The sequence below is a fragment of the Nicotiana sylvestris genome, chromosome 4 (genome assembly GCF_000393655.2).
Source record: "Nicotiana sylvestris chromosome 4, ASM39365v2, whole genome shotgun sequence".
NCBI classification, from domain to species: Eukaryota; Viridiplantae; Streptophyta; class Magnoliopsida; order Solanales; family Solanaceae; genus Nicotiana; species Nicotiana sylvestris.
Window position 1 is genome coordinate 171,075,710 of NC_091060.1, and position 72,089 is coordinate 171,147,798.

General features: G+C 40.7%; 4 protein-coding genes across 4 annotated transcripts; 1 reads left to right on the plus strand and 3 right to left on the minus strand.

Annotated features, from left to right (window-relative positions):
• Positions 1-30,737: 30,737 nt before the first annotated feature.
• Positions 30,738-31,529, minus strand: LOC138890510 (uncharacterized). Its single transcript, XM_070173903.1, has one exon. It carries the CDS (start codon positions 31,527-31,529, stop codon positions 30,738-30,740), a length of 792 nt encoding a protein of 263 aa, XP_070030004.1.
• A 2,235-nt stretch (positions 31,530-33,764) lies between these two features.
• LOC104221853 (uncharacterized) lies at positions 33,765-34,899 on the plus strand. The gene has a single exon (XM_009772990.2). The coding sequence runs from the start codon at positions 33,901-33,903 to the stop codon at positions 34,762-34,764; it is 864 nt and encodes a 287-aa protein (XP_009771292.1). The 5' UTR covers positions 33,765-33,900; the 3' UTR covers positions 34,765-34,899.
• Positions 34,900-37,777: 2,878 nt separating this feature from the next.
• LOC104221854 (low-temperature-induced cysteine proteinase) lies at positions 37,778-41,496 on the minus strand. Its single transcript, XM_009772991.2, has 5 exons — positions 40,825-41,496; positions 39,264-39,499; positions 38,937-39,077; positions 38,416-38,847; positions 37,778-38,120 (listed from the first exon to the last, which is right to left on the minus strand). The coding sequence occupies exons 1-5, from the start codon at positions 41,249-41,251 to the stop codon at positions 38,037-38,039; spliced, it is 1,320 nt and encodes a 439-aa protein (XP_009771293.1). The 5' UTR covers positions 41,252-41,496; the 3' UTR covers positions 37,778-38,036.
• Positions 41,497-53,551: 12,055 nt separating this feature from the next.
• Positions 53,552-58,514, minus strand: LOC104221856 (2-oxoglutarate and iron-dependent oxygenase domain-containing protein CP2-like). Its single transcript, XM_009772992.2, has 9 exons — positions 58,230-58,514; positions 57,256-57,303; positions 56,206-56,382; positions 55,968-56,118; positions 55,433-55,519; positions 55,205-55,329; positions 54,853-54,971; positions 53,987-54,098; positions 53,552-53,685 (listed from the first exon to the last, which is right to left on the minus strand). The coding sequence occupies exons 1-9, from the start codon at positions 58,512-58,514 to the stop codon at positions 53,662-53,664; spliced, it is 1,128 nt and encodes a 375-aa protein (XP_009771294.1). The 3' UTR covers positions 53,552-53,661.
• Between the last annotated feature and the right edge of the window lie 13,575 nt (positions 58,515-72,089).

The following is a 72,089-nucleotide window of genomic DNA, read 5'->3' on the forward strand; positions in this document are numbered from 1 at the left end:
TAACATCATTCGATCCACAACTAAATCAGATAGTTGACAAAATAGGCTAGTGATATAGTTTTTGCCATTTCCATACTACTCTTTACTTAACTAACAATGTCACAAGACTTAATTAATGGCCAACTTTATGCCATGTTCCCTATTTTGATAATTCAATCACAACTATACTTAATGAAATTCTGAAATAGACAACACTATTACAACACTTATACGAACTTCAAACGGGAATGATTAAATAATAGTCATTATATCAAGCATACTACCATGTTAAATAACTAAAACAAAACTGAAATTTAAACTAATAGACTTAAACGAGTAAAGACATAATTATAATCCCAAACTTCATTTATTTGTCATGTTGAAGCTTTTCATGACATGAGTTAACAGATATGTACCTGGAAATGAGGGTAGAAGAGGTGAATTTCAGCAGTAACGGCAGCAACAAAACAACAGAATATACCAATAACTCAGCAAGTTTGATCAAGACCCGTGAAACCAGACGATCAGTAACAGATTTTTTAAGAAAAATTTCAGATTTGAACCAAACAATACCAATAAAAACAGACCCAGACAGATTCAAGGAAAAATATGTTTCTGATCTTTCTTTCTTTCTTCTACATCTGTTTCAAATTGTGTGTGTGTGTGAGTGTACTCTTTTTTGTTTCTTTTTCTGTTTTCTTCCTCCTCTTCAGATTTCTATTTCTTATTTTTCTGCTTAGTTTTCTTTCTTTTATCTCCCTCTATGTGTATTCTTTCTCCAGTGTGTCTATCTAATTTTCAGATTCCTCTCTCTCTCTATCTGGTTCTCTTCTTCTCTGGTTTTCTCTCTCCTTTTTTTTTCCAGTCCCAACCCCTATCTTATACAGACCTGCCCCCCTTTCTAGTAGCCCACTGTCCAGACCCCTTTCTCTTTTTTAAAATCAGAAAATCCCACTAAAATTCTGTTTTATTACTTTAAATCCCATTAAGTAAAACTTTTCCTGATTTTCAGCACTCCCATTACCCTTTGTTTCCCATTATCTCATTAAATTATATCCATTATCACTCCATTATCAGCACACTACTATTATCATATTATTCCTACTGTTTCTATCCCAGAAATAACCCTATAATCCCTTAATATTACTGTTATTACTGTCCCAGACCTTAACAAGTTATCTGAATTAAACTTGTTTAGCAGCTAACAACCAACTCCTAAATCAAACAAACATTCTGTCCTTTCACTGATAGCTAATTGATCCAACAAACCCAATGTCTAATAGCTAATGGACAAAAGCTAAATTCAGATTGAACAACTAAACTTGCATACAAACATATTAACAATATACAGAACTTAACAGAACAAAATTTGAATTGAAATTGAGATCAGCATGAATGCAGGGGCATTGTCAGTATATTGACAATGCCCTGAAACTTACTGCCCAGCAATCAACACACAAATAATTGACAAACTTTCTGACTTATTAAACAAGAAACAACTAATTGGCAAGAATTAATTAACTGACTTCAACAAAATGATAATAATCAATCCAAAACAGATAAACAGGCTATTACTATCAGCATTAACGGAAACCAGATTTTACAAAATAACTAATCGACGAACTTAATCGAGTCGATTATACACATTGTAAACAACAAAAAGAGACAATGATATAATTTTGATCAACTATTCGGGTATGAGGCAGAAAAAATAAAAATAAAAAAATGGGAAAATTATATAGACTAATGAAACAAACAACAATATACACATAGAATACAAAAAGAAAAAAATAGGAAAATACCTTGAATCTTCAAATCTATACGGACACAAGCTTAATTTTGAATTAGGACCTTTTTGAGGCTAAACAGACTTTATTCGAAGTATTCTCAATTGAGAATACCTCGATTAAAGTCTCTTAGACCTCAATCCCTCATTTAATTCGGGCAAATTCCATGTTTTGAAATTTTTAGGGTTTCAGATTCTTCGATCTCAAATCCGAACATTTCTAGGTATATTAGAATCAAAACAATGGTGTTCTAGGCACGAGGGGGGTCAGGTGGATAACTGGTGTGAGTTTGAGGTAGGTTGGGATAGGGTCAGGTTTCACTCGAATCTTCAAATGAAGATTCGAGCAGTTCCAGGAGGATTCGAACCATGCCACTAACAGATCCGTGATGAGGATGGACAGGGGAGACTGTGGTGTTAATTTGGAGGTCATCGGAGAAAGTTGGTTTTTTCAGACCAACCTTCAATCGAAGATTCGAGACTATGTGATCTGATTCGAAGGAAACTAATACCAGATCCGTAAAGAGGGGGTTGTGAGGAGTCGAGGGTGTTAAGGTGGTGACCGACGACATTGTTGCCGCCGGGTTTCAGGCGATGGAGAGTTAGGGCGGCTAGAGTTAGGGGTGTGTTTTCGGAGATGATGATGAACAGGAGAGGAGGGGGGTGTTTAGTTAGGGGGCCGAGGTAAGGATTTGAGGTTTATATAGGGGAGGGGTGAATCGATATAAGCCGCTGGATTAAGCAGAATAGATGACCAGGATCTATCCGCTTACAGGAACGGCGTCGTTTTGGTTTAGTTGGGGAATGGGTCGACCCGGGCAATGGATCGGGTAGGGGTTACGGGTAAGGGGTGTGGAATATCAGCCGTTGGATTGATTTAATCCAACGGCCCTTGATGAATGATAACCAAACGACGTCGTTTGGTGTAGTTGAATTGGACCGGACATGGGGTGTTTGGATTGGGCTGTGGGGTTATTTCTTGTTTGGGCCTGATTTTGTTTAAAATTTTGGCCCAGATCCGTTTTGCCCATGTAATCAATTCTTTTCAATTTCCAATTTTATTCCTTAATTATTAAATTCCTAATTAAAATTATAAAAACAAAATTACCCTTACAAAATATTAATTACTTTTTTAACAACTATTAACACATAAACAAAACATTAATCACACAATGACATAATTAAATGAAAAATAAGATAAATGCATATTTTTGTGATTTTTTCTTTGAATTTAATCAATTCTTAAATGCATAACTAAATCCTAAATATGCATGCAACATGTATTTTTATTTTATTTTCGTTTAATTATAACAAAACAAACATTTACGGACAAAACACAAACAATTAATAAACGTCACATAAATTCTAAAAATTGCATACTAAGAGAATTTGTTATTTTTGATTTATTTTAGAATATTTTTCGTGAGGCAAAAATCACGTGCTCACACATATATGTACATTACTAAGTCATTTCATTAGTTACATCATTGTTAAACTTCAAAATATACACACATTCTTATGATTTAGTGGAACAAAAGTCTAAACCGCAACATAATCCGTTGACCTTTATAACACCCATATACAACCCACATAGTATCTATGGAGCCTCTAAATTGATACAAAAGAGTACTACAAAAGTGTCGGCAACAAGGCTCTAGCTATACCTCAAGTACAATACATAAGGGACAAAAGATACACAACCCTGAAATGAAATGGGGCTCACTGAGACTGCTGGGAGGAGGATGTACTGCTAACGCTGATCAATACTGCCTGCTAGGGAACTACCTGTATCCATTTAAGACACAACGTCTCCGACAAAAGGGACGTTAGTACTGTTGAATGGTACTAGTATGTATAACTAAACACCATCTCATTAGAATGAATAATAATACAAGAAGGAGATAATCATAAAATTAATAAAAGTCTTAAACATCACCATAACATCAAATTAAGAGTCACATAAGTTTTCAAGCAAATTTTCATAGCTTTAGGTTGGGACATCTTTAATATTGATACGCCATCATCCACAATACTACCGCATTCTTACGCGGAGTCCGATCGCGACCCGATCGACTAGGTCGTCTCATTTGAGACATCAACCATAATCACAATTTTATTCTCAAATTCCAGTTTCAATTTCTAGCATAATTACCACCATGTGTACGGCATGGTGTCCGATCACGGCCCGATCGGCTAGGCCGTCTCGCCCGAGACATTACCATTTTTTATCAATCATTTCATTATATACTTCTTTCACGTCTTTCAGTTCATCGGTACTAGTGGCCACAATTTTTATATCATACTTTGAACTTGGTCGCATTTTATAATTCAAGTTCTTTTCCACATTCCACATTACTATCATATTAACAACAACAAGGCCTTTCATTCAATATTTTTATCACACACGTGAGCAATTTAAAATCTAAGGCACATAGAGGCTCTTGCACAATTTGGCATAACATTCTTTATTTGAATTTGATTTGAAATCTAGGCATTTGTAGCACATGAAGTCTAGGCATTTGTAGCATATATCCCATATTTTTAACACATCCTTAATTGATAATATGATATGATGAAAGCACGGGAACGCATATTGCACATATATTTTTCAACAGGCATATTCAGAATAGCAATTTATATAACGATCAATTTGGGGACTTACACCAATTGCATGAACGACAAGGGGTTCGATTCTAAGAAGAGAGGGTTTTAGCCATACATACCTCAATTGAGCTTCTTTAAACTCTACAATTATCTGGAACTCTTAGCAACCTTAATCTATTTTAGCAATATAACAAATTGAATCAAAAATTAGGAAAACGTTCATGGTTCTAGCTCATTTGAGCATTTAATCAAACACTAAGTGTGTATTAAGGTTTCACGGTCCTTTATATGTAAGGTTTCATCATCCCACAATGATTCATCACCATTTTTATCTCACATTCTCCCTACACTATTTTATCGCACATGCATGCAAGATAAACAACTCTCGTACCCATGAACCATCGTATTAATTGCTCATTTTCTATTTAAATTGTGAAATTTTGGGGCTAGGGTATAGATTCTTAGCTTTAGGATGAAGACCTAGGTTGCTTTCCTTGATAATCTTCAAAGTTTTAAGCAATAATTGAAGAGTAGTTGATAAAGATCACTTTCCCACTCTAGGGCTCTTTCTCTCACTCTATAGTATCAGAAAATGAGATCACAATAGACTATGGCATATGTTTTATCGACATGGGATTGGGTTTAAAAATTAGAAATTAGGAGCCCCGACACAGATCTGCGGTCCGCAAAATGGGCCGCACAAAGGCCCTCAAGAACTGGAATTTTCTGCTTCGGTCTACGACCAGTCTGTAGTCCACAGACCTGTTCTGCGATCGCATAATGCATCGCAGAACCATCATTTGAGAAATCTTGAGGCTAGATATCTGATTAAAGTGCGGCCCGCAAAATAGTTTTGCGGTCGCATAATGGGCTACAAAAGTGACATAAAAATGGCCCAAATGACTGCCTCACTCTACGGCCATTCAGCGCCCGTAGAGTGATTTTGAGACCGCATAGTGGGCTGCAAAAATGCCTTATTCTTCCAACATTTCTTTAACTCCTCGGTGCACTATTTAACCCAAAAAATCTGTACCGCGACTTTTAACACATAAGCCTAACTCGACACTACAAAATTCTGGGTTTTTAAGCAAAAATTTTACGGGGCCTTAAATCTTCCCCTACTTAATATCATTCGTCCTCGAATGAGGATCAAGGCCCACTATTAGCAACTTATGCAGCTCAATTTTCATACCACACACCAGCATCCCCAAATTTTGCTAACTCCCTAAATTTTCAAAAATTTCGCAGAGTTTCCTTTGTAACTAGGCCTATCCACTTGTCATAGAGCCCCAGAAATATACCTTACAAGTACATGCACAACCCAATGGCGTAACAAAACTCATAACAATACCAATCGTGGCCTCATAAGCAACATCTAATCAAAAGGAACACTTTTACATTAACTAAACAAGTGATACAAAATTTATAGGAAACAACTTCATAGAAACTATTACATGGCTATTCAAACAAATGAGGGTACTTCTTTTTCATTTCTTCCTCGGCTTCCCAAGTAGCCTCTTGAACCTGCTGGTTTCGTCATAGCACTTTCACGGAGGCAATTTCTTTGTTTCTCAACTTTCAGACTTGCCTATCAAGAATGACAACTGGAATTTCTTCATATGACAGTTCTTCATTAGCTTCAATAGTCTTGACTGGCACGATAAGCGACGGATCTCTAACTACATTCTTCAACATAGACACATGAAATACTGGGTGCACTAATGACATCTCAGGTGGTAGCTCAAGCTTGTACGCCACCTGACCAATCCTTTGAATGATTTTGTACGACCCGACATACCTCGGACTTAATTTTTCTTTCTTTCCAAACCGCATTATACCCTTCATGGGGGAAACCTTCAAGAACCCGAGTCTCTGCGATGAACATCTGTATAGGATTTTTGACGACTCTGAGCAGTTTTCAACCGCTCCTTTATGTTCTTAACCTTCTCCATGGCCTGATGCACGAGGTCTGGCCCTATCAACACAGCTTCCCCAATCTCAAACCACCCAATGGGAGATCTACATCTCCTACCATACAATGCCTCAAATGGTGCCATCTGAATACTAGCATGGAGGTGCTATTATAAGTAAATTCTAAGAGTGGAAAATGATCATCCAGCTACCTTTGAAGTCAATAACGTAGGCATGCAACATGTTCTTAAGTGTCTGAATAGTCCGCTTTGCTTGCCCGTCGGTCTGTGGATGGAAGACTGTGCTAAGATTTAACTGAGTGCCCAAACCTTGCTGAAATTTCTTCCAAAAATTGGCCGTGAATTGAGCCCCTCGATCGAATATGATGGAAACTAGAGTGCCATGAAGCCTGACTATTTTCGTGATATATAATTGAGCATATTGTTCCTCTGTGTCGGTAGATTTAACTGGAAAGAAGTGTACTGACTTTGTGAGTTGATCCACAATAACCCAAATTGAGTCAAACTTGCGCGGAGTGCGCGGTAGTCCTACCACAAAGTCCATATTAATCATTTCCCACTTCCACATTGAAATTTCTATATTTTGTGCCAACCCACCGGGCCTTTGATGCTTGTCCTTCACTTGCTGACAGTTTGGACATTTTGCCACAAAGTCCGCCATATTCCTCTTCATGTCATTCCACCAATAGACTTCCTTGAGATCATGATAAATTTTTGTAGAACCTGGGTGCACGGAATACCTAGAAGTGTGAGCCTTGGCCATGATCCTTTCCCGGAGACCATCTACATTCGGAACACATAGCCGCCCTTGGTACCTTAATGTACCATCATTCATGCCAAGAGTAAAAGTCATAGTCTTATTTTTATGAATCCCTTCCTTAAGTTGTACCAACAATGGATCGTTGTATTACTTCTCCTTGACCTCCACCACAAGCGATGATTTAGCCCTATTATGCACAATCACCCCTCCTTCACTAGAGTCTGCAAGACGAACTCGCAAACTAGCCAACCGATAAAGCTCCATGGCCAACAACCTTTGATATTCCTCAAAGTGAGCCAAACTTCCTATAGATTTCTGGCTAAGAGCATCCACCACAACATTAGCTTTCCCCAGATGATATAAAATATCGATGTCGTAATCCTTGAGCAACTCAAGCCATCTTCTCTGCTTCAAATTCAGTTCCTTCTATTTGAAAATATATTGAAGGCTCTTATGGTCAGTGAATATGTCCATATGGACTCCATACTAATAATGACGCCAAATCTTCAATGCAAATACCATCGCCGCAAGTTTTAAGTCATGTGTTGGATAGTTCTTTTCATGATTCTTAAGTTGCATAGAAGCATAAGTTATAACCTTACCATGTTGCATTAATACACACCCAAGCCCGATCCTTGAAGCATCGCAATATACCACAAACCCATTTGTGCCATTTGGCAGGGTTAACACCAGCGTCGTAGTCAATCTTGATTTCAACTCCAGGAAGCTCCTTTCACAAGTATCGGACCATTGGAACTTAACCGTTTTCTGCATCAATTTAGTCAATGGAGAGGTAAAAGTAGAAAACCCCTTCACAAACTTCTGGCAATACCCTGTTAAGCCCAAGAAACTGCTAATCTCTATTGGAGTTGTAGGTCTAGGTCAATTCATCACCGCTGCAATCTATTGAGGATCAACCTTAATTCCTTTTTAGAGACGACATGACCCAGGAATGTAACAGATTCAAGCCAAAATTCACATTTTGAAAACTTTACATATAATTGGTGCCAATGAAGAGTCTGCAAAACTGCCCTAAGATGATCGGCATGGTCCTCTCGACTTCGAGAATACACAAGAATGTCGTCAATGAACACTATCACAAAAGAGTCAAGAAAAGGCTTAAAGGCTCGATTCATAAGATCCATGAAAGCTGCCAGGGCATTTGTTAGCCCAAAAGAGATTATCAGAAATTCAAAGTGCTCATATCGGTTCCTGAAAGCTATTTACTGAATATCTTACTCCCTTATCTTCAATTGGTGATACCATAGCACCATGTAACTGATCAAACAAATCATCTATCCTTAGTAGCGGGTACTTATTTTTTATTGTGACCTTGTTGAGTTACCGATAGTCAATACATATCCGTAGCAATCCATCTTTCTTTCTCACAAAGAGAACCGGTGTGCCCCAAGGTGACACACTCGGTCGGATAAAACCTTTCTCTAGCAAATCATTTAATTGTTCCTTTAGCTCCTTCAATTCTGCTAGTGCCATTCTGTAAGGTGGAATAGATATAGGCTGCGTGCCTGGCATCACGTCAATCCCAAAATCAATCTCCCTATCTGGCGGAATCCTAAGGAGCTTATCTGGAAAGATATCTGAAAATTCATTCACAACTGGCACAGACTCAAGTGTAGGTGCCTCAGCATCGGTGTCCGTGACCCGAACCAAATGATAGATATACCCCTTGTTAATCATTTTCGTGGCCTTAAGGTAAGAAATAAACCTACCTTTTGGCACCACATTATCCCCCTTCCATTCAACAACTGGCTCATTAGGAAATTCAAGCCTCATAGTTCTAGTTCGGCAATCAAGCTTGGCAAAACATGAATAAAGCCAATCCATCCCCATTATTATATCAAAATCAACCATCCCTAACTCGATGATATCAGCCATGGTATCCTGGCCACGTACCGTGACAACACAATCTCTATAAACCTGTGTGGCCATAATAAAGTCACCAATTAGAGTAGATATAGAGAATGACTCATGAAGTTGTTCCGGTTCTATCCAAAATTCCATAGCAACATAAGGAGTAACATAGGACAAGGTGGAACCAGGATCAATAAGGGCATACATATCATAATATTGGACAGTCAGTATACTTGTGACAACATCCGGAGAAGCCTCTGCACTCTAGTAACCACTCATAGCGTAGAAATGGTTGGGTCCTCCCGAACTCTGTGCACTAACCCTAGCTTCACTACATCCTACGCGTGCTGGAGTGCCTCGAGCTAGAGAAGGTGCTGAAGATGTAGCAGCTGCAGGACTGGATAATTGTGTTGTGCCCTTGCCCGCATCCTGGCGGGGCAAACGACACTCCCTCTGAATATGACCCCTCAATCCACACCCGTAGCATATGGGTAGGTCCATGTAGAAAATCCCCAAGTGCATCTTCCCACACCTGGGGCATGGGGGCCTCCGCTGCTCCTGACCGACCCTGCTGGTGGGGTCCCCTATCGCCCTGACTGGGCCTGAAATGACTCCACTACTGCTACTGATTGGGACTTGATGGCTGTGCATTTGCTGAAGACTGAGCAATAGATTTGGATGGCCCTGATGAGCCTCCCTTAAAAGCTGTTCTTCCCCTACTAAATGACTTCCCGAAGTTGCCCGCAAACCGGGCCTTACTACTACCCTCTCGCTCCATCATGTTCTTTAACTTATGGTTCTCTGTGGCCTGAGCAAAGCCATCATCTTCCCATAGTTCATATCAGAATTCAAGGTAGTTATAGAAGCCTCATTAATAACCAAAGAACTAAGGCCACATTGGCCTCCATACTGGGCAACATATGAATAACATACTTGGACAGGCGTGCGAACTCCATGTGGTACTCCCGCACACTCATGCTACATTATTTTAGGTTCTTAAACTCAGCTGCACGGGCTACCTTTGTCTCGGCAGGCAGGAAATGATCCATGAAGGCGTCAGCAAACTCACTATACCTTGTTAGAGGGCTCCCCTCCTCACGGGAGTCCTTCCACAACTCAAACCAAGAATAGGCCACCCCTTTCAGGCGATAGGCGACCAACTCCACTCCCTCAGTCTCAGTAGAACGCAAAACTCTAAGAGTCTTGTGCATCTCATCAATAAAATCTAGGGGGTCCTCCTCGGGATTGGCACCCGTGAACACTGGAGGATCTAATTGAAGGAATTTGTTTACCCTGGAACTAGCAAAATCCCCTTGCTAGCTCGAAGAAGTAGGTGCAACATTAGATCTCTGGGCCTGGGAAGACACTATCTGAGCCAACATTTGTATGGCCCCCCTAAGATCCCCAACAGAAACACCGGGACCATAAGCTGGGGCTGGAGGTGGAACTGAAATATCAGTTGGACGGATCGTCGTACCCTCAGCAGATATAGGAAATGGTGTAGTGGAATCAGGCAGTGTAGTAGTCGGGGGAATATCCTCACTCCTTAGGTTCTTGATTGAGGCCGACCCTGCATGACTATTGAGTAGCGAGAGAGGTCGAAGCAGCTTTTACCCGATTAAGGTCGGGATCGATTTCCACAGGGAGCTAGAAGTTGGAGTCAGTGTCTATCTAAAGTGGAGTTATGTATTTGCTCTTAATTGCACTTCTAAACATTTTGGGTTTTGATTTACTTCTAATTGTATAGAACTACAATGATCAATTAAACTAAAATAAGCTAACATTAAACTATTGCGAGTTGTTCAAATGATTAAAAGGCACTAGGGTAGTGACTTTCACTTAGGTGGTTAATTGATGTATACTTGAGTCTAAGGCATGATTGTCACATTTGGGGAGTATGATATAACCATTGCACAATTCTACTCACTCTACACCTCTTGGTAGTTTGAGTGGTTTTGCCCGAATTGACTTTCTCAAGACCAATTGGATATGCAAATTTGCACAAGCAATCAAGGTTCAAGTCGGGTATTACTATCTCTAGGTTAAACCCTTTAATTGGGGCTATCAATCTCTTGAGTACGCCCCAATTCCTTGTTGGACCAATTTCAGAGATTTGGGCTCTCTTTCTCAAGAAGAGCCAAAGTCACTTAAACCCAAACTAGTGTTTGCAACCACTAATTCAACAATTAAACATGAAATTAGTTCAAATATCAAACACCCATAATCAATCAAGCCCTAAAACACAAGTCCCATCAATTACCCACACCAGGCTTGAGCCACAACCCTAGCTTATGGATTTAGCTACTCATAATTAGAGAAGTAAAAAAAGAAATAGATGAAGAAAAACACATATTAATTAATTACAAAAATAAACTTGAAGATTCAATGTTGAAATAAAGCTAAAATTACTCAAAACAACTAAAAATATCGAAGTCACGAGCACAACCTTCAGTACAAACTCTCTGATAACCTAAAAATGGGAAAAGAAGCTATTTATACTAAGCGGAAAAATCTGGACAAAAATACCCCCGCGGGGCTAGTGCGGACTGCACAAAATTACGTGTGGCCGTACTAAGGCTCTTGACTTGAATATCTAGCTCTCTGAACTTAGGCAATGTGGACCGTACAAAATTGAGTGTGGCCGCGGTGGCTTCTAGTGCGGTCCGTATGAAATGGAGCGCGGACCACATTTGCCTTCAATCCTCAACTGGTAACTCTCTGAAATCTGGCCTCTGCGGACCGCGTTAAATCGAGTGCGGCCGCAGTGACTCCAATACGGACCGCAGAAAAGTAAGTGCGGCTGCATTGGTCCTATTTGCCTGAGTTGCATACTCTCTGAACTTTACTTGTGCAGACCGCACAGAATGGTGTACGACCGCACTAGCCCTGTTTGACTGAGCTTTGCCTTGTGTTGGTACTTGTGCAAGTTTCACTCCTTTTTGAGCTGGCTTTTGACATCTTGTCACCTTGTTGATCAAACCTGCAATCAAGCATAACTTGTGAGCCTTTTGGGACTATTTTGTACACATTTCTAATCAAAACTTAAGCATGAAGGAGTGTAAAATGCATCATAATTCCTAGTTATCAACTACCCCCAACTTAAGCTTTGCTTGTCCTCAAGCAAACAAAGTAAGACCCACCCCTTAAGCGAAATTCCAAGAAACGTCAACTGTCCTAAAGTGACCTCATCTAGCATCAATTGGGACTAACAATTGCCCTCAATACAAATGAATCATTAACAACATTTACTCTTTTAAACACCATGGATTAAGTGCGACGCAAGAGAATCAAGAGTTGACTCAACACATCATAGAACTCTTTCTATTACTTTAGTCATTGTGGAACCCAAACTCACACATCCTCAGCATCTCCCTAAGTAAACCTCATCTTTAGAATAGTGGCACTCAGAACGAGGTTAATGGAAATTCACTCATCTCTCTCAAAGAAAAGTCACAAGTCCGGCTCTAAGTACCATATGCTTTCCCCTCATGTGAGTCACCACTAATGTAAGTTTCATTCAACTAGAGATCATACAGGGTTTTTGTGGAGATATTGTGAAGGCTTTTGGTTCCAGGTAGGGAATGTTTGGTCTAAGTAGGTTCCATCTTCCCTTAAGCACTTCTTTTGTTTCATTTCGGCACACATTCACTTGACTTTTTGAGTCTTTTCACTTCTTTCTAAGGAGTTAGAGAGACACACTGTCACTCTTTATTATACATTTCAAATCTTTTCTCCTTTCTCAATTTTCCACACCTTTCATTCTTTGCTTTTCTTGAATCCCTTTTATTCATTTCTACATTGAACATTCTTTTTATCTTTTTGCTTTTCTTTCTTTTCATTGCCTTTCCTTTTCTTCATTTTGTACCTTTTACCACTTTGTTGCAATCCTCGTCTCTCCCCCCAAACTTATACTCTTGCCATATGCTAAGGAAAGATTGGGTTCCAAGAGAGGGTATCTTTTAGAACGGGTAAATGCTTGTATTATGGTTTTTGAAGGAAAAAGATCTAAGGCTCAAAAGGGTTGACTAGGGATTTTATCATTGGTAGGCTATGGAAGTGTTCAAGCTATCATTTGGATCAAGGAGAGCCTATAATCATGTATCAAGTCAAAATTCACTTAGGATTTCACCTCAACAAACATTCAGGGCAAGTTCTAGACCAATGGCTCGGGACTTAGACTTGCAATGCAATTTCTTGCCACACAAGCTATGGTATCACTAAATACATGGAGTCGGAGGCCACAACGACCTTAGATAAGATTTGAGCAGACAATGGTCTCGAAAAACCACTTGATGATTATCAGTCAACACAAAAGTCTCAAGGTCATGACTTTCACCATCCTAAACACAACAATTTATTTTTGACCATGAGATCAAAGGAAAATGTGCTAGGCCTAAGTGAAACTTTGCTTGAGGCACCCTTACCGCTAGCTACTATGGGAACTGTGGAGGCGGAGGTGCCGATTGAGCTGCTACTGTAGAAGTAAGGACAGACAACTTAGAGGAAATTGTCTGCATCTAGTTGTTGATGGTGAGAAGAGTCTGGCTTAGACGGTGTGCAGTTACTGGGTGGGCAGGGGTGTGGGGTATGTCTGGTGCTGCTGAAGTGGATGGACCAGGAGGCATGTCCGCTGAGGTGGAAGCAGGCTGAGTAGGAGCCACTACCACTACTGGCTCTTTAGATTGGCCAATTGGAGCAGTGGTTGTTCCCTTGTAGTTCTTGCTTTTAGGGTTGTCATCACCCTACATGTTGTACCATGAGAACGGGGCCTTTGATTTCACTTTGAAATCAAATGGCCCCTTTTCTACCTTTAGGTCCATGATGTACATGGTTAAGAAGTTGGGGAAGGGGTAGTTTCTATCACCTTCACTGACTACCTGCGTAATCACCCAAAACATCACATTCCCGACGTTAATCGGGTACCCCGCCATAATTGATGCTACCAGTACTGCCCGGTAAAGAGGGAGTGAGTTGTCATGGGTAGTGGGGTCCAGTCTGCTGCACACGAATGTTTCCCACCCCTTAGCCTCGAAATTCAAACTTCTCCTTAAGATCTTCACTCCCACATTCAACCAATCGGGGGTGGTACTTGGGATTACCAGATACTGTTCCAACCAAGGACGGACCTCCTCACCTAATTCCATCTTTTCCAGGTACAATGTTTCATCCTCTTCATCGAAGCCCAAGTAGTCATTTATTGCTTTCCCATCAAATAGTACTTTCAAATTCCGCACCTTGGTCACTTTGGTGCCCTTTTTGATGTGGGCAACATTGGTGTAGAATTCCTTGACCAGGTGCTCGTTTGTATCCTCCCAGCTGTTTAAGAAGTACTCCCAACTCACTCTCTCCCTAAACTGCCTTCTCATATTGGGGTTGTGAGGCAAGAGGTCTCTATCCACAAAACTCCGCTATGGAATCAATTTTCTCATAGGCCACCATTCTCTAAACTTATGATAGGCCACCTCACTCACAAACCGGGGTTGCCACACCTCCGGTTTTCTAGTTCTAGCAATTCCTCCCACCTGAGGTTCACCCCCTTCTCCTACTACCTCTTCTTCTCCTACTGCACCCTCTCCGAATAATAAAGTTGTGGGAGAGGTGGAGTATTCATCCCCATTTCCTTCAACTGAGCCCTCAGACGACCCAGAAGATACATTTACAGACGTTGGGGCGGCGGGGGAAGGTGGATGAGTGTCTCTTAGTCTGTTTCTCTCCAGCCAGTCAGGGATATACTCTGGGATTGAGTCTGAAGATATATCCCGAGAGGGCTCGTATTCACTCCCAGACTGGTCAATGGCCCTATCATCAGCTTTAATGAGCTTCCTTGTGTTTTTAATGTTTTGTCGGGCATGGGGAGTCAATCTTAGCATCTTCTGTTTCCCTTCCCGGGAGGATTCTCCTCTACCAGCTTGTTTAGAACCCTTGCCTCTTTGTTTCACCATTGTCTGCAAACATCAGTCATTAAGCTTGTTAGTATCCAGAAAGACAGTGAAGTTCACAGTTGCAGGAAATAAAATATTGCAGATAGTATCAAATGTTGCAGAGTGTAGACCGCACAAAAAGTAGTGCGGCCGTAATGAGGCCAATGCGGACCGCACAAAATGCCAATGCGGTCCGAATTGAGGCACCATGGACCGCAAAAAATGCAATGCGGCCGCGGTCCTCAATGATCAGGCTTCAGGACTTTTAGCAATACGGTCCGCACAAAATTTCATTGCGGACCGCACAATTTCCACCGCGGTCTGCTCTGAGTGCCTAGTCACAGCACTAACTTAGGGTTCAAGATAATTTGACTTTAAGTCCAATTTTACACCTAATATAGGGACCCTAAGTGTTTGTTTAATCATTTAGCTACCTAAGTCTACTTTAAACAAGAAAATAACTAACCTAATCCTACCAAATTGAAAGAAATACGGGAAGAACATGATAAAAGCTAAGGAAACAAAAATTAAAAGACAATAACAAAATCAAACAATTAAAAAAGAAGTAAAAGTTACTAGATGTGAGAAGTACTGATGATTAATCGAGGATATGCAGATGAATTTGTGCAAGATTAGTGATGAAAATTGATTTTTTTTAGGTTCTAAGAATGAAAAGTTCGAAAAGTGTAAAAGGAAGGCCTCAGGCCCTATTTATAGAAAAGGTCCTGGGGCCTAGCTTACCAACCCAATGCGGACCGCACAAAATGGAATGCGGTCCGTATCACACAGCCTTACACAAAGTTTGAGAAGGCAACCTACTGCGGTCCGCACAAAATGCTTTGCGGCCGCAGTGGTCCACTGCGGACCGCACAAAATGTAATGCGGTCGCGGTGGCAAACTTCAGAGAGTTGGTATTTTCATCCATCATCAGTGCGGTCCATACTAATTTTGTGACCCCCTCACTGAGTTCTTTGCGGCCGCACACAATGTAGTGCGGTCCGCATTGAAAACTTCAGAGACTTGAATAATTTTTCCACCATGTCCTGCACTGCATCAACACAAACCTGTAACATCTCACAACCAGTCAATCCAAAAATAAATCCTATCGTACAATGAAAATCAAAGAAAAATAAGAAGAAAAACACATGGGTTGCCTCCTAAGAAGCGCCTGATGTAAGGTCGCGGCATGACGTAGGTTACCATCAAATCATTTGAGATGAAGAAGTGCCACCACGTGGCTGTCATCAATTTTTCCCAAGTAGTGCTTGACCCTATGCCCATTCACTCTGAAAACTTCCCCATTTTTATTTTTTAAATCAAGTGCACCAAACAGGGTCACACACACCACTACAAAAGATCCACTCCATTTTGACTTAAGCTTTCTCGGAAATAGACGTAATCGAGAGTTGAACAAGAGAACCAAATCACCCACTTTGAACTCCTTGCTACGAGCATATTTATCAAGAAGGTATTTCATCTTGTCCTTGTACAAGGAATAACTAGAGTAGGCATGGAATCGGAATTCATCAGGTTCATTGAGTTGCTCCACACAAAGATTGACTACAACATTCCATTCAAGATTTAGCTTCCTCAAAGACCACATGGCCTTGTGCTCTAACTCAACCGGTAGATGGAAAGCTTTCCCGAACACCAACCAATAGGGAGACATGCCAATTAAAGTCTTGTAAGCAGTCCTATAAGCCCATAGAGCATCATCCAAATTCTTTTACCAATCGGTCCTATTAGCATTGACCGTCTTTGACAATATGCTTTTGATTTCCCTGTTGGATACTTCAACTTGACCACTTGCTTGAGGATGCTAGGGAGTAGAAACTTTGTGATTGACACCATACTTTGCAAGCAAAGTGTCAAAAGCTCTATTGCAAAAATGAGACCCCACATCATTTATGATTGCACGAGGAGTACCAAACCTTGTAAAAATGCTCTTTTTAAGAAATGCAACAACCCTCTGGGCCTCATTGTTGGGCAAAGCCACGGCTTCAACCCACTTTGAAACATAGTCCACCGCCATAAGAATGTATGTGTTCCCACACGAGCTAACAAACGCGCCCATAAAATCAATGCCCCATACATCAAAAATATCAACCTCGAGGATGGTATTGAGAGGCATCTCATCTTTCTTCGAAATTCCACCCGCTCTTTGACATTCATCACACTTCTTCACTAGTTAACTTGCATCTTTGTACAAAGTTGGCCAATAAAACCCACAACTAAGAACTTTGGAAGCCGTCCTCGCCCCGCCTTGATGGCCACCGTAGGGAGAGGAATGACAAGCCTCCAAGATACTCAATTGCTCTTCCTCCGGGACACACCTTCGGATCACACCATCCATGCAATTCTTGAACAAGTATGGCTTATCCCAATAGAAATCCAAACTATCCTATTTGAGCTTCTTCCTTTGGTTAGAAGAGAGCTCACATGGGATTATACCGTCACTAGGAAGTTAGAAACATCCACAAACCATGGCATACCATTCATCGACACCGAAAGGAGTTGTTCGTCGGGAAATGAATCATTGATCTCTAGGCCATCACGAGGCCTCCCCTCCTCCTCCAAGTGGGACAAGTGGTCCGCCACTTGGTTCTTACTACCCTTCCGGTCCACAATCTCCAAATCAAACTCTTGAAGTAATAAGACCCATCACATCAGTCTAGCTTTGGAATCCTTCTTCGTCATCAAGTACCGGAGTGCGGCATGGTCGGTATGGATTATGACCTTGGCACCCATGAGATATGGCCAAAATTTCTCCATTGCGAACACAATAGCCAAAACTCCTTTCTCGATCACCGTGTAGTTCATTTGAGCATCATTCATTGTCTTGCTCGCATAGTACACCGGATGAAACATTTTGTTCACTCTTTGACCCAAAACCGCCCCAACCGCAACATCGCTCGCATCACACATGAGCTCAAAGGGTAAGCTCCAATTAGGTGCGGTAATGATAGGAGTGGTGGTCAACTTATGCTTGAGAAGTTCAAAGGGTTGCATACATTTTTCATCAAACACGAACTTGGCATCTTTTTCTAACAACTTGCACAAGGGATTCACAACCTTCGAAAAGTCTTTGGTAAATCTCCTGTAGAACCCCGCATGCCCAAGAAAACTTCGAACTCCCTTGATAGATGTAGGGGGAGGGAGCCTTGAAATCACATCAATTTTTGCTTTGTCTACCTCAATACCATACTTTGAAATTTTATGCCCAAGAACTATGCCCTCTTCCACCATAAAGTGGCATTTCTCCCAATTGAGACAAGGTTGGTTTCTTCACAACAGGCCAAAACTCTATCAAGATTCGTCAAATATTCATCAAATGAGTCTCCCACAACACTAAAGTCGTCCATGAACACCTCCAAAATGTATTCCACCATATCGGTGAAGATGACCATCATACACCGCTAAAATATAGTCGGTGCATTACATAATCCAAAAGGCATCCTAGAGAAAGCAAAGGTGCCATATGGACAAGTGAATATGGTATTCTCCTAATCTTTCGGAGCAATCAAGATTTGGTTGTACCCAGAATACCGATCCAAGAAACAGTAGAAGGCACACCTAGCAAGTCGGTCTAACATCTGATCAAGAAAAGGCAAAGGAAAGTGATCCTTGCGGGTCACTTTATTCAACTTGCAGTAGTCCATGCATACCCTCCAACTAGTGATGGTTCTGGTAGGAATCAACTCATTTTGTGAATTTGCAACCACGGTCATGCCACCCTTCTTCGGTACACACTGTACCGGTGAAGTCTAAGAGCAATCAGAGATGGGGTACACAACCCCGGCATCCAACCACTTGATCACCTCCTTTTTCATAACTTCTTGCATTGCCTCGTTCAACCTCCTTTGATGCTCAAAGGAGGGTTTTGGATCATCTTCCAGAATAATTTTGTGCATACAGAATGCGAGGCTTATCCCCCGAATATCAGCTAAAGTCCATCCAATTGCCTTTTTCCACTTTTAAAGCACCACCAATGTGGCATCAACCTGCATGTAAGTAAGACACGAGGAAAGAATAACTGGCAAAGTAGAATTTGAGCCTAAGAACTCATATCTGAGGTGTGGAGGCAGCGATTTCAACTCCAACACCGGAGGCTCCTCAATTAAAGGTTTTGTTGGTGGAGGCTTCCTATTTTCAAGGTCCAAAGATAATTTCCTAGGCTCATAATAGTAAGAGCCCATTCCATGTAAAACATTCATGCACTCCACTTGGCCCTCATCATCATTGACATCAAGATTCAATAGTACGGCCTCCAATGGGTCCTCCACATTGATCATTGCACTGGTGTCATTCACTATCATTGCTGTGACAAGGTCAACAAAAGAGCACACCTCGGTACTATTGGGCTTCTTCATTGATTTGCACACATGAAAGACCACCTTTTCATCACCCACCCAGAAGGTGGGTTCCCCTGCTTCCACATCAACTAAGGCCTTCCCCATAGCAAGAAAAGGTCTCCCAATATGATAGGAACTTCGTAATCCACCTCACAGTCCAAGATCACAAAGTCAGCTGGCAAGATAAATTTGTCCACCTGGACAAGTACATCATCAATAATACCCAATGGTCTCTTCATCGTTTTATATGCCATTTGCAATCTCATAGAAGTCAGCCTAGGTTGCCCAATACCCAAAGTTTTGAAAACCGAGTAGGGCATCAAATTGATACTAGCCCCCAAGTCACATAGAGCCTTAGCAAAATCTGCACTCCCAATGGTGCAAGGAATGGTGAAAGCATCGGGATCTTTAAGCTTTGGGGCCATTGAATGAACTATTGCACTAACTTGGTGACTCATTTTTATAGTTTCACAATCCATAGACCGCTTCTTTGTCACCAAGTCCTTCATGAATTTAGCATAACTTGGCATTTGTTCAAGAGCCTCCACCAAAGGCAAATTAATGGATAAGCTCTTCATCATGTCAATGAACTTTTAAAACTGATTCTCATTTTTCTGCTTCGTGAGCCTTTGAGGATAAGGTGGAGGTGGCCTTGGCAAAGGAGCCTTGGTTTTAGGCACAAATGGCTCCAGCATGTCTATTATGTATTCCCTAGACCGGTTCACATCATTTTGGGTTTCCACTTCGGCATATTGAATATCAATCCTCACTTCTTCATTCACATTCTCATCAATCGCATTTTCAACCACCAAAGGAACTTCATCTTCTTGCAACTCAACATCATCACTCAAAATTTGCTTTTGTTTGGAGGCATTTACATCACTACCTCATCCACTCCTTGTAGTTACTGCCATAACATAATTGTTCCCACCCTTCGTGTTCACTACAGTATCACTTGGTAGATCACCCTTAGGGCGTGTATTCAAGGACTGAGAGATTTGGCCTAACTGAACCTCCAAATTTTTGATTGAGGTATTGTGGGAAGCCAACTGCGCATCAGAATCCGCATTTTCTTCATCATTTGTTCAAACATCATTTCAGTTCTACCCATATTATTGCTAGAAGAATTAGGACCTTGAGATGGAAAAGGGGTGGATTGTTCAATTGTTGGTACATTGGGGGTCTTTGAAAGCCTTGCCCCCGATTTCCTTGGTTTCTATTATTCCATCCACCTTGATTGTTGTTACCACCCCAATTGTTGTTACCATTACAATTTCCTTGATTGTTTTGGTTGTTGTTTTGATTGCTCCAGTTGGAGTTTTGGTTGTTGTTCCCCCAATTACCATTGCCATGTTGTTGTTGATTGCCCCAATTGCCTTGGGGTCTCCATTGTTGTTGGTCGGAAGAATTGCCCCTTTGGCTTTGATAATTATTCATGTATTGCACCTCTTTACTCTATCCATCAAAACCATCATCTTGAAATCCACCACAATCATTGTCAAATTGCTCCAAATTCCCTTGGTTCAGTTGACCTCTTTATCTTTTTTTGTTGACAAGCATGTTAACACCCTCCACGGTATTCACTTGGCGAGGACTTTGAACTTGTTGCAACCGTGCCTTTGCTAGTTAGTTCATATTAGTTGTCAACTCAGCTATAGCCTGCCCATGATCATGTAACTCCTTGTGCAAATGAGTGACCGTGGGGACACCCTGGGGCACGTTGGCTCTAATTTTCCACGCAGAAGAAGTGTCAGCTATCTCATCAAGAATGTCATAAGCCTCATCATAAGACAACTTCATAAAGTTGCCCCCAACAAGTTGGTTCACTATGCATTGGTTTGTTGTGTTAATGCCCCGGTAAAAGGTTTGTTGGATCATTGCTTCGGTCATACCATTGTTGGGGCATTCCTTCACCATTTTTCTATAACGCTCCTAAATCTCATGTAAAGGTTCTGTGGGCTCTTGCTTGAAGGTCAATATCTCATCTCTCAATGCAGCCATATACCCCGGTGAGAAAATGCTTTCCAAGTAGTGATGGAATGGTTGGGAAGTCGCTCAAGCCAAATCAAGTGCTTTCCCTCTAAGGGAAAATGGGAAGAGTCTCAACCACAATGCATCCTCGGACACATTAGTTTGCTTGCTCCCCCAACATGTATCCACGAACCCCTTGAGATGTTTGTAAGCATTTTGATTTGCAACACCCGTGAAATACCCACACTGCTCCAGCAATGTCAACATCACATTGGTTATTTGAAAATTGCCCGCCCGGATTCGGGGTGGGACAATAGCACTTGCATAACCTTGGTTTGGAAGCACTCTAGGAGCCACTCTTAGAGGTGGTGGGGGAGGGTCTGGAATATTATCATTGGCCTGGTGGCCTCTCCTTTGTCCGTGAGGCACAACAGGGACCTCATCTTCAACATTATCATCTACTTCCTCCCCCGGCGGAAGATCTCCAAGAGGTGCATTGTTTACGTTCGCTGCCATTTTGTACCTGAAGTTGTGACACAAACAGATTAGTAACAAAGAAGGAAAGAAGAACAATACACAAAACTAGTTAGATAGATAGCCAAAACCGTTAGCTCCCCGACAACGGTGCCAAAAAGTGATCGAGGCCAACCCTGCACTACTATTGAGTAGTGAGAGAGGTCGAAGCAACTTTTACCCGATTAAGGTCGAGATCAATTTCCACAGGGAGCTAGAAGTTGAAGTCGGGTGTCTATCTAAAGTGGAGTTATGTATTTGCTCTTAATTGCACTTCTAAACATTTTGGGTTTTGATTTACTTATAATTGTATAGAACTACAATGATCAATTAAACTAAAATAATCTAAGATTAGACTATTGCGAGTTGTTCAAATGATTAAAAGGCACTAGGGTAGTGACTTTCGCCTAGGTGGTCAATTGATGGATGCTTGAGTCTAAGGCATGATTGTCACATTTGGGGAGTATGATATAACCATTGCACGATTCTACTCACTCTACACTTCTCGGTAGTTCGAGTAATTTTGCGCGAATTGACTTTCTCAAGACCAATTGGGTATGCAAATTTGCACAAGCAATCAAGGTTCAAGTCGGGTATTACTATCTCTAGGTTTAACCCTTTAATTGGGGCTATCAATCTCTTGAGTACGACCCAATTCCTTGTTGGACCAATTTCAGAGACTTGGGCTCTCTTTCTCAAGAAGAGCCAAAGTCACTTAAACCCAAACTAATGTTTGCAACCACTAATTCAGCAATTAAACATGAAATTAGTCCAAATATCAAACACCCATAATCAATCAAGCCCTAAAACACAAGACCCATCAATTAGCCACACTAGGGTTGAGCCACAACCCTAGTTTATGGGTCTAGCTACTCAAAATTAGAGAAGAAAATAAAGAAATAGATGAAGAAAAACTCATATTAATTAATTGCAAAATTAAACTTGAAGATTCAATGTTGAAATAAAGCTAAAATTACTCAAAACAGCTAAAAATATCGAAGTCACGAGCGCAACCTTCAGTACAAACTCTCTGATAACCTAAAAATGGGAAAAAATCTATTTATACTAAGCTAAAAAATCTGGACAAAAATACCCTTGTGGGGCTAGTACGGACCGCACAAAATCACATGCGGCCGCACTAAAGCTCTTGACTTGAATATCCAGCTCTCTGAACTTAGGCATTGCAGACCGCACAAAATCGAGTGCAGCCGTGGTGGCTTCTAGTGCAGTCCGCATGAAATGGACCGCGAACCGCATCGGGCTTCAATCCTCAACTGGAAACTCTCTGAACTCTGGCCTCTGCGGACCGCGCTAAATCGAGTGCGACCGCAGTGACTCCAATGCGGACCGCAGAAAAGTAAGTGCGGCTGCATTGGCCCTGTTTGCCTGAGTTTCATACTCTTTGAACTTCACTTGTGCGGACCGCACAGAATGGTGTACGGTCGCACTGGCCCTGTTTGACTGAGCTTTGCCTTGTTTTGGTACTTGTGCAAGTTTCACTCCTTTTTGAGATGGCTTTTGACATCTTGTCACCTTGTTGATCAAACCTGTAATCAAGCACAACTTGTGAGCCTTTTGGGACTATTTTGTACACATTTCTAATCAAAACTTAAACATGAAGGAGTTTAAAATGCATCATAATTCCTAGTTATCAGTTCTCACCCGCATCATCATGTAAAGAATCAACAACCACTCCTAGGGAAGTGTTGACTCCTTGGCCAGTTCTTACTCTCTTCTTAGGTGCCATTTACTGAAAGTTAGAGCAATACACGAGTTAGATGAGGAACAGTTTCACAACCATCTTTATCGTACGATATAGAACATCAAAGAAGGGTATTATTCCTAAATGTCCAAGTAGCCTCCAACTTATAGTTGTGGTCGACAACACACTGATAAGAAGGAATCTACTAGACACGGCTCCGAGACATCCTAGGACACTTTAAAATCTTAGGCTCTGATACAAAGTTTGTCACGCCTCAAACTCGGAGAGCGCGACCGGCGCTCAACTGAGTGAACCCGGCCGAGCAAGCCTATAAGACACTTTCTACCCAACTCACTTACAATCAAAGAAGGCATGTTTTCATTAATTAGACAATAGGAAGATCATATATATATATATATAAATTACTAAGTCATTTCATTTGTTACATCATTGTTAAGTTTCAAAATATACACACATTCTTATGACTGAGTGGAACAAAAGTCTAAACCATAACATAATCTGTTGACCTTTCTAACACCCATATATAACCCACATAATGTCTATGGAGCCTCTAAATTGATACAAAAGAGTACTACAAAAGTGTCAGCGACAAGGCCTCGGCTATACCTCAAGTACAATACATAAGGGACAAAAGATGCACAACCCCGAAATGAAATCGGGCTCACCGAGACTGCTGGGAGGAGGATGTACTGCTAATGCTGATCAATATTGCCTGCTATGGAACCACCTGCATCCATTTAAGATGAAGCGCCCCCGACAAAAGGGATGTTAGTACCATTGAATGGTACTAGTATGTATAACTAAACACCATCTCATTAGAATGAACAATAATACAAGAAGGAGATAATCATAAAATCAATAAAAGCCTTAAACAACACCATAACATCAAATTAAGAGTCACATAAGTTTTCAAGTAAATTTTCATAGCTTTAGGTTGGGACATCTTTAATCCTGATATGTCATCATCCACAATACCACAACATTCTTACGCGGAGTCCGATCACGGCCCGATCGGCTAGGCCATCTCGCCAGAGGCATTACCATTTTCTATCAATCATTTTATAACATACTTCTTTCATGTCTTTCAGTTCATCGGCACTAGTGGCCACAATTGGTATAACATACTTGGCACTTGGCCGTATTTCATAATTCAAGTTCTTTTTCACATTCCTCATTACTATCATATTAACAGCAACGAGGCCTTTAATTCAAGATTTTTATCACACACGTGAGCAATTTAGAATCTAAGGCACATAAAGGCTTCTCACACAATTTGGCATAACAATATTTATTCGAATTTGATTTGAAGTCGAGGCATTGGTAGCACATGAAGTCTAGGCATTCGTAGCACATATCACATATTTTTAACACATCGTCAATTGATAAGATGACATGATGAAAGCACGGGAACGCATATTGCACATATATTTTTCAACGCAAGCACATTCAGAATAGTAATTTCTATAATGATCAATTTGGGGACTTACACCGATTGCATGAATACCAAGAGGTTCGATTCTAAGATGAGGGGGTTTTAGTCATACATACCTCAATTGAGCTTCTTTAAACTCTACAATTATCCGGAACTCATAGCAACCTCAATATATTTTAACAAATATAATAAATTGAACAAAAAATTAGGAAAATGTTCATGGTTCTAGCTCACTTGAACATTTAAATAAATACTAAGTGTGTATTAAGGTTTCAATGTCCTTTTTATGGAAGGTTTCATCATCCCACAATCCATTCATCACCATTTTTAGCTCATATTCTCCCTACACTCTTCTATCACACATGCATGCAAGATAAACAACTCTCATACTCATGAACCATCTTAATAATTACTCATTTTCAGTTTAAATTTTAAAATTTCAGGCTAGGGTATAGATTCTTACCTTTAGGATGAAGACCTAGGTTGCTTTCCTTGATAATCTTCAAAGTTTTAAGCAAGAATTGAAGAGTAGTTGATGAAGATCACTATCTCACTCTAGGGATCTTTCTCTCATTCTATAGTATCAGAAAATGAACTCACAATAGACTATGGCATATGTTTTATCGGCATGGGATCGGTTTAAAAATTAGAAATTAGGAGCCTCGACACAGATCTGCGGTCACATATAATGCATCTGCGGTCTGCAAAATGGGCCTCATAATAGCCCTCCGGAACTGGAGTTTTCTGCTTCGGTCTGCGAGGCTGGATATGCGATCAAAGCGTGGCTCGCTAAATAGTTCTACGATCACATAATGGGCCGCAAAAATAACATAAAAAATGGCCTAAATGACTGCCTCACTCTACGGCCATTCTGCGGCCTGCAGAGTGATTTTGCGACTACATAGTGGGCCGCAGAAATGCCTTATTCTGCCAACATTTTTCTTTAACTCCTCGGTGCACTATTTAACCCAAAAAGTCCGTGCCACGACCTTTAACACGTAAGCCTAACTCGGCACCACAAAATTCCGGGTTTTTAAGTAAAAATTTTACGGGGCTTTATAGCCTAATAGGCTTTGTGCCCCCAGGCTTCGATATCCTGGGCCGTCCGAGCCTACCTTAGACGTCAATCCCCGAGCGAGGTGGTCCTTGGGGTCGATGTATTAAGGGGACCAAATGTAAGAAGAAGAAAAAAAAGTAAGGGACAAAATATTTATCCGCAAGGTAGAAACTTCCTTTCATTTGTGTGCATAATATACAAGGTTACACATGTGTTCAAGCTTTTTGTCAGGGATCGGGTGGTATATGTGGGCCCAGTTCATTACCATTTAGCCCTTACAGTAAATCCTTCGACCGAGCCTAGATTTTTCAAGCACAAAGTTTCTTTCCTTGCTAAAATCATTATTTGAGGGTGATGCCCCCCAGTATTTGAGGTCGATCATAGAGAAGCCTCGGATACTGTTTATGTGATCCTTGACACTAGTTCATAGCCGATCTTCAATTCTAAGTTAGCATGATCCGTTGTTTACGCGTTAAAAACCTTGTCGGAAAACCCATTCTGGGTGCTCAGTGTCACCTTCCTTAGTACCAAGTTCTTGACACTGAAGTGTCGAAGGTTGGCTCTCCGATTATAATACCTTTTGATTCGTTGATTCTTCATTCACATATCGGAACTGAGACTCAGTTCCCCTACTTTGATCGGTATTAGAGCTTTGGTGCCATAAACCAACGAGAACGGGGTGGCCTCGATGCTAGACTTCGAGGTCATACGTATGCCCATAAGACTTCGGGCAAGATTTCCTTCCATTTTTTTGGCGTCGTTCAACCTCTTTTTGAGGTTTTGGAGTATGGTTTTATTCGTGGACTCCGCTTGCCCATTTCCACTAGGGTGATAGGGTGTCGATAAGATCTTTTTGATCTTATGGTCTTCAAAATACTTGCTCACTTTGTTGCCGACGAACTACTTCCCATTGTCGCATACGATCTCGGTCGGCATTCCAAACCGGCATATTATATGGTCTCAAATGAAATCAATAACTTCCTTCTCCCTGACTTTCTCAAATGCTTGGGCTTCCACCCATTTTTAAAAATAGTCAGTCGTAAATAATATAAATTGAGCCTTATCGGGTGCCCATGGTAGGGGACCAACAATGTTCATTCCCCATTTCATGAATGGACAAGGTGACAAGACCGAGTGTAGCAGCTCCCCCGGCTAATGAATCATCGGAACATGCCTCTTACACTCGTCGCATTTTCGCATGAACTCCTTTGTGTCCTTTTCCATGTCGATTAGTCGTAACATGCTCTGATTACCTTTCGGGCCAGCGATTCGATGCCCAAATGATTTTCACAGGTGCCTTTGTGGACTTTCCTCAAAACGTACTCGGTATCTCCCGGTCCTAGACATATCGTGAGTGAGCCATCAAACATTCTTTTGAACAAGGTACCGTCTTTGGAAAAGCTGAACTAGGCCGCCTTTGTATGCAGAGCCCTCGATTCTTTAGGATCTGAGGGCACTTTTTCGGTCTTCAGATTTTCTATATATTTGTTTCTCCCGTCCCAGGTTTGGATTGTTGAGTTTATTTCGGCTTGACCTTCTTCCACTACCGATATCATGAGTTGTACGACTGTCCTCGAGTTGGACTCATCATCATCGATCGACGATCCCAAGTTAGCAAGAGCATTGGCCTCACTGTTTTAATCCCGAGGTACATGTTTCAGAGTCCACTCCTTGAACCGGTGTAGTGTTACCTGCAGTTTATCCAGGTATCTTTGCATTCGTTCCTCTTTGACTTCGAACGTCCCATTAACTTGGTTCACCACAAGGAGGGAGCCGCACTTAGCTTATCACCTCTGCCCCAAGCTTTTAGCCAATTCGAGACCTGTAATCATGGCCTCATACTTGGCCTCGTTGTTAGACAATTTTACAGTTCTAATAGATTGTCTAACTACATTACCTACCGGTGGCTTCATACTATGCAAAGTCCGGACCCCTTTGCGTTCAAGGAACCATCCGTAAAGAGGGTCCATATTCCCGATGATGTCCCCAAGTTCAACAATAATTCTCTTTCGACTTCTGGTACTAGGACCGACGTAAAGTTGGCCATGAAGTCTGCCAAGATTTGAGATTTGATAGCAGTCCGAGGTCAATTTTTAATATTGTACCTGCTGATTTCTAGGGCCTATTTGGCCAATCATCCCCAAAGTTTAGGTTTATGCATTATGTTCCTCAATTGGTAAGTAGTTACAACACATATGGGGTGGCATTGAAAGTATGGTTTTAGTTTCCTAGAGGCGCTTAGCAAAGCGAGCACCAATTTTTCTAGGCGAGGACACCTAGTTTCGGCCTCGCCTAGAGTTCTGCTAACATAATAGATATGAAATTGCGTATTTTCTTCTTCCTGGACCAGGACTCCACTTATCGCCACCTTGGATACCGCTAAGTACAGGTACAACTGTTCGTCTTCCTTCGGAATGTGATGCAAAAGTGGGCTTGAAAGGTACTGTTTAAGTTCCTCCAAGGCTTGTTGGTACTCCGGAGTCCATGAGAAGTTCTTCTTCTTCTTCAACAGTGAGAAGAAACGATGACTCTTGTCGGAGGACCTCAAGATGAATCGACCCAAAGCGGTTATGCGCCCGGTTAACCTTTGTACGACCATGACATTATCCACTACAATAATTTTTTCTATGGTCTTGATTTTATTGGGATTGATCTCGATCCCCTGATTGGACACCATGAATCCGAGAAATATTTCGGAAAAGATTCCGAATGCACATTTTTCCGTGTTCAGCTTCATATTGTATTTCTTCAATATGTCGAAAGTTTCCTGCAAATGTTTCAAATGGTCCTCTGCTCGCAGGGACTTAACCAACATATTGTCAATATAAACCTCCATTGATTTTCCTATTTGTTCTTCGAACATCCGATTTACTAGGTGTTGGTAAGTTGCAGCGGCATTTTTTTAGTCTAAATGTCATTACGTTATAACGGTAGGTGTCGTACTTAGTGATGAATGACGTTTTATCATGATCTCTCGGGTCCATCCGAATTTGGTTGTACCCGAACTAAGCGTCGAGAATATTGAGGATATCGTGGCTGACCGTTGCATCGATATGCGATCGATGTTGGGCAAAGGGAAAGAGTTTTTGGGACATGCTTTATTTAAGTCTTTATAATCTACACACATTCTTAATTTGTTTCCCTTTTTAGGGACGACCACTACGTTCGCTAACTAATCCGGATATTTGACCTCCTAGATGGACCCTATTTAAAGGAGTTTAGATACCTCGTCCTTGATAAATACATGCTTGACTTCGGACTGGGGCCTCCTTTTCTGCTTGATCGGGTGGAACTTCGGGTCCAGGCTCAGCTTGTGAGTGGTTATTTTCAGCCGGATCCCTGTCACATCAAGGTGGGACCAAGCGAAGCAATCTATGTTAGCTATAAAGAATTGAATGAGTTTTTTCCTAAGCTCGGTACTTAACCCCGTGCCGAGGTATACCTTACGATCGGGAAAGTGCTCGATCAGTACGACTTGCTCCAGGTCCTCGACCGTTGATTTGGTGGCATCAGAATCATCGGGTATTATGAAGGACCTGGGGAAGCTGTAGTCATCGTCCTCACCTGTCCCCTACTTCTCCGGTTCGGTCAGGACCGGTGTCGGTGATTGTTATTTGGTTCCTTCTTTGGCGATCGAGCTCGTATCTTTTGTCATTCTAAGTGTGAATATCTGGACCACCTCTTCAACTGTGAACATTTCCTTTACGTCTGGTTGTTCCCCATAGATTGTTCTAATCCCTCCCGGTGTTGGGAATTTCAACACTTGGTGCAGAGTCGAGGGCACTGGCCTCATGTTGTGGATCCATGGCCTCCTGAACAGAGCATTGCACCTCATATATCCTTCGATTACATAGAACTTGGCTTCCTGGATGGTCCCAGCGACATTCACCGGTAATGTTATCTCCCCTTTGGTGGTTTCACATGCCATGTTGAATCCGTTTAGAACTCGGACTGCAGGCACGATTTGATCTTGTAGAATGAGCTATTCCATGACCATCGATCTGATGATGTTGACCGAGCTAACTGGATCAATTAACACACGCTTAACTCGAGATTTATTTACGAGTACAGATATTACCAGTGTATCATTGTGGGGCTGCACGATCCCTTCCACATCCTCGTCATTGAAAGACAAGGTTCCTTCTGGCACGTAATCTCGAGTTTGTTTTTCTCTTGTGATGGATACTTTAGTGCGCTTTAACATCGGTCCCTAGGGAACGTCAACCCCGCCGATGATCATGTTAATGACGTACTGAAGTTCTTAAATGATTCTTGGCTCGATCGCTCAAGAACTCTTGGATATGTCCGTTGTTGAATAACCAGGCTACTCCCTCTCTTAATTGTCAGCAATCCTCTGTTCTGTGGCCGTGAGTGCCATAATATTTGCACATTTGGTTAGGATCCCTTTGGGCTGGATCAGGCTGTAGATGTTGAGGCCTTTTGGTGTCTTTAATGCATCCGATAGTAGATACGATGGTGGCTGCGTCGACGTTAAAATTGTACTACGATAACCTTGGCTCTTCCTTAGGCCCGATGGGCCTGTCAAAACTATTTTTGCTCATGAGTCCCCGGTTATTTTTGACCTCGATCACTCCTCCTTTCATTTCTCATAGGGTTTCGCCTAGACCCACTACCTCTCCGGTCTCCATTGTATGGCTGATACCGATCCCTGTTTGATCTTGGTTCACGATCGACGTCTCTCTTGACTCTGTCGATGGCTTTGATGGGGTAAACAGACCCGGACGGGTCCCCAAGATGATCATCCTCGACCCTGATTTTTGATTGACATCGGTTATGTACGTCGGCCCAAGTAACAGTCGAATATTCTACCGAATTTTATTTCAACTGCTGTGAAGCCAACGAGCTTCGAACATTGAGTCCTTGGGTGAAAGCCTGAACGAGCCAATCATTCGCGATCGGAGGCAAGTCCATCCATTCCATTTGAAACCAGGACATGAATTCTCTGAGCATCTCATTATCTCTTTGTTTCACTTTGAAAAGACCTAACTTCCTGGCCTCGACCTTGATAGCCCCGGCGTGTACTTTTACGAAGGAATCTGCAAACATAGCAAACGAGTCAATAGAATTAGGAGGTAGGTTGTGATACCATATCATAGATCCCTTTGATAAAGTTTCCCCAAACTTTTTCAGTAGGACAGACTCAATCTCATTATCCTCCAAGTCGTTCCCTTTGATGGCGTACGTGTAGGAGGTCACATGCTCATTTGGGTCGGTTGTTCCATTGTACTTTGGAATCTCGGGCGTGCGGAACATCTTAGGGATCGACTTTGGAGCCGTGCTTGGAGGAAAAGATTTTTGAACAAACTTCTTTGAATCTAGGCCTTTTAATATCGGCGGTGCTCCTGGTATTGGATCAACCCTGAAATTGTAGGTTTCCACCTTTTTCTCATTGGCTTCGATTTTCTTCTCTCCCGATTCTACCCGTTTTGTCAGCTCCTCAAGCATCTTTATGATCTGAGGGTTGGTCCCCGATTCATTTTCATTCGCCCTCTCTGTGACGGGTTCATTTCTGCAGGTGACTTCCTGGGACGGCTTAGGCTCAAGTCTTCTTGGGGCGCGATTTTGGTTTTGGAGTTGGGATATTGCTACCTGTTGAGCCTGCAACATTTTGAAGATCACCCGCAAGTTGATCCAATCATCTTCTCCGTCGTGCGTATTTTGAGAAACCGATCAGACTTCCCTACAGATGCAGTTCTCAGGATCGGTAGGCAAATTTGCATTGATAGCCACATGCGAGCGTCGATCGGGTACGCGACTGAAACTCCGTTGAGGCCAATGAGGGCCATCTTCTTACCGGGTGCTACATTGTTGTTCTCGCCATGATGAACGGATTAAGCATTCACATTTAGAGGGACAGACTGGGAGTTTGACATTTCAAACTTTAACCTAAAATCAAAGATACTCCAAAGAACAAGTGTAAAATAGGGTGTGCTATAGAAGTTTGTATCAAATAGTCACTATTATTCTTAGCCCCACGGTGTGCACCAAACTATTTACCCTCAAAATCGGATAACAATTAAATTTATAAGTGGTTTTAAGGATATGCGGATTAATTTAATACCAAGCGGTAAATTGAGTTAAATTAAACAAACAAAGATGAAATGAATTCAAACCACACGAGGAGGATAATTCCAGCCTTAATGAAATATTCACTCTCGATTCGGGCTTGCAATGGCTAGCAGTGATGAACAAGAAAAAGAGCTAATAACAGAGAAAAATAATAATATATTGCATTCGAATGCGTGTTACAAAATGTGTGCTATGAATTATTAGACCCCCTTTATATAGTAGGGGAGTCCCACTCTAAGTACAACTCTGTAAAAGGTAAAAAAATCTTCTGATTAACTGATTACTGGTTCCCCATCGATACGTGCCGAGATCCCCGCCGAGATATCCAGTCGGTCACGGATATCACGGCTTTCTATTGGCCGCGCTTGATTGCCCGATAATGTTCTTCGAAGTTGTTCAAGACTAGGACCGATCCCGAACCACGACCCCGATATTCTCGAGGGTGGGCGTCATGCCCTCAGACTCCGACTCGATAAAACCTTTGCCTCGATTTCGGCCCCTTGTTATCACGTCTCGAGCTCAGCTTATCATGTCGGGGATCGGGGTGTACCATGAGCCCGGTTTTACCCGTATACAGCTCTACTACTCCTATTGTTGGGAGTGGTACTGTGAAAGAAAACCATTATTAAACTTGGAGCTCTACCTTATGAAACACGCCAGGTCAAAAAATCAATAGTGGCACTGAAGTGTTCTATCTCTGCCATTCAACCTTTTGATTTTGGTTTCATTATTGAGAAAGAGTATAAGTACCAAGTACTCCCTCCGTTTCAATTTATGTGAACCTATTTGACTGGGTACAGAGTTTAAGAAAAGAGAGAAGACTTTTGATCTTGTGGTGTAAAATGAGGCATATATATTTTGTATGGTTATAAATTATTGTGTAAAGATAAATTGTTTCTAAATAAGGAAAGTGATCATTCTTTTTGGCACGGACTAAAAAAGAAATAAATTCACGTAAATTGAAAGAGAGAGAGTATAAAAGATTCTTATAAGTGGTTTGTAAAAAATACGTGTATATTTAATTTAGATCCTTCGAAGAAATATGTGGCAGATTGGCTGTGGAGCTATTAGCTTATATTTTTTACACGTGCAAGTTGCAACCTTGGATTTTCACCGGGCTTGTTCTTTACCCTCTGCTCTATCCCAAAAAAATGTGTTAATCGTGGTGCCCTGCATTAGATTCTCGTCCACAAATCAAACAATTGTAAACTACGGATATAAACATTCATAAACGTGAACTAGTTAAAGCAGTGAAAAACTTAATGTGCATCATTCCATTAGGACCTGTATTCGGATTACTGCTGTACTTGTTTTGAAAATCGATTAATTCGAATTTACGATAGTAAATCTTATTTATGTGTAAAATACTAGAATCGACGAAGAAATTAAAGTATCAATGTGTTATATGTATACGCAAAAAATATAATTTTTTGATGAATTAATGTCAGTTAAATACATATGGTTCCACCACCGACTATAACTCAAGACTTATGACTAATAATGAAAAAGTAATACCTTGGATAATTTGATTATTATAAAACTAAAGAAATAAGAGACGGAACGTAACTCCCTTTTAGAGAGACAGTTGTTTTTAGGATGAGGAAATGAAAATCCAAAAATTGATGTTGCAAACGGTAGGAACCATTCACCATAAGTAAGACATTTTGCCACATAAGCTTAAGATAACATATTTCCACGTGTAAATCTGCACACCACATTCAAATACTCAACCCCTATGGATATTTAGGTTTACAAAGTTGTTCCAAATCCACAGATTTTGATAGATAGACTTTATGCTACTACATTTTCCTTAATTCCATAACCAATCTCAGAAACTTTTTTTTCTTTCTTTTTCCTCTGTTTTTATCAATGTCTACTCTCTGATTTTCAAGAACCCATTTTTATTTCCATGGCTTTGCCTCAAATCTTACCTTCTTCTTCTTCTTTCACTCACAAACCCCACTTAATAAACCCTACTAATAATTTCTTTTTAACCCCTCAATCTAATCCCCAATATCACTTTACCCCACTACCATTCCTCCACCGCCGTCGCCGTCGTAATAATTACACTCTCCGATGCTCCGCCTCTTCCTTCCCGGAGAAACACCACACCGGCAGCTCACCCAACTCGGATGACGTCGTTGAGCTCCCACTTTTCCCTCTCCCTCTCGTCCTCTTCCCTGGTGCAATCCTCCCGCTTCAAATCTTCGAGTTTCGTTACCGTATAATGATGCATACACTCCTCCAAACCGACCTCCGTTTCGGAGTTATTTACTCCGATAGCGCCACCGGAACCGCCGACGTCGGCTGCGTAGGCGAAGTCGTTAAACACGAACGCCTCGTCGACGACCGGTTTTTTCTAATCTGTAAAGGACAAGAACGGTTCCGGGTCAGTAAAGTCGTCCGGTCCAAACCGTATTTAGTTGCTGAGGTGACGTGGCTGGAAGACCGTCCGTCAGCTAACGGAGAAGATGACGTGGAAGGTTTAGCTAACGAAGTGGAAAATTACATGAAAGACGTGATCCGTTTGTCTAACAGATTGAACGGGAAAGCTGAAAAAGAGGCAACAGATTTACGACGGAATTTATTTCCGACGCCGTTTTCGTTTTTCGTTGGGAGTACGTTTGAAGGAGCCCCACGGGAACAACAAGCGTTGCTTGAGTTAGAAGATACAGCTGTGAGATTGAAACGGGAAAAGGAAACTTTGAGGAATACTTTGAATTATTTAACTGCTGCTTCTGCTGTTAAGGATGTCTTCCCATCTTCGGGATGAAAAACGACTTATTAGGTTGGTTACTTATTATTAATGGAAATCATGGTTTCTGTAATTTATATACAGGGTGATGATGAATTGTGTTATGAATTTGTAAATTTTGATGCCTAATACTAGTTTCGAAAGGTTTTATAATGTTGATCTTGATTTGTGTTTTGGTTCAGCTGTTGGATGGATTAACTTCTGCGGAAACTGTGTGTATTCCTTGCAGCTCGAAGTAGATTGAGTATGAATTGATCGAAAAGCAATAATCTTTTTAGGCTTGTAAATGAGAGATAGATTTTGTGATCCGTGTTTGATTTCAAGCAGTTAATGTAGCTTATTATACAAGCCAAAGCAGTGATATACATAATACATTCATCGTCTTTAGCAATATTGAGAATGTAAGCTAAACCAGCAAGGGAAGAACATTCTCTTGCACATGGGAGTTTAGCATCTTCTCTTGCTAGTTACTCTGTTATTTTACAGAAATACAGTCAAACATCTCTATAACAATCTTGTTTGTTTCAATATTTTTTGGCTGCTATAGCGAAGTGTTGTTATATAGGACAAATATTGTAACATAACATGAAAATCGGTTCCGAGAATACTTGGCTTTTATAGTGACCGGCTAACATAAAAGATGTTATAGAGAGTTCTGACCGTATATGTTGCAGTCTAGCAATCTTGCTCTCTCTTCAGGAGTATTTTACTATGCTTGCAACAGTCTAATTACAATGTCCATCATTGGAAAGAAACTGTGCGATGTTGCTGTCAATCTATGACATAAACTATACTGCTAGAGTAGTTTTTTAGTCATAGGTACTTTGATCTATCTCCTTAGTTTGAATATGAATTGATCAAAAAGCAATGATCTTTTTAGGCTTGTGAGTAGTTGTATACGATCTTTGATTTCAAGCAGTTAATGTGATTGTGATCTCGCATCCAGCATCTTTGGCAGTAGGGATTAGGGAGCTTGCCTTAGTTTGAATATGAATTGATCAAAAATGAATGATCTTTTTAGGCTTGTGAGTATGTGTATACCAACTTTGATTTTGAGCAGTTGATGTGATTTTGCACTCAGCATCTTTGACTGTAGGGACCAGTGAGATTGCTAGCTAAACCAGCAAAGGAAAAATAGTCTTTTGCATATGGGGAATTTAATCTTCTCTAGCTAGTTGGCTGTGTTATTTAAACACAAATAGATGCTGCAATCTTGAATCATGGTCTCTTCTTCTTTAAAGAGAGTTATGAATGAAAATTTTCACGAGTATTTTACTATGGTCGCAGCAGTCTAATTACAATGTCCACCACCGGAAAGACTGTGCAGCATTTCGTGTAACTACGACAGCAACTGTGCTGCAAGAGTAATTTTTAGTAACATGCACTTTGATTACCTTCTTAGTCCTTGATCTATCAGTATTCTTGCTCTCTTTAACACTGCAAAGTTGAGTAGGTTTAGTTGTACCATTTTGCTGCAAATTTTGAACCTCAATAACAGATGGCCAACACACACTATGCATTGCCAGGCGCCAGTATCCACCCTTCCTCGTAAGCCAGACATTGCATCTCGTCTGTTTATCTTTACAATAATCTTCAAATTTCAGCTTACTGATTCAATACATCTTTTCTTGCTAATGTTGGGACTAGAACTTGCAAACAAGAGGCGGAGCCAGGATTTAAAACTTATGGATTCAGTATTTTAATTATTTTAAGTCATTGGGTTCTAAATTAAATAATTTGGGCATAATTTAATAATTTTTTAAGATAAATATATGATTTGAACAAAAGTTACTGGCTTCAGCTGAACCCGTGTCTGAAGGGCTAGCTCCGCTCCTGCTTGCAAATGTTACCAACTAAGCTACCAGCTGCACTCTTGGGGGACAAAATGTGAAGATGTATCTTCTTTAAAAGAACAGTTCAACACTTGAAGCTGTTGGACTGTTGCACCAGATAAATGTCACCAGCTATAACAGTGATTAATTGTTATTAGTAGTGAAGCATTCAACATAAACTCATCCAAAATTGCAACAACGGAAACGCATTCAAAGAACAAAGAAGTGGCAAAACCCAAAGACAAAACAAAGCAATTAAAACCCTCCAAAATCACCATTCGGAAGAGAGTCCAGCAATGGCACATACTAAAAGTTTGTTAGATTTCTGGAAATGTTTCTTCCAGCTGATATTTTGTCCCTAATCTGATGAAATAGCCATTACCTTGTCAATTTCTCAAAACCAAAAACTAATATCAGAATTGCGGTCAGTTACCATATTTACCAGAAAATCTTCATTATAGAAATTTACTAGTACTTCCTTATAATTGACCTAATTATATACATATCTTTTACATTGTTAGTGTATATAACTTAAACTCAATTTTAAATAAAACGTCTAACAGTTTCTCTACAAACAAACAAATGCTGCGATCTTAACTCATGCTCTCTCTTCCTCAAAGAGATTAATGAATAGCAATGTTTATAAGTATTTTGCTATGCTCACAGCAGTCTATCTGCAGAATCCACCATTGCATAAGCCTGCAATTAGAATCATTGAAGGTTCTTAATCTGAGGCAACAGCTTTCCCCTGTATAAGCTGAGGTAAAAGATGGTGTAATTTGCATTCATGCAATAGCAAAGGCATGAATTTCATCAAGAGTGTTCAAACTCGAAACAAAGGGTGTTAAATATATATTATATACCTCTAAAACCTAATATTTCACCTATATGCGCAGTGTAATTTTTCAAAAATGGTGGTCAATTGACCACCCTTAGGACTATGTAGCTTCGCCCCTGATATTATCAGAATCAATGGGGGAGAAAGGACTTCAGGAAAAGAAGATGAATGCCCAACTTAACATGCAATCTCAATGGAAATGATGGTTTACTCTTATGTAACATATAGTTTCAGGAATCTAGTATTGCTATATGAGATGAAAGGAATAGCAGATGAACTCTCTGCAATTTCCCAACTTTAGGTAGACTACTAATTTACTAACAGAATACTATAGTAACATGGTGATAACAAGGTCGTCATCTGAAAACTGAAATGTCTGAAATACTACTAAAATGCAAGCTGATAATGTGATACAAGAGTTACAGTAGGAATTATCGTCTGATCACCAGCGACAATATAAGCTTTTACACAGACAACATAATATCTAGCAACAACAATATATGTAAATTAATAAGGGGCCACATAGTATAATTCCCTAGCTGAACGCTAATTTCGTGCAGCAAATCCACAACATCATAAATATAGCTAAAAGATTATGATGCTGCAGTAAACTCCTACACCTAGAAAGGGTAAATTAGACCTCCGAACTTCCCAGAAAATGCTTCCTTCTGAGGCTGTTGCACTATAGTTGCATTGCTCATTCGCTGCATTTAAAACAAATTAACTGTGAAAACTACAGTAGCAAAAGGTTAAAGGAAGCGAACATGAACAGCACATCAAGAGAAATTGGCTTTGGTTCAACCGGTTATTTCATCTCTGCCAACAATAAAATGGCAATGAGTGAACCTTTTTACAATAACTTGGCTTATCTCATTAATGAGAGACAGATAACAAGAGATGTCTCCTCTAATCTCTAAATTGATATTTCATGTTGTATGGGTCCTAATAGGATAAAAAATGCATCAAATACAGAAAGGAAGTTCAGAAGTGGAGATATACCTTGAGGCAGAGGTTCCGGCTTGTGTCACAAATAGGATAATCATGCGGGCAACAGTGGCGTCCATCTTTGCAACACACTGCAGAATCCAACCCACAACATTTCCAAGAAAGGCATACTCCAAGAAGACTCCAACCACAGCAGCAGGTTTCACCTTGACCACATGAGGTAAACATACTGCATTTGCTTGGACCAGGAGATGGAGGAGATGGTGGATTTGGGCTACTCTTAGTTGGATATGAAGCTAGCTTATTGATCCCACAGATCCCTTCTTGATTCCCACTATTACGCTGCATGTGCATATAACCATTTATTCCCCAGCTTGTTCCCCATGAATTTTTTATAATCCAGTAATCAACTCCATTTTCGGAACCATAGCCCACAATCAGTACTGCATGATCTAATGCAGTAGAACACGGCCCAGTGAATATCCCCTGCAACACAAAGACATCAACTTTTACATTTCTCTGCCACAAACCATCTAACTTGATTAGGAGATTGGTAATTGGGAGATGGAAGAGACCTTCGAATATGATTGAAATGCTCTCTCACTGCCGCATATCCCAACACTCACGGGTTGCTTTGCCACAGCTTTTAGAAGCTTGTCCTCATCATTTTGGGGAACATCAGTATATCCATCAATGGTTACAACACGTCTTTGTAGCTGCAAAGTTGACAAGTTAAGCAAAGCAATCATATGTTAATGTTGTCCATAATTGTTTTATCTGGAATAAATTTGTCTTAGGTTCTCTATATTAATTATGGGATCCAGAAGCAAGAGAACATATATAGGACCAAAAACAGATTTAGTACAAGAATGGAAGCAAGAAGATAGAGAACAATTAGGTACCTTGTTTTTGTTGCATGTTCCTTCTCTTTCAATAAAAGGGTAATCCTCTTCAGTATCAATACCACCATTCTTTTTGACAAATTCAAAAGCATAGTCCATCAATCCACCTCCACAGCCGTCATTGTAACTTTTGTCGCAATCAATTAACTCCTGCTCAGAGAGACTCACAAGAGATCCAGACACAATCTTGTTGATACCTTCAATTGCTCCAGTGGCTGAGAATGACCAGCAAGCACCTGAGAAAATGAAACAGAAGTAACTGGTTTTAGTTACAGAAGCTAGTAGCTGAGATTAAGTAAATGGAAAGACAATAGAATGACAGTGTTGTGGACAAGGGCAAACTTGACTCATATTATCTCAGAACATATTTTACAAAAAGGTTAGATCTTCAGTTCCATCATGTTCAGGCTGAAACTACTAGACATATCAACAGAAAGAAATTACCTGAGAAACATATTGGCAGAGATAACTTTTAAGAATAAACTTTGGTGAGCATTGTGTGCATTCAAGAAAGCTGATTTAACCAAAGTAACAAGTCTTGGTAAAACAACAACAACAATAATCCCAGTGTAATCCCACAAAACAAGTCCTGGTAAAAGTTTTATTTTTTTGAAACTTAGGGATATATGATGTTAAAACTGAAGCTCATAGTACAATTTTGATTGTAATGCAAATGAATGGATCAAGAAATACACTTTTCTGGAATGCAGAAGAACCACTTCAGTTGCTCAAACCAAGATAGTGAGGAGATCCCCCCTAATCTATTTAACAAGGTTCTTTCAAAAGCAATAAACAATGAAAGGGCGGAGCTAAGGAGTAGTCTGGGGAAGTTTAAGTTCCAGTTGTTAAAACAAATGACATTTCAACCATATTTTAGTCCTAGGATGTGCTCTGTTCATGATCTTTGTAATACTACTTCTCGCTAATCCACTAACCGATAAAGAATGAGATACTGTATCAGTATGTCCTATTACTGTTATCTTCCAGTCACTTTGAAGAAATGGTTTTCACATACATAGAGACGAAAATTGAAAGTAAGAGACAAACAGTATGTTCATTCCTAATCAACTCATGATAGGACGAGCTCATGAGTCTAAGTTTCAACAAAACAACTATATGAATGTTCATTCCAATTCATCTTGATTCCAATACCTAATAATTTGTCTTTTAGGGCAACTCAAGGGTTCCTAAAGCTAAGAATTCTCTAAATCTCACACTTCTCCCTATACAAACATCTAATTCCTAACCAAACTGAAAGTGCTCCTATCAAAATACTGGACCTAAAGTAAGTGCTAAGGCTGGGTTTCAATGAAGTAAATTAGTGGTGAACTTCAACCTGTCAAATAATACAAGGAAAAGTAAAAAAGGGTAGCTCCCAGACAAGAGAAAAAGGCAAAACTAACATCACAAGTTTCTATTGTCATATGAGTAAAAAAAATCATCAAAATACTTTATAAAAAATTCTAATGTTGGCTCTACTATGCACAAGTTATATATCCTCCACATGAATGAAATCACTATAAAAATACAACTAAAAGATAACTCAATAAACTGAGCATACCACAACTGCCTTGATTTTTGACTTTAGTAACAGCTCCTTTCTCTCTCCAATCCAAAGAAGAAGGAACATCAACATCACCAACATCACTGAAAACTCCAGCAGAAGATGACCCAGTTTTCAATCTAATAAAATCATTAGCAGAAGAGGACAAACCCAAAAAAGAGTTCTTGAATTCATGGTGAGTGAGATCAGAATAGGCATTAAGACCAAGGGTATAAGTGGAATTCCCCTTACTATTATGCTCTATAATATAAGCATAATTTTCTTCAAACACCTTGAGCCTATACACCCTTTCTTGTTCAGAAGAATATGATTTTCCATTTTGCTGACACCAAGTTTCAAAAAGATCAGAAATTGATGAACAAGTGCAAATTGGTCCTTGAAAAATTAACAGTACAATAACCAAAGATGGCCATAACCAACTCATGTTAGTTAAAGGGTGCCTTATAAATTGGAGAGGTAAGAGAAAAATGGAAAGAGGGGGTTGGTTGATTCTTGCAGTTAAGAATAAATATCGGAGCTACTAACCAAGAATTAAGAGAAACATGGGTTTTTTCTATTGGTACAGAATGGCTCCAAGTTCTCTTTTCTAAGCCTCCAGATTCTTACAGTCGAAACAAACAAAAGGAGTTTCAAGTTTCTAGTCTTTGCTTAGTGACAACAATGACCAATAGAACACGTTTAACAAACAAGGGAAATGATAGTGTCGGATAACTTTGACAGCTTAGAAATAATCGGATACGAATATTTCTTCTTCTCTTTTTAACCATATTTTTTTTTTACCATAATTTAATTTTCTCTAACATATGGCTCAAATTCTGATATACCAAATGTACGCCCTTGACCCTTGTTTGCCAATAACAATGAATCACATGAAACACCTTATAAGTTTTTCTTTTCCTACTCATTTCGAATATTACATAGCTCTCTCGTGTTTTACCTTTTTATGTAATTATCATTATGATAGACGTTGGACAATATTTAGTTAAAGTTGAAATAAAAATGAAATTGAAATTGAAATATAGTATTGAAAGGTAAAGTTGTGTTTAGGCATATACATCATTTGGAAAATAGTTGAAATTTGTAAGTGAAAACTTTATTTCACTTAAAATATTCCTTAAATAAAACTTTCTGTATTTTAAAAACTAAAGTTCCATTGCAAAATGGTGGTCATGCTATTATTTGCAAATACTTAACTTTAGTATTTGCAAGTATACATTTTACTATCATAGTTCGAATTTTAAAATATTTTTTTCACAAACAATAATCTTAGTTTATCTTCTTCTTTCACTTTTGTTTGACCAAAAAATATAATTCTTGATTCAAATAATTAGATTTATAAGATTATGGGTTAAACCTAATTAATAATAATATTTCTAGATGTGACTTTCAAAAGTATGATAAGTGTTGAATAGATATGGTAGAAAAGTGATAATAATGTGCAATAACTATTCCCAAAGGTATGTGCAATAATGCAGCATTTTATAGTAATAAATAATTTAAGTAAATAGGAGGAGTGATTCACCTAATAAAGGATGAACTAGATGATTCGTCCTCCCGACAATGATGATTGACATGTGAGAAAATATTCTCTTTAATATCCTATTTCGAAAACTAGCCATTGCAGCTTTATCTACGATGCTCGACCTCGATCATTATTGACATCTCGACCTCAGTTCTTGTCGACTCTTCGATTGTGATCTCGTTGCTTCCTGGTCCACCTCGACCAACGAGAATTCTTTCTTTAGTGTTATCTTATCTTACTTATTCTAGGGTAGATTTTGACCCAATAGTTAGTCCCTCCGCTTATTGAGGCCGGCCTCTAGCGGGCTTGATGAGTGGATTCCATTTATTTTGGTCGAAACGATTGGATGAGGTGACCGGGTCGTGATGATTGGGGCGAGATGGCGATGTGGCCCTTCGTAAGCCGCGAATTTCAAAGTGACGTCATGACGTCATGCGTCGTTATGACGCATTTTTCCAATGCGTCACTTCGTTTCGAGTGTATCTTTTGATTGGATTTGTCGCTTCGGTTACGGTGCCATGTAATGATGAGCCAATTTGTTGGTTATGACGCTTGGATTCCTATAAATGAGGGTGTGAGGATATAATTTCAAACTTTACAAAATCCATGCACCGAAACCTTGCATCTTCTTCTTCCTCTTCCATTATTGTTCATCTTTTCCTTCTGTTCTAGCGATTCTTATCATTTTTTATTCTCCATTGATTGATACTTTCCTCTTTTTTGTTGAAAATATGTCTAACATACCTTCTGGACCTAGCGAGGGAGTGACCCGGTCCCTTTAGCGATTCTTCTTCCTCCTCATACGGATAACATTCACGCTGCTGTTAAGGACGGAAGCTTCCCGACTGTGGAAAAGATATTTCCTCGTAACCCCAATGTCAGGTCTAATTTCTCGAAGTTGCCTAAGGTTGAGTCCGAAAACCTTAAGTCGGCGATGATAAAGGCAGATTTGATAAAGCTTAAGGCAAAATACGGCCTTCTCGATCACAACGAGTTGATCCCTGCCGCGTGGGACGCGGTGTAGTATCACCATCCTAGGTATTGTGGATTCTATGCCTATCCCTTTCACATCGGCTATGCCTTACCTCTCCTCCCACTAGCAGAGGAATTTTGTCACTTCTACGGTATTTTTCCGGCTCAGCTCACGACGTACGTCTACAAGCTCATAAGGATGCTTACCAAGTTTGCGAAGTCAGTCGGGGTCGAGATCACACTTCGACACCTGATGCACCTATTCGCCCCCAGCTTTTATAAGGGGACGATGCTGAACCTTCGCCACCGAGGAGGCAAATGCTTGGTGGTGAATATGGACTACAAGTCAAACCGCTAGTTCTGGCTCAATTTCTTCTTTGTTAAAACTGAGGACGTGTTGGCCAACCTCGACGACTTCCCTGAAACTTGGAATTGCACTCGTAAGCGCCTTACTCCCTTACATGTAGGTACTTTGTTTATTTTCCTTAGTTATTAATTCTGACCTCTCGACCTCGCCTCCTCCTTTGGCCGAGGACATCTCTGGTTGGATCGGTCAGCTTCTCCCTCACATCATAGGGATTCGTGAGTGGCTGGGTTTCCTTAAGAGGTTTATGCTGGCTCCCCTCTCGACTAGTAAGTTACTTGTGTTGTTGGTGTCTTGACTCCCTTCTTTTTCGTGTACCTTGTTGATTTCCCCCTTTTTATTATGCTTTTCCTAGGATCGACCAGGGGGCCTTCGAAGAGGGCAAGGGCTCCTGCCCTTCGTTTCGAAAAAGAAAAGCGACTAAGCCTTCGGCTTCTGCCCCACCTACGACGGCAGCTGGTTCTATTCGCACCTCGACCCCTCTTACTGTCACGCCTGGTTCCATTCCTTATGCGACCATGGAGACCGCGGAGACCTCATCCTCTCCCCTACGTTATCTTATAGATGAAGACGATGAGCCTATTCCAAATGAGGGGGACTTGATGCCCCTTAAGAGGAGGTCTGTAGATGTATGTGGCAGGGTCACCTGGGCCGTTGACTCAATGTCAGGCGATTTCTCCTTGCGCAAGACGACGACCATAGTTATCGGGTATGACGTTGAGCTAGAATTTGAGTCCTCTTGGTTAGATGTAGACGAAGTCAGTATGCCTTCGGTGGTTGCCGAAATGGAGAGATCGATCGATGATGCCTTCGAGACTTCGAGGCGAGAGGAGGCCTCGACGTCTCAGCCGACCGCTGGTGCTTCTTTGCCGGCCTACGATAGAGGTAAAAATGTTGCTAATGACGGTGATGATTCAGGGTCTGACGTTGCTGCGGCTGACCTGAAAATGATGGAGGAAGGTTTTACCCAACTCGAGATGAGATTGGAGGGGTCTACAAGGATCATTTCGGTCCCTATGGACCATGACTTGCTGAAGAACACGGAAAATGTAGTCCCCGCCTTTGGCCCTCTATGTTACCTTATTGAGGAGCAGAGCTGATCTCACCCTCCGGGTGTGTGCATAGTGCTTTGTCCTTTTCATTTTTGCCTTTATTGGCAGGGGCATTTTCGTGTTTACCTTACTCTTTTTTTCTTTTTTTTTTTGTTTGCAGACTGTGATTTTGGAGATTGAAAGCGCCCGAAGGGAGGATAAGCATAGGAAAATATTTATAATGCTAAAAAATAAATATTTCGAATATCGAGGCAAGTACCGGGAGTTCCCACAGGCGGTTTGGTGAGGGCGACAATCTGCAGGCCCTTCGTGAAAAGTTGAAGGAGAAGTATAACGAGCTGGTGAGAGTCATCGAGAAGTGCAGCATCCTCAAGGGGACGCTGAGGAGTAGGGAGGAAGAGCTCTAGGTCAGCAGGGTCGAAGAGGCCCAGTGCAATGACCTTCAGGACCAGGTTGTTGAGCTGTGTAGGCAACTAGAAGAATGTCGGCTGCAGATGGAGGTTCTTTATGGCAAGGTCACCGAGAATCAGAGCGAGCTAGAGAAGGCGGAGTCTTCTCATTTGGAGGCTCGGAGAAAATTGGAGATGTTAGAGTTGGCGAATATGACTCTTTGGGACGAGCGAGAGGTTGATCAATCTACGACGAAGGCAAAAGATGATAGACTGGAGGAGAGGATTGGAGAGGTAGAGAAAGACAACTCCCTCCTCCATGACCGGGTGGACGTTCTAGAGGTTGAAAAGGCTCAACTGCTTGCGCACCATCTTCCTCACGTACTTTAGATTTCCCAAATATTCCTCGGGACCTGTACAAGGGATGGATTCATGCTGAAGCTCAGTTAGACTTGTTTTGAGATTTGTATAAGGCGGAGCCCATTTCTATTGACACCCTTGATGATGCTTGCAATAAGGCCCACGAGGCACAGGTCGCTTGTGGATATGATCATGCCACGCCTGAGGTTGGTGATGCTGAGGGGGACGGAGTCTTGGACCAGCTTGAAGAGAACGCCTGGTATGATATTGCATACCCTAAGGGTGAAAGTGATGATGAAAAAAGGGATTGAGATGATCTAGACATCGGCGATGAGGGTGGTGGACTTGTCAACGATCTTGATGGATCCAGGCATCGGCGGTCAGGGTGGTGGAGGTGTTGAAGATCCTGATGGTGGCGACCAATAGTTTTTCTCTTCTTTTTTGTGAGTTTGTGTATTTTTGTTGACTTCTCCACGAGTCCTTGTAAAAATTGTTTAAGTATGAAATGGAATGTCCGATTTGTTTTTTGCATCTGCTTCCTTTTCTGTGGCTTACTTTCTATACTTGTGTATTTTTGCTTCTAGTTTTTGTTCGAGCGAGGTCGAACATATCTGAGTTTAGTTATGGGAGAGGGTTGGTAGGTGTTAGTTCGAGCGAGGTCGAATGTAACCTGAATTTAATTATGGCTAAGGGCCAATAGGTGTTAGTTCGAGCGAGGTCGAACGTAACCTGAGTTTAATTATGGCCAAGGGACAATAGGTGTTAATTCGAGTGAGGTCGAACATAACTTGAGTTTGAGAGAAATGCACTAGTAAGTGTAAAGTTTATTGCTTTGACATTGTTGCATTTGTTACATACTTGGAGAAATATATAGAATTTGGGTGTTGGCTGGCGTTCCAGTCCCAATCCCGGTCTATCTAGTCCTTGCATTGATCGATCTGGAGAGTAGTGAGAGGTCGAGCAATGAAATAGTAACCAAGGTCTTGCCTTCACGTACTTCAACTTGGAGTGTTCCCTTCGTCGCCTCGTTAAAAACCATCTTAAGGAAACCTAACTGGGACAAAACTCAAGTGAGGGAAAAAAGAGTACGATTTGGGGGGTACTCTTTATTTTAGAAGTTGAAGTATTTGAGGTGGTTGATATTCTAGTTGTTTGGTAGTAGCTTTCCTTCCATTGTTTCTAGTTGGAATGATCCTTTGTTTGCTTTTGTTGTGACTTTGTATGGAAAGTCCCAATTTGTTCCTAGCTTGCCTTCCCTAGGGTATTTGCTCGCTTGGGTTTTAGCTTTCACCACGTAGTCCCCAACTTTGAGCGGCCTGACCTTTGCTTTCTTGTTATCATAGCGTTCTGCTTGCTGTTTTTGGGCGATCATTCTTATATATGCCATATCTCTTCGTTCGTCGAGTTCCTGCCTTCTGCCCTCATCGTTGCTTGTGCCACTCTCGTAGGAGTAATTTAGGCTGGGCTCTCCTTCCTCGGCTGGCATTACCACTTCGGTCCCGTAGACCAAAGAGTAGAGAGTCTCTCCTGTGCTCAATTTCGGAGTTGTTCGGTAAGCCCACATACTTCTGGTAGTACTTCCGGCCATAGTATCTTCATGATATTTAGTATCGATTTATTGGAGGACTCTGCTTGTCCGTTTCCCGCGGAGTGGTACGTGGTTTGAGAGTATTCTTTTGATATGCCATTTATCGAAAAATTTGGGGGTTTTCTTTCCCGTGAATTAGGGTCCGTTATCACAGCTGATTTCTTTGGGGAGGCCGAACCGACATATGATATTCCTCCATATAAAAGTGATGACTTCATGTTCTCATATTCGAGTGAATGCTCTTGCTTCCACCCACTTAGAAAAATAGTCAGTTAAAACTAAATGGAATCGTACATTACCTCATCCTACCGGGAGGGGGGGCTACAATGTTCATTCCTTATTTGATGAACGGCCAATGTGAGGTGACCGAGTGGAGGTGTTTTCCCGCTTGGTGAATCATTGGGGTGCACTTCTGGCGTTGCTCGCATCTTTTCACAAAATCTACAACTGCATTATTCATGGTGGGCAAATAATATCCTATCCGTATGAGGCATCTGACCAGTGCTCGGTTGCCGGAATGAGCCCCACAATAGCCTTCATGGATTTCTTCAAGAACGCTTCGAGTCTGGTTTAGGCCAAGGCACTTCGCTAAAGGGCCGCTAATTCTCTTGTACAAGTCATTGTGGAGGATACTGTATCTGGCCGCTTGCATTCTTAGTTTCTTGGCTTCTTTTTTTTGCCTAAGAGTGTACCATCCTGCAAGTATGTGATAATACGATTGCGCCAGTCCCAAGTCAAGTTAATGGTTCTTACCTCGACTTGATCTAGTGATGAGTTGAGAAGATGGACCATATTTTTGTCTCCTGTTGTGATGCTTTTGGTGGCTGCAGCTAGTTTCGCGAGGCCGTATGCCTCGGCATTTTGTGCTTGTGGAATTTGTTCGAGTTGATATTCGTCGAACTCGGGAAGCATCTTGCATATTTTGGTCTGGTATTTTTACAATCTTTGTTCTTTGAATTGGAAATTCCTTATGACTTGGTTGATTACGAGCTAGGAGTCGCAGTGTAGTTTTAATCGTTTTGCCCGATACTTGAGCGCTAGTCTCAAACCTGCAATGACAGCCTCATACTCGGCCTCGTAGTTAGTCATATCCGGGAACCTTATGGACTGGCAAATTACTTCGCCTGTTGGGATTTCGAGTACGAGTCCCAGTTCGGACCCTGACACGTTGGACGCACCGTCGGTGTATAGGACCCAGAGGTCTTGTGTTTGGGGGGGGGGGGTTTGGAGGGCTTCCCTTTTGACTTCAAGCATTATTTTTGCACTGAAGTCGGCGATGAAATCAGAGAGCACTTGTGACTTTATCGTTGTTCATGGCTGGTACATGATATCGTGCCCGCTAAGCTCGACGACCTATTTGGCCAAGCTTCCTGATAGCTCAAGCTTATGCAAAATTCTTCTTAGAGGGGAAGTTGTGACGACCGAAATGGGATGACATTGGAAATATGGTTTAAGCTTCCATATAGCTACGACTAAGGCCAAAGCCAATTTCCTAAGGTGCGGGTACCTCATCTCGGCATCGACTAGTGTCTTGATAATGTAATAGATGGGAGATTGCGTACCTTTGTTTTCTCAAATTAGGACTGCACTCACAGCTACCTCGGATACAACTAGATAAATGAGGAGATGTTCCCCTGGCTTTGGTTTCAAAAGCAAGAGCAGCGACGACAAATATGCCTTTAGTTCCCTTAGAGCCTGGACGCACTCCGAATTCCATTGGAGGTCGTTATCTTTCTTGAGTATGCCAAAGAATTAATGAAACTTATTCGATGACCGCGAGATGAACCTTGATAGCGTGACAATACGGTCAATCAACCTTTGAACCTAGTTTTCGGTGGTCAAGAGTTCAGGTATCCCTTCAATGGATTTAATTTGGTCAGGGTTGATCGCGATCCCTCGTTGTGATACGAGGAAACCTAGAAATTTTCCTGAGGCTACATCGAATGCATACTTCTCTGGGTTCAGTTTCATTCTGTATCGTCTAAGTATGTCGAAAGTTTCTTTCAAATGATCGATGTGATTTTTTCCCCTTCTCCACTTGACCAGTATGTCGTCTATATATACTTCCATTGTCTTACCGAGTTGATCCTTGAACATCCTCGTTACAAACCTTTGATAGGTTGCACCCTCGTTCTTTAGTCCAAAGGGCATGACCCTGTAGCAGTACATTCCTTGGTGGGTGATGAACGTGGTATTTTCCTGATCTTCCTCTTCCATGAGGATCTGATTATAGCCTGAGTAAGCGTCCAACAAACTTAGCAGCTCATGTCCAGCTGTTGCATAGTGAGTTGGTTGATGTGAGGCAGCGGGAACAAATCGTTTGAGCATGCTTTGTTCAAGTCTGTGAAATCTACACACATCCGCCATTTCCATTCTTCTTTTTAACCATTACCACGTTGGCGACCCACTTGTGGTATTTTGATTCCCTGATGGAACCATTTTCTAACGGTTTTTCTACTTTTTCGCACACTGCATCATTGATTGTGGAGTTGAATTTACGCCTGGCCTGTCTCACCGAGGGGTGGAATGGGTTGACGTTTAATTTGTGTGTGGTGATCTCCTTTGGGATGCCCGACATATCTACATGGCTGAAAGAAAACAAATCCGTGTTAGCTTTTAAGAATTAACTGAATTTACCTAGGTCCTGAAGTTTACAACCGATATAGGCCTTCTTGTTGTGGTCGTTGGGATCTAATTGAATAGGGTCAAGGTCTTCTATGGTCGACCCTGCGGTTTCAACTATGTCCGGATCTTTGATGCTTTCCCCGACCTCGTCATGCCCAGACCTCGACCCTATTGATTGCTATGCTTTGTTTTCTTTGTCCTTCCTTTATTAGGATGTTGTGTTTTCTAAATCAATGCGGTAGCACTCTCGGGATGCACGCTGCTCTCCTCGTATGCTGAATATTCCCCATGGAGTTGGGAATTTGATGACTTGGTATAATCTGGAGAGGACGGCCTTAGTGGGGTGTATCCACGGTCGTCCCACTAAGGCATTGTATGCGGTGTCTTGGTCCATGATGTAGAATGTTGTTTTCAGAGTTACGCCACCAACCAAAATGGGGAGAGTAATTTACCTGGATGTCCATTCAACTGCATTGTTAAAACCAACGTGATGCAATGCGACACTACCTTATCCTTGAGTTTAATTTGGGCAAGTACCCGTGGATTAATAATGCACGCGCTGCTTCCGTCATCTATCATAATGCATTTAACATAAGTATCCAAAATTCACAAAGTAATAACGAGGGCGTCATGATGAGGAAAGACCAAACTGTCGGCATCCTACTTATCGAAGATGATGCTTTTTTCAAGTTCGTCATACCGTTAGTGGGTGATGGATCACTTGAGCTTGTGGGTAGCGGTGAACTTCACGCTATTAATAGAGGCGTCGTCTTCGATTATCATATTAATGGTACAGGCTGGTGAGGGCAGTTTGGGGGGCCCTTGATGTTCGCGTACTCTGGTGAAATTGGTTCTTCCATTATAGCTTAGCAGCTCTTTAAGATGTCCTTGTCGTAGCATATTCATGACTTCCTACATCAGGGCGATGCAGTCCTCCGTCTTGCACCCTCATTCCTAGTAGAACTCATAGAGGGCGTCAGACTTTATGGTATTAGGGTATGATCTCATCTTTGGCGGCCACTTCACTTTTGGTCCGAGCTTCTCCAGGGCGTAGACTATTTTTGTAGGTGTCACACAAAAATTGTGAGCAGTTAATAGAGGGTGCACCTTTGTTGTTCCGATGAGTTCCCTTCCTTGGTTTGGATGGACTTTTTTCGTAGCGGGAGAAGGGGGCGACAACCTTTCTGATATATGGTTGGTGTCATTCCTTGTTAGGTCGTGGAATTGGGTTGATCTCTTCTAGCATTGTCCCTTTGATCCTTTCTTGATTCAGCTTGCACTGAGGTTAGCCGGTAGATTGGCCCGTTGAGGTCGTCCTCATTTGCGCGGACTTTGGCACAATAAGCATTGTGAATTTCTTCCTAAGTAGTTGGGGGGTACTTCATCGACCAACTTAACAGTTTCCTCGTTGCTCTTGAACCATCCCTGCTCAGCCCGTTCTGAAAGTCTGCGAACACCATTCCCTCGGACTCATTTGGCAAAGCCATCCTTACTCGGTTAAACCAGGCGAGAAGTCCCTCAGTCCCTCTCCTAGAGATTATTTAACAGCAAATATGTCGTTCACTCTTGCCTCGGCCTTCTTGGCTCCGGTGTGAGCCGTTACGAACTTGTTGGCCATTCCTTTGAAGGTTTCTATGGAGCGTGCTAGTAGCTGCGAATATCAAGTTAATGCCCCTACTGTGAGGGTTTTGCCGAACTTCTTCAGCAAGATGGAAGACACATGTTCTTTAACGAGGTCGTTACCTTTTACGGCAGTGCCGTAATGAGTCACATGATCGGGGTCGGTTGTGTCGTCATATATCTTGAGGTAGGGCGGCATTTTAAAGGTTTTTAGTATAGCATGCGGGGCTGCATCACACTGTATAGCTGTTCGATGAATCGGCCAACATCTCTCTTTGGCAATACCTTAGGAGCGCCTGGTATTTTATCGACCCTTTCCTAGTGTTCTTTCATTTGATCTCAGAGTGCCTTGTTCTTGTTCTCCATTTCCTCCATCCTTTTCAGAATGGCTGCGAGGGCGTTGTCACCTGCACTATCAATGACATTGTGAGTAATACCTGTCGTTGGAGGAGTGAGTTGGTTGCACTGCTCTTTTGCATGTTGTATAGGGCAAGTCTTTGCATTTTCTGTAGCCGTGTTCCGGGCGGGCTTGTTGAGGATGCCTGTTAGCGTGTTAGTTAGCCATGCTTCAAGGTGATTTTTTTTTACATATGGGGGCGTCTCTTCCCCTATATATGTGGAGGCTCTCTTACCAAGAGATTTTATGATGCTGCAGTGAGGGGCGGGGTTCGATCTCGCCTAGGAGAGGCATTGGACGTCGCGCCTTCGTCTGCCATTTCACAGCTCTCGTTGATGACGTTCATGAGGTTGGTTGAGAGATCACTTATTATTCTCATCCTTTCTTCTCGGTTACCTGCTCTGTTGGTATTTGTGCGTACATAGAAATGAGATCTTGTTTTCGCTTTTTTTTTTCTAACGTTAGTGACCCGCGCTAGTTGTAGATCTAGAAGAAATTAAAAGCTTAACTAAGAAATCCCCACAGACGGTGCCAAATTGTTTGATCAAAAGATATAACTCTTGATTCAAATAATTAGATTTATAAGATTATGGGTTAAACCTAGTTAATAATAATATTTCTAGATGTGACTTCCAAAAGTATGAAAACCGTTGAATAGATCTGATAGAAAAGTGATAACAATGTGCAATAATTATTCCCAAAGGTATGTGCAATAATCCAACATTTAATAGTAATGAATAACAATAAATGACATTTAAGTAAATAGGAGGAGTGATTCACCCAATAAAGGATGAACTAGATGATTATTCTTCCTGACAATGATGAGTGACAGATGAACCCTTAAATCTTTGAATTATTCTAGGATCTAATGGAAAAGTATGGAATAATGTTGACACAAATCTTGGTGAAAAGGTAGTTTTTGTATCTTAGCAAGAGAGAGAATCTTTTTATCAAAGTATGTTTTTTTACAAAATGAATATCACATGCCCCGATCTTTGGATCTTTTTCTATTTATATGAGATATATTCCTAGTAAACCCTAATAGTACAAGTATAGAGAATATCCATTAGAATATTCTCTTTAATATTCTATTTGGGAAACTAGTTGTTGCAGCTTCATCAACGATGCTCGACCTCGACCATTATTGACATCTCGACCTCAGTTCTCGTTGACTCTTCGACTATAAATCTCGTTGCTTCTTGGTCCACCTCGACCAACGAGAATTCTTTCTTTAGTATTATCTTATCTTAAATATTCTAGGGTAGATTTTGATCCATACAACTTTGAAACTCCAAATGAGTATAATTGTCATAACGGGAAATGTGTTCATACAAAGCACTAAAAGTTTTATGATTAATTATCACAAAAGGTCAAGGAAAAAAATATCACAAAGGCAATATTCTTTAACGGGGAGCACATTTATAAATCTTATACTTCTTGAATTTAACATGAAAGATAAAATCAGAGTATCATAAACGTTTTGTGGTGGACGTAGCTAGAAAGGGTATTGGAAAATTAAGAGATGAAAAGGGATAAATCTAAAATTTCATATTTAATTATGTTATAACAAACCCTCAGTATATAAAGAGGGTAAATATATTAACACTCTCATTCTTGTTTTGATTTTTTTTCCTTATTAATGAAAGTTTTATTTTAATGTTAAAGCACATTATTCTGCAAATGGCAAAAACTATCATCCATTCGTATATCACTTACAGAAAAGTCGCAAATGATGGTTAATCCTACACATAAGGTGAAAGTTAAACTAAAATAAAATAACTAAACAGCTATGCATGCAGCTGCTTCCCCTACTCTTCTTTTCTACCTTTTCGCGATTTTCTTGCGATACCCATATTAAAACTCATATCAAATTCGGATTTACGCCGTAAAATTTCACATTCTCCAACTCTTCTCAGCAACTCTTGAAAATGGATAAGAAAAATAGCTATACAGTTCTCAGGCGCAACTCCTGAAAAGGGATAAGAGAAATAATTTTGAGTGTATATTAACCACTTTATGATAAGTTCTTAGGTGTGCCCTAGTACATTGATAGATTATGTACTCCCCTAGTTTATCAAATAAAGGTTTGTTCAATTTTATATGACATTGTTTTCTAGCCGATTCAAATATTATATACTATAAAATTCAGTTTATGTGTCAAAATTGTCTTTTTATTTTATTTTATTTTTCTAACTTTATATCCGGTCAAGCAATATAATATAAAATAAAACGGTATAGAAAAAACAAATTAAAAAAAAAAAAGAACCTACCGATTTGAGAATAGAAGCTTTTTGCCGTATCCTTTCTTCCTTCTCACGCTTGCACTCTGCACACCAGCTTGGAAAATCTGTTTGGTACTTCCTCGTCTCTCTGAAAACAGAGCTGCAAGATGAAAGTAACTATAATTAGGTAATCGACATTAGTATATTCTGAAAATAGCAAATAATTAGGTATTCAATATTCATAATCGGAGAGTTATTCTTTTATGTCATGCTACTACTCTCTTCCACATGATTAGTTTGCATATGTTCGTCGTAACTGGAAATTCTACTGACATAAACGCTCTCTAATGTTGCCAAGAACTGTAAAATATTACTCTCTTACCGTTTCCGTTCCCGTTTACGTGAACTTATTTCTTTTTGTTTTGTTCCTAAAAGAATGACCCCTTTCTAAATTTGGAACAATTTAGCTTAAACTTCCAATTCTACCCTTAATGAAAATTTTTTATAATCACACAAATAATCTGGACCCCTTTCTAACCTGTTTAAGACCACAAATTCTAAAAGTCTTCATTTTTTCTTAGACTTCATGCCCAATCAAACAAGTTCACATAAATTGGAACGGAGGGAGTACCGTAAAAATGTCATACATTTATGTGAATATGCAGGGGCGGAGCTAGCCCATCAGCTATGGGTTCAGCTGAATCTAGTAGCTTCAGTTCAAATCCTATATTTGTCTTATGAAATTCATTGAATATGTATTAATTACTAATTTAGAACACAACAACTTAAAAGAATCAGAACCTTGAACCCATAGCCTTCAAATTCTAGCTTCGGCTCTATGAATATGTATTTGAAGCAAGATGGCAAGTAAAGAACAACAAGAACATGAACAAAGCCAGGGAATTGATCAGTACCTTCTGCACCATATCAACAAGTTGATCCTCTGCCCATATGTTGTCGCTCTAGCACCATGCCTATGGCGACCACAATGTAGAATCGCACGCCCCGCAACATGCACATAATCAAAGATCTCCTGTTGAAAAAACAATTACTTCATATATCAATTACATGGAACCAAATTAATAGTAGAATATCACTTTCTACCAAAATATAGAGGAATTATTATTCATCAACTTGACGAATAATAGCAGTACTCCCTTACAAATATTATGGCTTGTTTAAGATCAAATATATAATTATATACAGTCTTCCTTCTTTTTTAAAGTTTGTTTCAAGTCAAACTTAAGACAATCTATTAATAAATACATCTGGCTGTGTATCAGAGTTCACATGCTTCTCGCACCGTACGCCCCGGAAGAACAACTCTCCACCTGTGAATTGCTTTCCTAAGCACACATTCAAAGTGACCTCCGCATCATCAACATGGAAACCTGAAAAGTAAAGCTATTAAGATATACTGCAAAAATCTATGCTCAATGTCACATAACACAGTCCATTCATGCAACTACTGAATAGATATCGTTACATACTCACCCAAGTCAATGTCTCTGTCTGTTCCATACTCAACGACAAAACCATGATGACCATCGAGTGTGGATCCACCAACTTCAGTAAAAAAAACTGCACAATTATATCAAAGAATGATTAAGTTCAACAGTAGATCCATCCTAACCTATCTGTTTTCATAATTTTTCATTGGATCCTTCGTATAATCAGTGTGGTCAAAGGCGCGCTTAAGTCCTGAACCGAGACTCAAAACATGTTGAGCGCTTCAGTGTCGTCTCAAGGCTTTAAGGCATATTTTTCCCAATGGGTGTAATCCGGAAAATGCAATACTAAACAATTGATACTTTACTTTATCCTAATTTTTTATTAAATTTTATATTCATATGTTTTTTATTCATGCTTATAATTATTAGTCTTGGACTACTTATACATATTTTTACATTTTCTACACTTGCGCAAAAAAGCGCTTTATTTGTGCTTTCCGCTTAAAGCCCCAACTGACGTTAGAGTCTTTTTGCGTTTTTCGCCTTTGATAACACTGCATATAATTATTAGTCGTTACCTGTTGAAATAGGGCGTATAAAATCTTCCATAAACTTCTTAAGCATGTTTTGAAGGCCAAAGTCATCAAGAACAACTCCAAATTTGTTCATAGTATTGGGACGCATGATTCTGAATTTTGTTTCACGAACCCACTTCTCAAAGTTTTGTACCTAATTAGAGTAGATATTATCAAAATTTGATTAGAAAGCAGAAAAGAAATAAATTACACAGAGGAAAAACAGATCCTAAGTTAGTACCTCAGCCAACATCATCTCACAAAAACGCGGTTGAAGCATTTCAAATGTAAAAACACCTGGAGAAGGTTCAGACATTATTTTTCTGAAGCTTTCCTCCTTATTCTCACTGATCGCCTTAATAAACGACGGTACAAAGAAATCTGCGGCGTGCATGGTATATAACACCCTGTGTAAAGGCTGAAAGATAAAGTGAAGATAATTAAAAAGTAAGAAGATTGAGATTTGCTTATATACTGTATATAGGATCTTTTTGTTTTTCTGGTCACAGGCTTTATAAAACTGAACCACAAAAAGATTATTTAATTCTTTACATGTCCTATAGAGAGGTGGTCAGATCGACTATGCTGTATGAGGATGAGTGTTGGCCAGCAGAATTCCCATATCCAAAAGATGAAAGTAGAAAAAATGAGAATATTGAGATGGGCATACCAGGTTGGATAAAATTAAGAGTTAAAATATTCGGAAATAGGTGGGTGTAACCGTTGTGCAGGACAAGATGGGGGAAACAAGACTTAGATAGTTCGGGCAGGTAAAAAAGAGAGGCATTGATGCCCCAGTGAGACGATGTGAGACGTTGACTTTGGAAGGCATAAGAAAAGGCAGAGGTAGATTCAAAAAGGACTCCAGCTTACCGAGGTCATGACCCTTGATAGGAAGGTATAGAAGTCGAGAATCCCTGTAGAAGGTTAGGTGGCCGAATATTTTCTGTTTTCCTTGTTCATGCCAGTAGTATTAGTGTGCTACATAGTGTTAGTCTTGTATTTTCTTATCCTTAGATTTCTATTATTACTTGTTATTTTGTTTACCTCGGTTTTCTGATTGGTTTGCTAGTGTTGTTACTTGTTATTACTCCTTTCTTCTTATCTTTCCTGAGCCGATGGTCTATCGAAAATAGATCCTCTACCTTTTCAAGTTAGGGATAAGGCCCGTGTATGCACTATGCATTATGCTTTCCAGGCTCCACTTGTAAAATTTTACTGAATTTGTTGTTGTTTATTTAATTTATTAAACACTAGCTTATTTACAAACAACATATAATCTGTGATGTACCTGATAGTTTGATATGATTTTCTGCCTGTATTCTCCATGTTTCTGCAACTGATATGTAATACCAAACACAGTTAAAAGCTAACTAGAGTTGATTGGCCAAAAGACCTAAGTATAATGAAGAAGTTTCATTACACTAAAAGAAGCTGAATTAAGCAAAAATAGAGAAAGTCAAGGTTCACAAGGCATAAAATATGGATGGCAATTTTGAAAGGAATTAAGAAGACCTTAACATTTAAAAGGATAAATTGAAGACAGTTTTCACGTTGGGGCACTGACATGTTCACCAACCAAATATAAATACCAACATGCTCCAATAGTCAAAGAAAATCTAAGCTATTATTACAAATTCAAATGAAAAGCTTCAACTTTTTTGTTCCATAAGCTCCTTAATTACTTAGCTCATAAACGATTGGCAATCCTTAAGAAATACTAGTCAAATCATTAAAAATTCTCTTTGTACTGAAGTCAAATGGTAAAAACTTATCAAAGATGAATGCTAATGTAGAGTTGAGTATAACACGCCTTAGCTTCTCAGCTCAATTCAAAACTCTAAATCCAACCATACCACGACTATACTAGCGATCAAAGAGTTGGAGTAATAACTTTCGGATCAGCAGAGGTAAAAGTGAATTTTTATACATAAATAACAAGACTTGTATAGAAACTGTGGCGTAGGAAAGAACTTGAAACATTAATACTGTATGCAAATAGGCCAAAAGTGAACATTTTTATTACATATAAGCAGTTGAATCTCCTTGACATAAGCAAAAAGTTGAAAAATTGCTCTAGCCCATTATATAGGTAATTACATCAGATTGTAAGTGTGATATTCTATTGAATGTGGAATCTTTTTTTTGGTTGGTTTTCCGTCCGTTGTTCAGTAAAGACCCACTAAAACGTTTCCTAACAAGTGAGATTATGTAACAACGATTCCATGCATGCAAACTGTATATAAAATACAGTACTATACTTACGCGACTGCGGTCGGCGCGGGGAGAGTAACGGAGGAGAATATCAGTCATGTATTGGACCTTGTTGTCTCGAGATGAACTGAGTACGCTGCTCGGAAGATGCCGCTCAAGAGCACTATATAGGTGTGGGCTGAACTCCAATTCTTCTTCTAAATCCTCATAGTTCTCCGCCTTCTGCTCTACACATGGGTACAGCCGCAGCGCTGGCCCCTTCGATGAAACGCCGTCGTTTTCATTGCTCTGACTCCCATTAATCTCGTTAGCTTGTGCCTCCCTTCTCTGATCCATGTGGGTAATTTTTTAGAGAATAAACCTTTACAGAATACAACAAAGTTTTCAAAGTCTATTGGCAACAATATATATATGTACAAAGATTGATTCTTTGTATGGAAATAGGGTATGAATATGATTCTACTGCCTTGTAATTTAACTTCAAGTTTACAAGGAAAATTTTCGTATTTTAGGGCATACTTAAACGGCTCTTTTTATTATTCCTTTCCTTCTTTTGAATATGTTTTGGTTTATATCTATTATATTATAAATGTTATTTTAATTAATTATATAATTTTTTTATAGGAGATCAAAAAAAAAATTAATATATAAAATCGCGAAATATAACACATGAATCTTTATATTGTTATTTTCATCTATTTAAATTTTAAGGGAACATTGTTTACCCGTAAAACGATACAGTTGAATTTGTACATGGTTTCTAGACAAGTGAATTAATTTGAACATGAAATAATAAAATAATTGAAGAAATACACAATACTTAGCCTTGAAATGAGGAGAAAATAGCAGAAACAGTAATTCCGGGAGCATGATTTCGGGGTACAAAAGTAATGAAATCAAGGAGTTGTAAGATAAAATTGGATAAAGCTTTGAATCGGTTATATCATAAGTTTGCTAGAAAATTTGACCGCTTACAATGATAACATAGCTCACTATTTATAGCTGCATCTAAGGAACAAGGTCCTAGGATCATGCATTTCTTTAATGTCAATTATGAGGGCCATTGATAAAGGTGTAACGGTGAGCATAAATGACAAGTTCTCTGTAACGGGCAGTGTACTAAATATTGTGGAATATTCTCCATTAAATGCCATTAGACGGAGGGTATTTATTGCATGTTTACGAGTGTCATTCTTTCCGGTGACAAACGGGATAATTGCCTTCGGTTCTAAATATCCCTTGCCTTAGGTTCCACGTGTCACTCTTTAAGCGGCCACTTAGCATAGCATATTTTATCCTATACAGATAGTCCCCCTACTTTCCGATGATATAATTTTGTGTCACCGAGAAGTTGGTAGAAACACTCTTTTTTGGTGGGAATTACTATGATTCCTTCTAAAAAGCTTCTCGCGATTGATTAGACGCACGTCTCTCCGCATTTAATGCCCCGAATACGCGTCATCCCCCGATTCAGCATAACTTCTGCCGATTATCGAGGTAATCATGGACACGAATTTAGCCGCTTAAACCTTTACTTATATGCATCAACTTTCTTCACTCATACTACGTAACTCTCCAAACTTCCTAAAACCTTCTTTATTGTTCTTCAACATTTTTTTAACTTCCTTCAAACGGAAAAGCTTTTCATTCATCGATAACATATAATGACTTCTTCTTCAAAGAACACCAGCTTTTCAAAAAGCAAAAGCAAAGTCGAGGACATTGCTCCTCTAACAATGGGTTCCATCATCCCTAGAGGTCTTGTTACACCAAAAGACTTCAAAGAGAAATTTCCTTCGGCTAACCCTCGTACGTGGGCCGTTGGCAGATACTCTTCTTCCATCTGTCCTTCCAGTATTTCTGCTATGAAGGAAGATTGCCACTGCCATGATTTGGACATTGTTTCTCCTAATCTAACAGAGCGAATAAACCTACCCAGGGAGGGCTTTACATATTTTACACGTATCCCTTTACTTTGGGTGCGTTTTCTTTGAGCGGAGAGCTTAACTCTGTTATTGCGGAGTTCTGCCTCCGCTACCAGGTGTGTTTGGTACAAGTAAGTCCTTCTGTGTGGAGAACAATTGCTTGTCTTCGGTGCTTGTGCCAAGAGATAGGAAATGAGCTATCCTTAGCTCAGGTGATGAACCTCTATTCCCCTAAAGTCTTCCGTAGGGGAATGATAAACTTCAGCAAATGCGGCTACCATGCTCTATTATCTAGCATGGATGATGACAACGATCATGGGTAGATGGAACGATTTGTTACAGTTTCCACTAATGATATCATTCTAACAACGGCTTCATTCTTTCCGGAATCATGGAACCGCACTTGTAAGCTCTTTGTTTAATATTTCTTTCATCAGAAATTTTTTCATATCAGTATTGATCCTCCGTCCTTCGCCTATTTCATCAACTCGATGGGTTTCACCTAGGGTGAAGGCTTAGACCAGTGGATCCAAAAAATCTTAGACGTCACTATACCCGAAACCCGCACACATTGAAAGAACTGGCCCTCAAATAAGGGTGGAAGGCCAAAAATCATGATAAGTTAGACTTATCCCGTTTCTACTTTTTATGTGAGGAAATTGATATATCTTTTCTCCCTTTTTTTCGAAATCAGGTCTACCTGGGGGCTCGGTTGTCATCCCCGAGAAGGACGTTTTGCGTGATCCTGCTGATGCGGCGAGGCTACTTCAGGAGGCACTTACTCGAACAAGTGTCTCCAGGCCTGCTTCAGGTACAAGTACTTTTTCACGGAGTCCCAGACCGGAGAACAAGCAACCAAAAAGAAGGCATTCTTCCACAGCAGGGGGGAAAAATAAAAGGGCAAAGAATCCGCCCCCGAGTCATCTCTAGAAGTCGTGGTAACGAGCACTCCGCTTGGCCCGGTCATAGACACCATGATGATCGACGATGATGGAGAAACTACTGATGAGGGAGCTTCTCTACATAGAAGACGACGATCCTTATCATCTCAACAGAATGCTCAACCATTTGAGTTAGTTACACCAACCAAGGACGATGTCTCGGCGCTTTGGAAGAAGTTCAAAATATTGGAAAATGCCAACTCTCGTTGTCCGATCCCAGTCGTTGCGCCCGATATCATGAGGCTAAGTACCAGACCACAATTGCTTCTCATCCTTCAACGCCATCGACTTCATCACCTCTTCACCAACTCTTCCACCAGCAACTTCTACACCATCTCCACCGGTCATATCTGCCCCGGGAAGAATTCCTCTTTTCCAGTCCCCAGTTCATAGGAATTTTGGGCAAAATTATGTCTCCCCCTAAGAAGATCCGCAAAGGAAGAGGAATGTTACTCTCTCGCTCTACACCGGATGCAATTTGCTATCTTGGATGGTGAAACTTGCTAACTATCTGAAGCCTATGCCTTCAGAGAAAGATTGGGAAAATATACAGGCTCTCTTGGGAGAGTACTTATTGAACAATGCCATGCACAATGGCGCAACGGTACATTATTTACTTCCTTTGCTATTTCTTCTGTTTTTACCTGAAAATATCCTCGCCCCTTTTATTTTGTAGGCTAACTTTCTTGCTTTCGAGGGCATTCAGAGGTTGATTCGGGAAAATGAGGAACTTACCTCCAAGCGGGATCTCGATGTTAGCCGCTGATTTGTGAGGACCACATGGGAGAATCTTTCTGCCGAGGTCGACTAACTTAAAGAAGAACTTCAATGCCGAGCGGCCTCCCTCATTAGAGAAAACGCGTTCTATGTATAGCATTAGTAGAAAAATCTTGTAAGAGGCCAAAGCGGGTATCATTGACTTTGATGCCGAAATCGCTAAGACCCTTGAACTAGAGTTAGCTGCAAAAAGAGGTCTTCTGACTAGGTCTAATGCTACTGATTTTTCTAGTTCTGATTCTGAGTTCTCGGAAACTGAAGAGGCAGCAGTTTAGCTTTTCCTTTATTTTTCCAACTTTTGGACCTATGACGTTTTGGCATGTTTATTGTAAATAAAAACATCTTTTGCTCAAGTATTGCATGAGTTTCTCTGCATTCTTTTGTTTGAACATTAAATTCAAGTAAAGATAAAATTAAATTCAAATCACATAAATAGGACAGTTTCAGCCTTGGTGAAATGTTCACTCTCGATCCGGGCTCACTATAGCCAGCACTGATGAACAAGAGGAAAAAGCTAAATAACAGAAAGAATGGTAATATATTGCTTTGGAATGCATGATACAATGTGTTTCATGAATTATCAAACCCCTTTATATAGTAAGGGTGTCCCACCTTGGGTACAACTCTATAAAAAGAAAAATATCTTCTGATTAACTGATTGTCGGCTCCTTATCGATACGTGCCGAGATCCCGTCGTGATATCCGACCGGTCACGGATATTTCGGCCTTCCGTTGGCTGTGATCGATTGTCCGATAATGTTCCTCGAAATCATTTGAGGTCAAGACCAATCCGTAATTATGACCCTGCTATTCTCGGGGTAGGCGTCATGCCCCCGGATTCCAACTCGACGAGACTTTCGCCTCGATATCGGCCCCTTGTCATCATGTCTCGAACCTGGCTTATCTTGTCGGAGGCCAGGGTGCACCATGAACTCGATTTTATCCGTATACAATTATCTTTTTAGTGGGCTAGTAAAATCAAGAAAAATGGATTGAGCTTGCTCGTATGAGATCTATGCTGCAGGACAAAATGTGTTACCACCGCACAAAAAAAACGTGAGGCCTAAGATTAAAAGATTGTCTATCATTCAAGAAATTTTTGCTCTATATTTCTTGACTTGTACATCCTCTGTCTATTGGTGCTGTAGTAATGTGTTGCAGTGTGACTACAAATAAGAATCTTGCGAAAACCTCTATGGTTAAAAATTCTTGATTAAGAATGTATTGCCGTGCATGTTTGTATTTTCCATCTGGTATAATGGCTCAAAAAATTGGTGTTTGTTGTGTTAGTGTATATATCTCTTCACCGTATTAGCCTAGGATTTATTGTATACTACCCTCTTAAGTAAGGGTAATCTTGTCCTCTGTATATACTTACTTATATACTTTGCTATAAATATAATGGTATAACCTTAGGCATGACCATGCGGCATTATTGTATCATGTTGGAAGCATGTCTCTCCTTCTAGAGAAAGATTAAGCAACTTTACTTGGGTATTGTAATAATGTTACTTTTCTTTTTTAAGTAAAATGAAGAATTTATTGACATGACTACTTCACATAGGAGGGGGGCTTAAAGCTTACCTCTCCAAGCTACATATGAAAATTAAAAAGAGTACTGTGAGTGCCTATAGAGATTAACTCTTATCTCAAATAGAAAAACATCAAACTAAAAAATAAAAATATTAAAGGTGACAGAGAATATAACTTTGTTTATTCAAAGGTAAATTATTTAGTGCTTCATAAAGGAGAATATACCTGAGTAGTTGAGTATTGCACTGTATATACAAACTAAAGAGTTAGTTGAAGAATTTACTTCATAGAAAAAAAGGTAGTCTTAAGTGAGTACGCCTTTTACTGGTTTGAAACACTATAAATTTCGATCATTTTAAACCTGAGATTACCATGTTCCACTTGTCTAGCTGCTTTAATCTCCCTTATAACTCTTGAAAATGATAATAGTGCATGGGATTCAGTTGCTAACTTTTCTAAGAGATCTGCCACCAGATTAGATTATCTAACATAGTACTTTACCTTTAGTTAACTCCAGCTTCCTCCTAATTTCCTGTTAGGTAGTATTATACAAATTCCAAGGTACTTTCCAGATATAACTTCAAAACTTATGGGATTCCAAAGTTTCATATTCGATTATGAATTATAGCATTACCACTGCATATGACATGAAACTATACATTAGACTACTAGTACATTTTAAAAGGGTAAAACAAGAGGCTTGCAACAAATAAAAAGCACATCATATATTGGATCTCTTGTTCACTTGAATCAGGTAATTCTCTCTTAAAGACCATGAACCATTACATCAGTTTCTTGCATATTGAAAATCAGTCTCTGAAGGTGAAAGATGAAAAAATCAATGTGCTTGTGCAGAATGCTCATTCATTGTACCAGAGGCAATTGGGTTATCATCAGACTAACTTTTTGTATTAAAAACACAAGAGATGCAACAAAATGAACCAGAGTTTGAACTTGTTCTATGATGATGCCTGACAGGCATATTACACTGAACGCACATCCATCTCATTTTGGGTAAGAAATGAACAAAATTAAGCGAGCCATATAGCCAGAATTGGTTTGTACGAAAGACTCCTGTACAATATTGATTGTACCACCCTGGTATTAGAACAAAAGTTGAACCCTAAGTAATGTTTTTCCATATCTAGTATACTGCTAACATGACAAATTGCTTGTGATTATTGTTTGACTCAAAAGATATTAAAATCTTTTTAAACAAATCAATCAAAGATGAAGGGGTAAATCTTAGTGAGACATAATTAATTTCAGATAAAAAAGTTAACAACAATGATTGCACATGAGATGAAAGAAATATGATTGATCTTATTAGGATTCAATGTTGTGTCTCTCCTCAATCAATGAAAAAGTAGGCTTACATATTTTCTTCGAGTTCATTTCTTCTTTTTCTAGAATACAAGAAGAAAGCTTTTTGTTTTTTCTTAGAGAGATCGCTGAAGCCCCCCTATGGAGAGAGCTTTCCCTGGCTATATATAGTCAGGGCATCCTTGCCCTTTGCTTGGCTCGACATCTTCTTCCCGCTAATGTGTCTTGGTCATAATTTTAGACGTCACTCTTATCGATTCGTCGGATGTCATAGAGGAGAAATGGAGTGGGCTCTGTTGACTTTCACTGCCCAGTTACTGAGGCGGGGTGTCGCTCAACTTGGTCGTGATGGTCAGATTTTGACCAATACAGTTAGTCCCTCCGTCTGTCGGGGTCGTCCTATGTCGGACTCGGCAGACGGATCATGTTTGTTACGAATTCAAGAGAAGTCTGACCTACGACTTTTCGTTCCTTAGTCACATTTTGTGGGTTTTTAGCGGAGTGGCGGCGTTCTTTCGATCCCCATGGACCGTTGCGGCTGTTTCGGAATCAAAACGTCGTTTGGTATTGAAGAGTTATTTCGTGGTTATCACCATGACACATATTTTTGGGAGATTGAAATATTTCGTGCCCTATCAGAATCGATTGGCGACTCTTGGTTTTCGTGCTCAGGGGATTTATGTCTCTTATAAGTAGAGAAAACTTGTCATTCGATTAACACACCTCATCTTTCACTTGGGAGAATCCTGCTGATATACTTCCTTTCTGATACCTCGAATTTCTTCGTGCCCCCTTGTTTACCGAAAACTTTCATCTCTTCTTTCCGTTATTTCTTTGGTGTACTTTGTGACAAGAATGGCTTGTGATTCTTTTCGTGACAATCTCCATGTTATTGATCTGGTACCGGAAAGTGCTGCTCAGATCATCGGAGGGGCAGATGTGGTGGAGGATGAGGGGGTCCCATCAATGATTGAGATCTTACCCCGCCCTGGGAGAGAGCCAAATGACTTCACTACTCCCGCCGGGGTCGAACCGAAACCTGTTCACTCTGTTCTGAGGGAGAGGGATATTGCAGAATTGGAAGAAAGATGGGGGATCCCCGGTTATGTCGATATGCGGCCGGCAGTCGGAAAAGACATAGTTCACTTCGACCGCCCCGAGTACTGTGTGTTCTACGCCTACCCCTTTATTGTAGGGTACACATTTCCTTTTCCCCTGTTGGTGGTGGATTCTTGCCATTTCTACGAAGTGTTCCCCACCCAACTTTCGTCATATTTATACAAGGTATTCCTTATGCTGCTCAGGTATGCTGAACTTGCCGGTCGTGAGGTCACTTTGGACCATATGCTCAGCATCTTTGCTCCTCAACTTATTCACGGTTCGATGATTCATATGCGTCCTCGGGGTCGAGGGGGCTGGTGGTGAAGATGGACGACAGGACTAACCGTCGTTTCTACGAGAATTACTTTTATGTGTGAACTGAGCATATCGTGGCGGACCCAATGGGATTCCCTGAGAAATGGAACTTTGCATGTAAGTTTGTATTTTTAGTCGTCGAAGTGCTCGACCATTTTCTATGGGTACTAAATTTTATCACGTCTTTGCAGCTGAGAGATTGCCTCTTCCACTTGTCGAAGGTATCCGTGAATAGGTGGAGACCATACTTTCCCATACGGTGGAGATTCGCACCTGGTCGACCTTTCTTGAGAGGTTCGGACGCATGCCCCTTACAGGTGAGATGACGTCTTTGTCTACTGTTCTTTCCCATTTTATTTAGCTTTTCATGCGTCGTTTGTCGTTGTCAGGGAGAGTGCGGAGAGCAAGGGCCCCTCAATTAGCTTTTCGTCAGCCGGCCACGATTGCTCACCCTATTATGGTACCCATTACCCAACCTTCGTCGGGGGCTGCTTCAGTTGAGTCTGTGGCCTTGGTTACTCCTACGAGGGTCATTTCTCAAGATGAGGTTCCGACCGATGTTGCTCGCCCAATGGGTGAGTCACCATCTACTGGAGAAGAGGAGGGGCCGTCAAAGAGACGGAGGGTGGAATTTGAGACGGTGCCCCCAACAGTAATTTATCTGGATGACTCTCCCCTGACGGGCTCTGGAGAGGGTGTTATTGCGGCTCCCCACGTAGGGACGAAGCAGGCCGTAGGAGTTGTCGATGTCCGTGATCGACAATCGAAGACTCCTGCCACTGCCTTGGCTCAATCAGAGATCATTGTCGTTGTTGGTGTCTGACAACTTGTTGTGATGGAGAATTAGACTTTTGGGGTTGCCGTCGTGATTTCAGACGTGCCATCATCTTCTGCAGTGGGTCGGGTTCCACCTTCAGCAGCAGAAAGTGGAAAAGGCATGGTGGTGATGACTATGAATCTGAGTCAGGCCTAGACTGCGATGATGTTAGGATGTTTTAGGAGGGCCTTACTCATTTAGTGGTTAATGCGAGGGGCTCAGCTCATATTCTTCAGATCCCTTCCGGCGTCAATCTCTTGGGGGAAGGGGAGGATCTGGTGCCGCAATTCAGCCTGTTATGCTCTGAGGCCGAGAATGAGTCCCTCCGGTCTGTTCCTGATGCTTATTTGATGGACGAAGTGGCCTCCATGGGCTTAAGGGTACGTTGCATTTTACTTTCGCTTTCTTTTTTCGCCCTCCTTGGAAGTACTAGCCTAACCTCGTCTTTGCGTTTTCCTGACATGTAGAAGTGGAAAGCATTCGTAGGGCCAAGGTTGAGGCGATGAGTGTGGAGTGGATGAGAAAATTGACTGCATTGGAAAGCAAAGTCGCTGGGTTGGAGAGCATTGAGAGTGCCTGGTTTGAGGCTTTGGCGAGGGCGATGGCCCTGAAGATCACCATCCGCGTCCTCCAATCCGAACAGGAATTGGAGAGAGCGACGACTATGATCACGGCCTACTCCGCACTACTATTGAGTAGCGAGAGAGTGTCGGAGTAGCTTTTACCCAATTTAGGGTCGGGATCGATTACCACAGAGAGCTAGAATTTGGAATCGAGTATCTATCTAGTTTAGGATTGCGTATGTGTTCCAAATTACACTTCTAATTATTTTTGGGGTTTTCGTTTTACTTCTACTATTATCAACTACAAATGGTAAATGCAACTAGATTAAGCTAAGAGTTAATGCTACGGGTTGTTCAAATGGTTTAAAGGCACTAGGGTAATGACTTTCACCTAGGTGGTTAATTGATGGGTACTTGAGTCTAAGACACGATTGATATAATTGGGGAGTATGATATAACTGTTGCATGACTTTACCCACTCTACACCTCTCGGTGGTTCAAGTGATTTTGCCCGAATTGACTTTCTCAAGATCAATTGGGTATGCAAATTTGCACAAGCAACTAGGGTCAAGTCGGGTTTTACTCTCTCGAGGTTTAACCCTTTAATTGGGGCTATCAATCTCTTGAGTACGCCCAAATTCCTTGTTGGACTAATTTCGGAGACTTAGTCTCTCTTTCTCAAGAAGAACCCTAATCAACTAAACACAAACTAGTGTTTGCAACCACTAATTCAGCAATCAACCATGAAATTGGCCCAAATATCAAATACCCATAATCAATCTAGTCCTAAAATACAAGACCATCAATTACCCAGGGTTGAGCCACAACCCTAGCTTATGGGTTTAGCTACTCATAATTAAAGAAGAAAAGCAAGAAATAGATGAAGAACAACTCATATTAATTAATCACTAAAGTAAATAACAAGATTCAATGATGAAAAGTAGATTAAATTGCCCAAAATGGCTAAGAAAGTCGAACCCACGAGCGCAACTGCGTTACAAAACTATCTGATACCCTAAAAATGGGAAAAGAAGCTATTTATACTAAGCTAAAAATTCTGGACTAAAATACCCCTACGGGGTTAGTACGGATCGCACAAAATGGTGTGCGGCCACACTAGGGCTCTGAACTTGAAAATATAGCTCTCTGAACTTGGGCAACGCGAACCGCACATAATGGACTGCGGACGCATAGGCTTCTAGTGCGGTCCGTATAAAATAGACCGCGGACCGCATAGGCTTCAATCATCAAATCTGGCACCTCTTTGATCTTGGGTTCTGCGGACCACACTAAATCTAGTGCGGTCGCATTGCCTTCAGTGTGGACCGCACAAAACCTAGTGCGTCTGCATTGCATCTTTTCCTGGAAATCAACCTCTCTGAATCTCCTAGTGCGGACCGCACAGAATGGTGTGCGGCCGCACTAGGCCTGCTTTGCCTAAGCTTGCCTTGTCTTTGGCACTTGTGCAAGTTTCACTCCTTTTGAGCTTATCTTTGACATCTTGTCACTTTGATCAAACCTGCAATCAAGCACAACTTGTGAGCCTTTTGGACTATTTTGTACAAATTTCTAATCAAAGCTTAAGCAAGAAGGAGTATAAAATGTATTAAAATCCCTAGTTATCAACTCCCCCAAAATTAAGCTTTTGCTTGTCCTCAAGCAAACAAAATAAGACTCACCCCTTAAGGGAAAATCCAAGAAATTTTCAGTTGTTCTAAAGTAACCTCATCTAGCATCAATTGGGACTAACAATTGCCCTCAATACAAATGAATCATTAACAACTTTTACTCCTTTAAACACCATGGATTAAGTGCGACACAAGAGCATCAAGAATTGACTCAACACATCAAAGAACTCTTTTCTATTACTTCGGTCATTGTGGAACCCAAACTCACACATACTCAACTCTCTCTAAGCAATCCTCACCTTTAAAATAGTGGCACTCAAAACGAGGATAATAGAAATTTACTCATCTCTCTCAAGAAAAAGCCACAAGTCCGGATCTAGGTACCATATGCTTGCCCCTTATGTGAGTATCCACTAATGTAAGCTTCATTCAACTCAAGATCATATAGGGCTTTTGTGGATACATTGTGAAGGCTTTTGGTTCAGGGTAGGAAATGTTTTGGTCTAAGTAGGTTCCATCTTCCTTTAAGCATTTCTTTTAATTCATTTGGCACACATTCACTTGACTCTTTGAGTCACTTCACTTCTTTCTGAGGGGTTAGAAAGACATAGTGTCACTCTTTCTTATACATTTCAAACTTTTTCTCCTTTTTTAACTTTCCACACCTTTCTTTCTTTGCTTTTATTGAATCCCTTTTTGTTCTTTTTCATATTAAACATTCTATTTGCCATTTTGCTTTTCTTTCTTTTTCATTCCCTTTCCTTTTCTTCATTTTTGTGCCTTTTTACCACTTTGTTGCAATCCTCGTCTCTCCCCCCAAACTTATACTTTTGCCATGTGCTAAAAGAAAGATCAGGTGCCCAGAGAGGGTATCTTTCAGAAAAGGTACAGGCTTGCATCATGGTTCTTGAAGGAAACAGGTCTAAGGCTCAAAAGGGCTGACTAGGGATCTTATCATTGGTAGGTTATGGGAGTGTTCAACTATTATTTGGAACAAGGAGAGCCTATAATCATGTCTCAAGTCAAAATTCACTTAGGATTTCGCCTCAACAAACATTCAGGGCAAGTTCTAGACCAATGGCTCAGGACTTGGACTTGCAATGCGATTACTCACCACACAAGCTATGAGATTGCTAAAGACGCAGAGTTGGGGGCCCACAACGACCTTAGATAAGATTTGAGCACACCATGGTCCCGAAAAACCACTTGATGATTATCGGTTAACACAAGAGTCTCAAGGCCACGACTTTCACCATCCTAAACACAACAATTTATTTTTGACCATAAGATCAAAGGCAAATGTGCTAGGCCCAAGTGAAGCTTTGCTTGAGGTACCCTTAACTACTAACTACTAAAAACAAAAAGAAAAACGGACTCAAACCCTTAAGAAGGTTGTCACGCCATCCATCATTAGGAAGAACCACTCGGTTCACACAACACTCCAACTTTGGAAAGAACTGTGGCATTAAGAAAATCAAAGGCTTATTGCAAACTTTCAAAACAAGAAGCTACGAATCACAAATAAGAAGCTATGGAAAGAAAAATTGCGGAAAGTAAAATGAATATATACAAGAAGAGATTTTTCGAATATACAATAGATGGGATGAATATGTACAATGTAACATAACTATATATATAGACCCAAAGTAAAATAAAAGTGCTAGAAATGTAACGAAATATTAAAATTATATACAAACCAAAGATGAAAAATAAAGAAAGCATAAAATATCAAATATATACAATTATCCGAATGAATCCATCAAAAGTAGGGCCTACACCCTCAAATGAAAGCTGACATTATCCCCAAAGCCAACTAAACTAAATAAAGCACCAAACAGAGAAAGGGAAAAAGGATATAGAAACTCCCTATTGCCTGTCTGCTTGCATGGGCTCCTGAGTAGCCCTGGGTCCTCACTGTGCTTGGGAACCTTAGACTGGTTCCCTGTGGCCTACTGCTGTGCTGCTGGGACCTGGGCCTGGACATGCTCCTGAGGTGCATCCTGTGGCTGACTGGAGGAGGCCTCCGGTGGGTCTGCCAACTGGATGATTGCATCGTCTGCTCTGGGAATCATCCTCTTTCTCTCTAGAGGCCTCTGTGACTGCTCTGGCTAGTGATGAGCTGCGGGTACTGAGTCCTGGAGCAGTAAGTCTAAAGGTAGCTGATCTGCCTTCAGTCTGTCAATATCAGCTCTCAACTACTTTACGGACCCCTTGGATGCCCGTGTCTTCCTCAGCTTCTTGTGCTCCCGAGCAAGCTCCTTAAGAGCATTGCTATGTGAATCAACTGCCTCAGTCAGTACCTTCTGAGTGTCGAGGATTTTCTTTTGGTTGTCTCGTATCTCCTTGAGAGCATCCTTTATCAACTGGGGAACCTGTAGGGGTGGAGGTTCCGACTGAGCCTCTACCATGGTAGTGAGTATAAACAACTGGGAGGACACACTCTGCATCCAGTTGTTGATACTAAGAAGTGTCTGGCTCAGTCGGTGGGCAGTAATAGGATATGCACGGGAGGATGGAATCTCTGGGTCCGCTGAGGTGGATGGACCAAGAGGGATAGCAGTGAAAGTAGAGGCAGGCTCAGTAGGAGTCGCTACCACAATTGGCTCTTCAGACTGGCCAGTTGGAACAGTAACTGTACCCTTGAAATTCTTGCTCTTGGGGTTATTATCCCCCTGCATGCTGTACCAGGAAAAAGGGGCCTTCGCTTTGACTTTGATGTCGAAGGGCCTCTTTTCCACTTTCAGATCCCGGAAGTACATAGTGAGAAAATTGGGGAACGAGTAGTTTCCATCATGCTCAGCACCCACAATTGTAATAATTCTTAACATCACATTCCCCATATTTATTGGGTACCCCGCCATGATCGACGCCATCAAAATTGCCTGGTGAAGAGGTAGGGAGTTATCATGTGTCATGGGGTCCAACCTGCTACATACAAATGTCTCCCACCCCCGTGCCTCAAAATTCAGACTACGTCTCAGAATCTTG

Coding starts and splice junctions, on each gene's coding strand:
- LOC138890510 (XM_070173903.1), bottom strand. CDS start 31,529: ATGTTGCAGGCTCAACAGGTAGCAATATCCCAACTCCAAAACCAAAAT.
- LOC104221853 (XM_009772990.2), top strand. CDS start 33,901: ATGGCTTTGCCTCAAATCTTACCTTCTTCTTCTTCTTTCACTCACAAA.
- LOC104221854 (XM_009772991.2), bottom strand. CDS start 41,251: ATGAGTTGGTTATGGCCATCTTTGGTTATTGTACTGTTAATTTTTCAA. Junction 39,500..40,824: donor CAAAAATCAAGGCAGTTGTG/GTATGCTCAGTT, acceptor TCATTTTCTCAG/GTGCTTGCTGGTCATTCTCA. Junction 39,078..39,263: donor GAACATGCAACAAAAACAAG/GTACCTAATTGT, acceptor TCAACTTTGCAG/CTACAAAGACGTGTTGTAAC.
- LOC104221856 (XM_009772992.2), bottom strand. CDS start 58,514: ATGGATCAGAGAAGGGAGGCACAAGCTAACGAGATTAATGGGAGTCAG. Junction 56,383..57,255: donor AAATCATATCAAACTATCAG/GTACATCACAGA, acceptor TTTATCTTTCAG/CCTTTACACAGGGTGTTATA. Junction 55,520..55,967: donor TATACGCCCTATTTCAACAG/GTAACGACTAAT, acceptor ATAATTGTGCAG/TTTTTTTTACTGAAGTTGGT.